Source organism: Peromyscus eremicus, chromosome 23 (assembly GCF_949786415.1).
Source record: "Peromyscus eremicus chromosome 23, PerEre_H2_v1, whole genome shotgun sequence".
NCBI classification, from domain to species: domain Eukaryota; kingdom Metazoa; phylum Chordata; class Mammalia; order Rodentia; family Cricetidae; genus Peromyscus; species Peromyscus eremicus.
This window is the reverse complement of record NC_081438.1, coordinates 28,410,390-28,463,097: the sequence shown is the minus strand read 5'-3', so window position 1 is coordinate 28,463,097 and position 52,708 is coordinate 28,410,390. Positions and strand designations below refer to the sequence as shown.

Here is a 52,708-nt window from a genome sequence, read left to right as displayed (position 1 = left end):
GGTTCCATTTATTAATTGTTGGTCTTAATGCCTGGGTTACTGGGGTCCTGGTCAGAAAGTCTTTCCTTGTGCCAATAATGTTGGTTGGATTTAAGGCCTGCCCCACAAAATGAAACCCACACCCAGCATTATTATCAGGGTCAAGAACCTGTGGGCAGTGAGGTCAGAATCCCTAGGGGAGGATCTACCACCAACATTCCACTAAATGGACATAGTATTAAAGTGACCCCTAGAGCTTTATTGCTACATCCATTGACTAGTGCATCTCTCAGCTCTCATCAGAGAAGTTACTATTTGCTGAAGATGTTGATTAACACAGAGACCCACTGGGAACTGGAATGCTCAACCCTAAACAGGGCACATATACCACACCCCTTCCTCCCAGTGCTCAGGGACCAGTGCAGAAGAGGAGTCAAAAAGACTGTAGGAGCCAGAGGCAGTGGACGACTATAAGAAGTGTTTTCTGGACACAGTGGAACATCTGCACATGGAAACTCTGAACATTAGTGGTAGCATGCACAAACAAGACATATATATGCAGGTAAGCCAAACAGATTCTCATTATGAATCTGAGAGATGGGTGTGATGCCCCACCCTTGCTGGGAACAGAGGAGTCAATTTTCTTCAAGGGTATGGTCCCTGATAGGTTGACCACACTCCAGGGGAAGGTCATACGACCAAAAATATATAGGGAGCACAAAATGAACTTGGTGGGGTTTAAAAAAGAAAGAGCCGGGCGGTGGTGGCGCACGCCTTTAATCCCAGCACTCGGGAGGCAGAGCCAGGCGGATCTCTGTGAGTTCAAGGCCAGCCTGGACTACCAAGTGAGTTCCAGAAAAGGCGCAAAGCTACACAGAGAAACCCTGTCTCAAAAACAAACAAACAAACGAACAAACAAAAAAAACCCAAGATCAAAGCCAGTCTAGAATACATGAGGCCCTATTTCTTTGTTTGTTTGTTTGTTTGTTTTTCGAGACAGGGTTTCTCTGTGTAGCTTTGCGATGGGACCCTATTTCAAAAAACACAGAACAAGGAGTTTGAGGGGAGAGCCTGTGCCACCTTTTCCTCACAGCTGTCCTTGTCTCTGGGGCTGTACTAACTCCCCTCTATCCTCTAGGACAGTCCACTGAGTTTGGGAGTCAATAGCTTCTTGTGTACAGGTTCAGTTTTAACAGTGTCCAAGAGACCCCGCAACCTGCTGTTCTTCCAGCCATCTTGTGGGGCTTCTCACCCAAACCCATGCTGAACAAAAAAAGTCTCGCTCTTCTCCAGGATATTCGCCACCCGGCATTTCCATCCTTTTGGGGGAAGAGGAGAGAGGAAGGGAAGGAAGAGAAGGAGGGAGGGGAGAAAGATGCTTCCCACAAACTGTTGCATGAACTAATATTTAAAGTAGAATCCTGTCCCAAGGACCATGACCGCATGCGCCTTGGAAAGATCGTTTCCAGTCTCAGATCCAACATTTGGTAAACTGTTTACAGTTCTGAGCCTCGCTTTTCACATCTGTAAAACGGAGATTCTCTACAAAGCAAGGCGATGCGCCACAGGTCCCCAGAACAAAGACCAGCAGACCAACAAGGTAACCCGGCGTCCGCAGACAGCAAGCACCAGCCCACTCTCCGCCACGCGCAGGCGCGCCCTCCAGTGCATCTTTAAGCACGCGCAATCGACCGGAAACGCCAGCCGGAGCCTGAGGTGAAGAGGCGGGGCCTACGCAGCGGGCCTGCGCCGTACGCCTCCGTGCGTCGCGAGGGTGGGCGGGGCCGCGCAAGCGCACAGCCCATCCCGGCTCCGGAGCATAAACAAGAGTGGGGACGGGATGAGGCGGCGGTTGGTCCCCGCGCAGCGAGAGGCGGCGAGCGAGCCTACGAGCCGGATCGGGCGCAGCTCCTGAGTGTAGCGCGCTCCCGCGGGCAGCCCGAGTTGCGCCGCGCGCGCTCCCGCGAAGGGGGGTCCGAGCCCGTCGCGCGCGCGCAGCCATGAACCTGGCGAGCCAGAGCGGAGAGGCCGGTGCCGGCCAGCTGCTGTTCGCCAACTTCAACCAGGATAACACGTAAGGCCAGGCTTGGGCACCGGGCCGGGTCAGAGGTCAGGGCTTGGATCAAGTCGAGGGGTGTCTGAGGGGGGGTTCTGAGCCCGCGCGGCCGCTCGAGCGCTGCTGCCTCCTGGGCCGGGGGAGGTGATGGAACTCGAGGTGTCCCCATCCACCTGTCCTCAGACCTGGCCTTTCGCAGAGTTGGGAAGGAACTGTGCACGCCGGTTTGTGCCGGTCACCCGGAATGGGTTTCTCGGCCGCCCTGGGCATCGCCCGCCTCCCTGTTTCTCTTCATTTTCAGTGCCTCTTCTATCGCTTTTCATGGTTTTTCTTTTTCCTTTTTCTTGTTTCTTCTCTGCCGTTCTTTCTGGCAGGTAACTTTGTTTCCTCCAAACAAGAATCAAACAGCAGAAACCCAGGCCTTTGGTCTAGAGAGACTTTGTCCTCAAGGGGTCTGGGTGCTCCAAGGGGGTGAGGGGCAAAGTGAGCTATTCCCGGGGTAAAAGAGAACCTTCATGCAGTCCCCTGTTTTACCAGACTCATCTGCTGTAGGTCCCAATCTGGTTCTTCAAGGCCACCTTGTTGGCATACCTGGGAGGTGGTTAATAGATGAGGTTTTTAAGGAAGGAAGGATGAGTTATGGGACTGGAAGGGAGAAGAGCCATCTTGGGAAGTGAGTAAGAGGAAGTGATGTAAGAGGAGAAGGAATGGGTCACTTGGCATCACACTAAGTAGTTGGCTGCTGTTGGCAGAATAGCATTAGCAAGGTAGAGACTGAGGTTTTTGTTTTTCCTCAATTAAAAGTTAAATTGTAAAAATGGCAAGCACCTGTATGGAGGTGCGACAGGTGCTCAGTTGGACTTTCTCAATATTGTCAAGATCAGGGAGCTGTCCTGAGATTGGGAAGGAGGTGGGTCACCTGGTTCAGCCACAGATGAGAGGTGAAGTTCAGAGAGGTCTGGTGCCTTTCCAGATCTTATGACTGCTTAGTAGTGGGATGGGGCAGGAGCAGAGTCTTGTCTCCTGAGCTCGCTCTCCTAGTGTTCTTTTCGTTCTACCACACTGGGTCTTTTCTACCTGCAGAACAGAATTCTACAGACACCGAGTCTAGAAGTCCAGTGGATCTATAAAAGTTGAAGCCACCAGGAGAAATGACACAATGGACAAAGTACTTGTCACACAGCTGTGAGGACCAGAGTGGAGGTCTCAGCACCACATACACTCCTGAGGAGAGAGGCCATCCCTGACTAGTTAAATGAGCAGAGTCAGTCAACTCTGGGGTTCAGGGAGAGACCCTACTTCAGTCTATAAAGTGGAGAATGGAGGAAGACACACCACACAAGTGTATACACACTGACACTAAAAGTGTGACCTCACTTATGAAAACACACACATTCAGGCTGCTAAATACTGTGTTGTGTATGCCCTAAACCAGCACAACGAAAGCTGTTGGGACAACCTGTTGCAGTTTGTCTAATGAATAAGCTAACCCGGGTAGGAGGAAAGTAGTTCCAGCCAGTAGCAATCTGGCTTCTGAGTCATTAGGATTTGGTGACTGGTAAGAAATGCTAGTATTACAAGGTTTTTACTCATCTGTCTATTTATTTTGAAACAGGGTCTCTCTGTGGCCCTGGCTGTCTTGGAACTTACCACGTAGACCAGGCTGGCCTTGAACTCAGAGAACTGTCTTCCTCTGCCTCCTGAGTGCTGGGATTAAAGGCATGCACACTGTGCCTGGCTATCTGTATTACAAGGCTTTATGTCTTGCTTGAAATAGAGAATATTCAGAACAGTTTCTATATCTGCTGAGTTCCCTGTGTAATAAAAGTGTCACTCTGGCCCGAATAGGATCTTTTCACACCCTTCCTTAGCCCTGAACTTGCGCTAGTTCATCAAGTTATTAGTTCCAAACAAGACTTGCTGTGTCATTTTTGACTTGCCAAAGAGACCTTGAAACATAGGGGCATAAGTTGGAAGGAATTCCAGGTTAGGGCTGTATTGGAGTTCAGTGGAGTGACATGATTGTTAAAGCTACAGGTGGAAGAAATAGAAAGGTTCCGTGGAAGGGCTTCTGCATCTTAAAAGAGGAACAGGGGCCTGTGTGGTGGTACATATCTTTAGCCCCAGCACTTGGGAGGCAGAGGTAGGATCTCTGAGTTTGAGGCCAGTCTGATTTACATATCCAGTTCCAGTACAGCCAGGACTAAATAGAGCAGTGATTCTCTACCTGTGGGTCACGATCCCTTGGGGTCACATCAGATATTTACATTTTGATTTTGTAACAGTAACAATTACAGTTATGAAGTAGCAATGAAAATAATTTGCAGTTGGGGGTCACCACAACATCAGGAACTGTATTAGAGGGCTGCAGAGTTAGGAAGGTTGAGAACCACTGAAATAGAAAGATGCAGTCTAAAGGAAAAAAAGAACATGGGGCTGGGGCATGAGGACTTGAGTTTGGCTCCTCAGCGCCCATGTAAAAGCAGGCAGGGTGGGGACCATCTGCGACCCTAGGGTTTGTGTGGACACAGGAATAGGGATAGGTTGATCATCCTCAGCGCTCACTGGCCAGCCATTCGAGCCAGAGTCATCTCCAGGTTCAGTAAGAGACCCTGTCTCAAAAACAAGCAAGATGGAGTACAGTAGAAGAAGATTCCCATCCTGGTCTGTAACCTGCACGTGCACACAGACATGCATCTGCATGCACATGTGCAGAGATGCCATAAACATACCACTCGCGATTTAAAAAACAATTTCCAGCAAGGATTAGAACTTTGTGTGGAATCCCATTTACTGTGTTCAGGGATAGAGGGGGGCCACTGGACATTAAGGAAGTATCCATCTATTCTGTAGTCATTTAAATGCTCACATATTTATTTGTACTCAAACTGTGTCAGTTTCCTCCTTTCTCTTCGTAATATGATTTCAAATATTGAGGGGTTTTTCTTCTCGTGATCCTTTTTTTGTTTTGTTTTGTTTTTCAAGACAGGGTTTTTCTGTGTAGTTTTGGTGCCTGTTCTGGATCTCGCTCTGTAGACCAGGCTGGCCTTGAACTCAGAGATCCTCCTGGCTCTGCCTCCCAAGTGCTGGGATTAAAGGCGTGCGCCACCACCACCTGCTCTTCTCTGAGTCTTATCCTAAAGTGACTACAGTGTGATCTGCTTTTTACCGTCTGTTTTGTTTTTGAAGGAGAGCGATGAGAAGGACAGGAAGAGCAGCCTATCCTGGTCGTCCAGTTTAGTCTGTTGATTCCCACCTGTGTTTTTCTCCAAGGGACAGGTTTATGTGGGAGCATTGTAGCTTTTCTTTCTTTCTTTCTTTCTTTCTTTTTTTCTTTTCTTTTTTTTTCTTTTTCTTTTTTTTTTTTTTTTTTGGTTTTTCGAGACAGGGTTTCTCTGTGTGGCTTTGGAGCCTTTCCTGGAAACACACTCCGTAGCCCAGGCTGGCCTCGAACTCACAGAGATCCGCCTGCCTCTGACTCTGAGTGCTGGGATTAAAGGCGTGCGCCACCACCGCCCGGCACATTGTAGCTTTTCAAAGTTGAGCTTGACCAGTGAATAGGGTCGCTGGATTCTCACGAGTCATCAGGACTAAGTTTTTCCAGTAGAATTTGGGAAGTCAGAGAGGTGGCTGTGTCTGTTCTAAGCTTCCTTTCCCAGAGGCCTAGAGTAAAGGGACTGCCCCGACCCCGTCCCCTAGGTTAGACAGGCCCTAATGAGGCCTAATGATATTCATTATTTTTTTCCACTGAGCTTCCTCCATTTCAGGTGCCAGGCACCGTTCTGGAAGGCACTATTCTCTGCTTGTATTTGCCTGGAAATTGAAGGTGGTTTCCAAAGCTCCTTCAGCCTTAACTTGGCTGCCCCTCTATGTGCTTTTTGGAGCAGATAGTTGAGAACAGGAGATTGCTGCAGAGGGTGGATGGACAGTGACCCACAGAACCTGTATGATGTGTTCAAGGGCAACCTAGTTCCCAGTTCTACTGTTTCTTGGGGAGCATTGTTAACACCCTGTGGAAATTGACCAAGAAAAGACCTCTGCTTTGGATACTCTGAAAGGCCTGGAGCTTCTGGTATAGGTCTGGGGTGGGATGGGCCAGGTTCTCCATGAACTTGGCCTGGTTGTTGTCCTAAGTGAGGCATAGCACCTGTCAGGTCACTGTGGCCATGGAGCAGTCTGCTTCCTGTTTACAGAGGTGGCTTGTCCCATTCACCCACATAATCAAGTGTGATCTTTTCCTAGGGAAGGTAATGACGGGGAAGGCCTCTGTGGACTGATGGCTGGGAAGCTGAGGGGCACATCTGCTACACACGCTCGTAGTGAAGTGGAAGCAGCTGCCTTTTAGATGTTTCAGGCTTGCATTCAAATTCAGTAACAGATATTATGTCAAAATGGCAGCTCCTTGCCCATATCCTCATAAACTAGCAAAAGGGTGTTGTAAAAGGCTTGACTCATGGGAGAGGAAGATGAGAAGGGAGTACATGAATGTGCCTGAGGTCAGAGGCATGTCCAATCCCCTTATGCTGTAGTTACAGGCATGTGAGTTGCCTGTTGAGAGTGCTGGGAATTGAACTCAGGTCCTCTGCAAGAAAAAAAAAATACATGCTCTTACCACTGAGCTATCTTTCCAGCTCAAGCAAATGCACCTTTTTGTTTATGACTGGGTGTCTTGTAGCTCAAGGCCAGCATGGCCCTTGAACTTACTGTGTTGTGTAGCTGAGGTTGGCTTTGAACTTCAGAGTCTCCTGCTGAGTTTACTTCCCCAGTGTCAGAGTGAGAGATGGGTACCACCACACCCTTTACATCTTTGTTTTTTGAGATAGTTCTTTATGCAGCCTCAGCTGGCCTTGAACTGGATGTCCTCCTGCCCCTCCTCCCAAGTATTCTGACCATCATTTCTTGCAGTTCGTATTACCCTCTGTCCATAAGGATAACATTGAACAACCAGTGCTTGAACTCAAGTCCTTGCATATGCCAGGCAAGTGCTCTACCACTGAGCAACATTCCTAAGTTATCCTGTGTTAACTTAGAAACACAAACATTTCTTTCTAGTAGAACACATTTCACCTCTCATGTGGTTATGTCTCTTCCATGATTATAATGTCTGCATTTTCTGTTAAAAGAACCTACCAAAGGAAGGATATGTGAACCTGGTTGTTGGTGTCTGTAATGAAAATGGTAAACACTTACCTTGAGGCCCAGGGGCCACAGCCATGCTCAGCAGGTACTCTGATGTGCTGCACCCAGGCTTACTTACAATGTCATTTAATTACTTACTCTCCCTTGATAAAGTTTAACTTCTGTTTCTTTTCTTTTTTTTTTTTTTTTTTTTTTTTTTGGTTTTTCGAGAAAGAGTTTCTCTGTGTAGCTTTGCGCCTTTCCTGGAACTCACTTGGTAGTCGTAGTCCAGGCTGGCCTCGAACTCACAGAGATCCGCCTGGCTCTGCCTCCTGAGTGCTGGGATTAAAGGCGTGCGCCACCACTGCCCAGCTAGACTTGCTTTGAATTCTGTAGCTGAGGTTGACCTTGATTTCTTGATCCTCTTGCCTCTACCTAAAAGGCACGCACCACCATGCTCTGTTAAAGTAGTGTTTTGGTTTTGGTTTTGGTTTTTTTTTTTTTGTTTTGGGTTTTTTTTTTGGTTTTTCGAGACAAGGTTTCTCTGTGTAGCTTTGCGCCTTTCCTGGAACTCGTTTTGTAGACTAGACTGGCCTCAGAACTCACAGAGATCCGCCTGCCTCTGCCTCCCAGTGCTGGAATTAAAGACGTGCACCACCACCGCCCGGTTTAACTTCTGTTTCTTTTTCTTTCTTTTTTTTTTTTTTAAAGATTTATTTATTTATTATGTATACAGCATGTATGACTGCAGGCCAGAAGAGGGCACCAGATCTCATTACAGATGGTTATGAGCCACCATGTGGTTGCTGGGAATTGAACTCAGGACCTCTGGAAGAGCAGTCAGTGCTCTTAACCTCTGAGCCATCTCTCCAGCCCCAACTTCTGTTTCTTACTGATAAAAAGGCACAATCTGTTTAGAAGACTTTTGGCATTAAAATTCTAGTCCAGGTGTTTAATAGTCTAATCAGTTCTATTTATCTAGAATATCAAAAAGATTTTGCCTGTCAGGTGGTGGTGGTGCACACCTTTAATCCCAGCACTCAGGAGGCAGAGGCAGGTGGGGCTCTGTGAGTTTGAGGCCAGCTGATCTACAGAGCGAGTTCCATGACAGCTACAGCTGTTACACAGAGTGGGGGGAAATTCTGTGCATGGGGAATACCGCTGAGAACCAAGCTCTCTGGAACCCAGGAATCCATTTCTAATGCTTGTAGGCAAGGACCTCCCTAAGCTTATTTGTGATTTCCAAGTGAACAAGAAGTGAAAAGGGGGGTGGTAGTCATGAAGGAAAACTGACAACTGTCTATAAAGGTAGGCTTTTGCTTTGTTTTTATGCTGGAGATTGAACCCAGAGCCTCACATGTGCTAATAGCTCCAGAAAATATCTTTGAATTATTATGGTGGGGGGTGGGGGTGGGGTGGGGGGTGAGGGGGCTGGAGAGATGGCTCAAGCAGTTAAAGGCACTTAGTGCTCTTGCAGAGCACCCAGATTTGGTTGCCAGCACCCATATGCTGGCTCTCGACCACCTGTTACTCTAGTTTCAGGAGATCAATACCCTCTTCTGGTTCTCATAGTTCCTGTACACATGTAGTATACATACATACATTCAGACATATACACACTCACATAGAATTATATATATTTATCTATCATGGTCTGGACATCTGATGTGGGAGACAAAACTCTGAGCCCAAAAGAATTTGCCAAAGCAGGCATATTGGTTCACATAGGAAGACTGAGGCAGGAAGATTAAAAGCCCCAGGCCAGCCTCATCTACTTATTGAGATTCTGTTTCAAGTAAACAGCAACAAAAAAAATGTGTCCTTTTGTCTTAAGAACACAGGAACATTTTCTTTGGGCGCCTGGGAAGGTGGCTAAGAGCTCCTGTTATTCTTCCAGAGGACCAGAACAACCACAGCTCACAGCCGCCTTTTAACTTTACCTGCAGATATCCCCACACATATTCACGTAAATACACTCATATAAATAAAAATCTTTTAAAACATACAGGAAAATACACAATTTAAGAATGATTTTTGTCTTATTTTCTTTTGGCTCTTGGTATTTTTGGTGTTTTGTTTTTACTTTGAGCCAGGGACTCACTATGTAGCCCAGGCTGGCTCTGAACTCCTGATATTCCCGCTTCTTCCTCTCAAGTGCTAGGGTGGTTTGTATTTTAAATTTAGAAATAGTTGAGGTAAGAGAGATTAAAATTTGCTTAAGATAACAAACCTTATTTGTCTGGAAAATATTTTCTTTTTTTTAAATTTTTTTATTTAATGCCGAATGCTGTTTATTGAAGGAGGGAAGAGGTCTTAAATACAGGCTTACAGCACAATGGGAGAACCCTGGAGGGCAGAAGTTCGCTACCAAAAATATTTTCTTGAACACAAATTTTTCCAGAAGTTCTTAGCTGCTGAGATTTTATTTTTAACCTTTCTAGAGAGTTGTTTGTTTTATTTCTTCTTTTATTTTTTAATTGAGACATGGCTGGCCTGGTGCTTGCCGTGTAGACCAGACTGGACTCCCGAGTGCTGGGATTAAAATCATGTACCACCACAGCCACCTGTTAGTGCTCACAGTGTGTACAGATATGCAGACCTGATTACTTGGTTGAAAGAACTCAGTGTAGTGGAGTCACATCCTGCCGACTGGTAGAGAAAGTTTATGGTCCTTTATGCTGCTAGAGAAGCTCATACTAGTGTGGTTTCAGTAGTGCTCAGAGAGCCTCTGTTCAAGTAGCCTCAAGTGTTGTCCTGGGTACAAATACAAATCAGGTGAAAGTCCTCTGCTCTGCCCATTTGTTTTTGTGTTCTCCCAGTGTCTGAACCTCTGTTCCTCCCTTCTCCCTTCCATCCTTCTCTGCTGGTGAAGGCCGTATGTGCTGCTTGCTCTTGCTTCCTTGGTCAGTTGCATTCTGGAGATGGAATTTTCTGACCAGGAACCCCTTCACTTGGTGTCACCAAGACTCTGCTCCAAGCCTTTTAGCCAAAGCTAGGAGTTGCTAAGCACAGCTTGTCAAACGTAAGCCATCAAAAAGAATCCCTCACTTCTCCATCTAACTCAACAAAGATAGTCTTCCCATACTTCCCAGGGTCTAGTTTCTTAGTATGTGTCATTCTTTTTCGTTTGTTTGGTTGGTTTTGTGTTTTTGTTTTTTTTTTTTCTCCTCGAGACAAGGTTTCTGTGTGCAGCTTTGGAGCCTATCCTGGAACTTGCTCTGTAGACCAGGCTGTCCTTGAACTCAGAGATCTGCCTGGCTCTGCCTCCTGAGTGCTGGGATTAAAGGCGTGCACCACCACCCGGCATATGTGTTATTCTTACCCTGCCTCTCAGGCACAGCACAGCGAGTACTAAAGGCAGTCCCGAAATGAGGAATGGATACCAAGCCTGTGTTATATCTAAGTGTTCAGAGTGTAGAATACAGCACAGCTTACTGAACTTGAAGGCTCACAAGCACCGAAACAGTCGTGTGTCTGCAGTCACTGGCTGACAACTGATCTCTCTTCATTTAGATCTCAAACTTAGAGTTTTTAGTCTTTTCCCAGGCTTTATTGGGGGGTAACTGACAAATCTGAATGTATTTAAGGTCAGGGTACCCTCATAAGACATATACATGGAATGAGTGACTGATGGGCTGGGAGATAGCTCAGAGAGTAAGGCACATGCTGTGCAAAGTGTGAGGGGGAGTTCAGATCCGAAGAACACATGTGAAGCCAGACATGGTGCTGCACATCTGTAACACTGATCCTCCTCTAAGCTTGGGTGGAAAGCAACACAGGAGAATTCCAGGACCATTGGAAGCCAGCTAAGCTTGGTGTATGCAGCTGTGATGAGATCTCTGTTTCAAACAAGGTGAAAGGGCAGGACCAACACCTCAGGTTGTCCCCTGACTCCACTTGTGCGCCATGGCATGTTCTTGCTTACATACACCGAGTCACCTAACGTGCTTGGGTTTTGTGTGATGACAGTAGTGCATCAGGTCCCAACACCTTGTTAACCATTATGCCCATGCCATATGCTTTACAGACCTCTGCCATATATCTGATACAGACCTGTGAGACAACTCCAACATACTGGTGATTTCTTGGGGGGTAAGGGGGGCGCTGATTTATGCATGATTGCTGTCTACGTGCCTTAGCTCTTACTTCTGAATTTGGCTTTTTTGCAGGTCCCTAGCTGTTGGTAGTAAGTCCGGGTATAAGTTTTTCTCCCTTTCTTCTGTGGATAAGCTGGAACAGATCTATGAATGCAGTAAGTGCTCGCTTTATTTCCCTTGTTAAACAAAGTTGACCTGTTGGACTGGACTTGGAATGCAGTCCTCTACTCCAACACTGGGCAGTTCAAGTCCACACAGCCTTGGGCCAGTCCTCTTCCACCCTAGCCACCTCAGGAAGTCACAACTAGGGACTAACCTGGGTGTCCTTCTAGATCTCTGGGTATTTGCACATAATATTTGTTCATTTAGGGTTGTGTTTTCCCGGCTTTCAGGACCTGGCATCTTACCATATATAATCTATCATCCTTCACCATCTCCTCCTTAATGCCATTTAGTTGAGGTGACTGTCATAAAGGGTCCTAGAAAACGGAACCGCTCCAACCCTGTAGGAGTGGTTTCCTTTGGCTGCTGTTGTCATTTGATGGAGTCTAAGTGGCCCATGACTTGGGATAGCAGAGAGGCCACAAGCTGGGGCCTCTAAAAAACACAAGTAATGTCTGTCTGTTGGACCGTGATTAGGACTGAAGTTAATGACTGTGAAACACATCATCGGGGCTGGAGAGATGGCTAAGTGGTCAGAGCACTGTTGCTCATTCAGAGGACTTGGTTTAGTTCCTAGGACCCATGTGGTAGTTCACAAACATCTGTAACTCCAGTAGGGAATCTGACACCTTCTTCTGACATGCATAGGCACCAGGCGCATACATGGTACACATACAGCAAGTCAGGTGAAATACACATACACGTGAAATTAAGTAAGTTTTTACAAATAAAAAAATTTGTGTGTATGAGTGGTGTGTTTGTGTGGGTGTGGAGGTCAGAAATGACACACGTGGTCTTTTTCAAATACTCTCCACATTTTTATTTTTTGGTTTTGCAAGACAGATGTAGCCCTGGCTGTCCTGGAACTCACTCTGTAGACCAGGCTGCCCTTGAACTCACTGAGATATGCCTGCCTCTGCCTCCCAAGAAAGGTATGCCCCACCACTGCCCAGCTCTTTTTTTTTTTTTTTTTGAGACAAGGAGCCTGCTGACAGGCTAGATTAACTGACTAGTGAATTCCAAGGACACTCCCCCCCTCTGCTGTGTCCTGTCCTGTCCGTCCATCTGTCCATCCGTCCGTGCGTGCATGTGTCCCACTAGAGTTACAGGCATGCGCATGAGCTAACACACCCAGCTTTTTACATCAGTGTAGGGATCTGAACTCAGATCCTCTTGCTTGCCTGGCAAGTACTTTACCCACTGAGCTGTCCCCAGCTCTTATACACTTTCAATAAAAAGACCGGTTTTTATTACATTTTATTTGTTTAGTGTGTATGACATTCATGTGCACATGTAGCACCACACCAGTGCGGAGGTCAGAGGACAACTTATAGGAGTCTGTTTTCTTTCCATCATTTGGGTCCCAGATGAAACTCGGGTCTGGCAGCAGGCACTTTACCCGCTGAGCTATCTTATCAGCTCAGAAAGTATATTTTAAAAGGTGGAGGGAGTCCCACTGGAAAGATGGCTCCGTAATTTAAAAATCTTATTGTTCTTGCTGAGGGCCTGGATTTTGTTCTCAGCACACATCCGGTTATATGTTACAGTAATCCGGTTACATGGAGTTACAGTTGCATGTAACTCCAGCTCCAGGGGCTCTAACAGTTCTTTCTATTTTCTGTGGGCAGGCACACATACAATACACATTTTAAAATGTTTTTTACTACATTAAAAAAAAAATTGTGACCATTTGTGGTGGTGCACACCTTTAAACCCAGCACTTGGGAGGTTGAGACAGTTGGATTGCTGAGTTCAAGGTCAGCCAAGGCTACATGGTGAGACCCTGTCTCAAAAAAAAAAAAGACAAAAATTTTTTGTCTTGGAGGGTGTATTGGAGGGTGTATAGGTCAGAACACAACCTGCGGGCATGTAGGTCCCAGGGACTGGAATCGGAGCTTGGCGGGCCGCAGGCACCTTTACCCCTGAGCTTCTTGCAGCAGCGCCCCCTCCCCCATACGTCATTCACGTTAAGTTGACATGCAGCCTGAATTCCTAAGATGTAACCTCTTCGTCAGATATCACAGCCAGAGCATCACTGCTCATCTTTCTTCCTCACGTGTCTCCAGTTTTACTTGTATCTGCTTGTGTGTTTAATTCTGTGATGTTTGAATACCTGTAGAGAGTCCTGTATCCACCACGATCCCGATACAATTCTTCTTGCTCTAGAGCAGTGATTCTCAACCTTCCCAACACTGCGACCCTTTAATGCAGTTCCTCATCCTGTGGTGACCCCAACCATAAGGTTATTTTCATTGCTACTTCATAGTTGTAATTTGCTACTGTTATGAATCATAATGTAAATATCAGTGTTTTCCTATGGTCTTAGGTGACCTACAGGTTGAGAACCACTATCCTGGAATGCTTTTGTAGTTGGAAGTCAGGCACAGTGGCCCATCTGTAATCCCAGTTCTTTGGAGAGTTGTTTTCTATCAGCCTAGGTGCAGAGGGAGACCCTATCTAGAAAAAGGCAAAGTAATAATTAACTAATAAATTAAAACCCTTCATGTTGACAACCCTCCCTCCCTGTTTCCTCCTGCCCACACTGTCTGACCCTGGCAGCCACTGATCTACCTCCAGTCCTGCAGTCTTCCTGCCTCAGCTTGCTGAGTGCTGGGCTTGTCAGGTTTAAAAGTTGTATTAGTCAGGTTGTTTCTGTGGTCACTGCAGTGAGTTCCTGAAACCCAACTAACTAGGAAGAACAAATTTATTTAGATCAGTTCATGAGATCCAAGGGTGCGACTGCTTCAGTTCAGTTGGCCTTCAGCACTGGCACCACAGGCAAGAGGCTGGGAGTGTTGACCACAGCTGGAGGCAGGAAGGCTAGGTGTGGGCACAACCCTTGTAACAGGTTTTGTTTTGTTTTGTTTTGTTTTGCCTGCAAGCATGTAAAGGCAAGGCATCAGATCCCCGGGATGAAGTTGCAGCTGTTCAGAGCTGTGGAGTGCTGGGAATCAAACCCTGATCCTCTGGAAAGCAGTACTTTTTCATAGGTTCTGGGGATTCAAACTCAGGTCCTCACACTTGAGACAAATGCTTTACCAACTGAGCCATCCCCAAAGCCTGGTGATTGGCTTTTTGGTCAGCACAATTCCCTAAGAATTGTGTGTGACAATATGCTCCTTTTTGTTGATGAGCAGTAGTTCACAGCTTTACTGTTAACCCATGGAAAGACCCAGTGATGGAGCCTAGATCTGGACTATTACAAGTAAAGTGGCTGTGAGCATCCATGGGTGGGGTTTTGTGTGGATATGAATTTTCATTTCTTGGAAGTGAGTGCCCAAGAGTGCAGTTGTTTGTTTGGCAACTGCATGTAGTTTTTTTCAAGAAACAGATGGGGTGGGTGTACCTGTGATCCTGAGGCTTGGAAGATGTGGTAGAATGATCAGGGGTTCAGGCTCATGCTCAGCTAGAGAGTAGGTGTGAGCCCAGACTAGATTACATCTGCAGCAACAAAACAGACCAGAGACAGCCACACTTTCTGAGTGTCTGTGCCTCATTCACCAGTATATATATAATATAAGGGGTTTCATACACATACTTGACTGTGTACCTTTCCTCTTGATGTTCTGGTATGTGCGGTACTGTCTCATGGTTTGTTTGTTTGTTTTTTTCAGAGCTGAGGACCGAACCCAGGGCCTTGCGCTTGCTAGGCAAGTGCTCTACCACTGAGCTAAATCCCCAGCCCTATGTCTCATGGTTTTAATTTGGGTTGATGGTGTTGAACACCTTTTTTTTTTTTTTTGGTTTTGCCTTTAGGGTTGGTCTGTTTTGAGACAGAATTTGAGTAGCCCTGGTTGTCCTAGAACTCTCCATGTAGACTAGGCTGGCCTCAAACTCACAGATCTGCCTGCCTCTGCCTCCTAGTGCCTGGATTAAAGGTGTATCCATTAAACCTGGCTTTGTTTTTTTGGGTTTTGAGATAGGCTAGCCTCAGATCTGCTATGTTCCAAGGGCTGAGGTTTCAGCTCAGTGTCAAGCATCTTTTATCCCTTACCCTCAGATTTTGCCCACTCTTCTTTGGTTTAAGACCAGTCTTGGGTAGCTCAGGATAGCCTCGAACATACTGTGAAGTCAAGAATGGCCCTAAATTGCCTATTCTCTGCCTTGAAGTGACATTCAGTCTTGAAAACTAGTGTGACTGCTGAAGAGGAGTGGCAGGTGCCTAATGACAGCTGCTTCTAAATAGAGGTGCCCAGAAGTGACAAGCATGAGGCTGGGAACTCTAATGAACAAAGGCTTTCCAGCCCTTGGTGTAAGGTGAGGAGGACACTGAAGCTTCCATTTGGAATTCCAGAGTCCTGCCCACCAGGAGGGTAGAGGACTCCATTCCTGCTCGAAGTCATCTTGCAGGTGCCCTTGACTCCAGGATGGAGTGTGTCTGCTTGACCCTTCAGTATTGCCTTCGTTGTTACTGCCTCAAAAGTGATCACCCATTAGGAGAGAATGGCACCAGGGTTAGAGTCCCTCCCGGTCCTGATCCCTGTGTCCTGCTGCCTCTGCTAGACAATACTCCTTTTCAGTCCTCATACTCACCTCCTCCCTGGCCCCCAGTGTCCTCTAGCTTCACTGAAATGGGACCGTGTGGTTACTGACGTCAGCTGTGGGCCAGCATTAGTGACATCTGAAACAGAACTCCTCCCCCAGGTTAGCCCACCTCAGGAAAAGGATCCCTTGGCATTTCCCAGCAGCTGAAGCTACTGTCACTGGTGGCGGCTGTGTGGGAATTGTGGTTCTCCATTTATTGGGAGGCTCAGTGTGTGGAGTGAGGAGGAATGTCAAAACCCAGTCCTCATTTGCAGAGACCGGAACTTCCTGCCTGGCTTTTGGTAGGAACACAGTGTGATGTCTTGATAGCAGCTTGTAAGTGTGGAAAGGTATGTACCAACCTGTGTGTCCCCTTAATGAGATTTGATTCTTAAAAATAGATGAAGCAGACAGAACATTCCAGTTCATACTCTTTCATTTGTGTTTTATGGTTTGTGTGCTCGAGCATGTGTGTGCCAGGGTGGGTGTGGGAGATTAAAGGACAGTGTCTTGGAGTCTGTGGTCTGTGAAGATGGAACCCAGGTTTCCAGGCTTCTGCAAGCACCTTGACCTGCTGAACCGTCTGGCCACCTCCATTTAGTTACTCCACCCAGAAGCTGCTGGGGGCTCTGTCTCCTCTCACACAGGAGCAGATGGCTCCTGGGAAAACTGGTTCATCTCTGGGTGGATGTCAAAGTTGTCTAGCACTCTTCTGCAGGTAGTGAAGAATCTTACTCTATGGCTCCAGTTTGAGGTCTTGTGCACTCGTGACTCCTAGCAGTCCATCATAAAACCAAATCTTTGCTATCAGCCCTGCTGCTTTATCAAAAGAATGAGCCAAGGCAGGTCTTAGGGAACAAGACCAGCCACTGCTCTTTCTTTAAAGCAGACAGAAAATAGAAGCTTTGCCCAGCAGCACTGTCAGGTCTTTGCTGACAAGGCTATTGTGATTGCAGACTACGCACTTATTTTCATAGTTGAGACAGGGTCTTATTATGTATGTAGCCCAGGCTGGCCTGTAATATGTGAGCCTCCAGCTTTGGATTCCTGAATGTTAGGTTTACTGGTGTCTGCTACCATACATTATTTCAAACTCAGTCTCTCAATCTCCCCTCCCATACAGGGTCTTGTTATGTAGACCAGGCTGGCCTCAAATTCACAGTGTTATTGATTAGGATGACCTTGAACTTCTGATTCTCCTGTCTGCCTCCCAAGTGTTGTGATTAACAGCATGTTCCACTACTCTGGTTTTGATGCGGATCTGGGGATGGAACTCAGGGCTTCCTGCATGCTAGGCAAGTATTCTAACCACTGAGCCACTTTCCCAGTTGATTTCAAATGTAAGGAAAGTTGTAAAACTTGGGTCCTCTGCCTGTTGTTTCTGCCCCATGTGTTCTCATCCATTCTCCATAGGCCATGTCTCATTGTTGGAAAGTTCACAATGCATGTGGCTTTCTTCTCTTAAATGTCACTGCAACAACAGTGTCCGCTATTAAGTAAAATACATAAAAGATCTTTGTAAAATGTCAGAGTTGAGAAGTGAGCTTCTCCAGATGCCACATAGGATCAGAAGTCTGTGAGTGGGGATAGCACCCATCACAAAACGTGCACTTCCGCAAGTCCATGAAGTGAGCCCATCTGTAGCTCAGCAGTGTCTGGAACCTCAGTGGCTATGGGAGCCTTCCCTAGACACAGAGTACCTTATAGACCATTGTCTATGTCCTCAACTCTGAGAAATAATGCTTTTCCCAGTGATGGGCCATGCACCTGTCAGAATATTATTTTTGTGAGATTTTACAGTAATGGAGTCACTTCTGCCTCAGTCTGCTGTAGTGGAGCAGCTCTTGGCTGGCATCACTGGGAGAGCCCCATGCACAAACAGGCCTGTGTGGAAATGTGTTTCACCAATTATTTAATTTGTCTTTGTTCTTCCCATTTGAGGAGCATCATTGTTGCCAGCTATCCACTATGCCACGGAAGCAAACAGCCCAAGTAACTCCTTTCCTAAGGTAGACTTCTAGACAGTCAACCTCAAGGAAGAATGACAGATTTGTGCCTGAGGCCACTTGAGCTCACTGAAGTTTGTGTTCAGAGTTTTCTCTGTATCCGCTTGGGTGCACTCTGGCATTGGTGTGCCACCTTGGGTCTCCTTCACCAGCCTGTTTACCACTGCTTCTCAGGATAGCTGCGCTGTCCTTGATTGAGTGTGTGAGGCTCATGGATGCCGTATGCTGGTTCTGTCAGTACCGAGCTTAGTAAACTTAGTGGGTTGGGAGAGGGCTCAGCATGTTCAGACCCCCAGCACCCATGTAAAGGCAGGTGTGGCAGTGTCTATAACCCTAGGCTGGAAGGCGGGGGATAGGCAGGTGGATCCTGGGAGCTAGCTGGCCAGCCAGTCTTGCCACTCTGAGCACCAGGTTCAGTGGGAGACCAACAGACATCTATCGACAACCTTTTATTTGGCCTGCTCATACTCACACACATGCACACGTATGCACGAAGTCAGCTCTTCTTGGTCAGTCAGAGACTGGGGAGGAGGAGGTTCCCCTGCCATTTGCAGAGGGCCTAACCCTTTTCCTGGTTTCTGGCCCCTGTGGAAGTCAGATAAAAGATACAGATAGAAAATTGCCCCCAGAAAACCCAGTAGCTTTCCGATGTCTTCAGTGTTTTAAGAGACATCTCACATCCACACTGACGCCCATTGCCTGGGGTTGAAGGACTAGAGTCCCTGAAGGGTCTGCCTATACTTAGCTTCTGTCCTGTCCCCATGGCCACGTGACATTGACTTGTACTGAGATGTCCCCTGCCACTTGTGTCAGTAGCCTCTTGCTTCAGTCAGGTCTTACTGTGTCCGCCAAAGTTCATGGGCTGCCTGAGGCTGCACTCAGCTACCTGAGACGGCTTTTAGTGTGATTTAAAACAACCACAAGAACAGCCTCTTTGGGATATAGTTTCTGTACCTTTATGGCCTATAAATCTGTTTAAAGTATCCAGTTGAGTGACTTACAGTGCATTGGCTAAGTTGAGCAGCCTACTGCCGTGGAATTTTCAAATGTTTTTATCGTCTCTTAAAGCCCAAGTCCATTAGCAGTCGCTCCCACTCTCTCTCACCAGCTCAGCTCAGCCACTCATCTCCTTTCTGCATCTATAGATTTGCTGTCTGGGCTTTGCAGATAAATGCAACTGAGTGTGGCTGGCTCTGTTCATGTGGAATGTTTTTACAGCTCTTCCCTGCCCTCCCATGTATCAGGCCTTCCTTTGTGTTATTGCTGAGTACTGTTATACTCTCCAGCTGTCCTGTTGGGGTCATCCACTCATTCGTGCACACGTGGGCTGTTTGCATTTCTTGGCTGTTGTGAATAGCTCTGTTCTACACATTGGTGTGCAAGCAGCAGTGTGGATGCCTGTTCCCATTCACAGAATAGACACAGGAGTCAAATGACTGACTGAGGAACGTGGCCTTGGCCACTGGTGAATAAAGCTGTTAGGTAACTTCCTGACGTTGGAAAGGTGGGGTCAACAGATAAACACTAGCCAGTCTGCCCTTAGCCAAGGTAGCACCACACATGGGGGGGGGGCATCCTCACCCCGTACTGGGCTCAGGTCCAGCGTTTCTGGTTTGGTTTGGTTTGTTTAGCAGATTAATGAACTAGGTAGGATATAAGCAGTAATTTGGGAAGTTGATCCTATGTCCCACCCTATTGTAGAGGGGCTAAACACTAGTTTAGCATCTTAGGGAAGGTGTTGGACTGAATAAGGTATGGCTAATCCCTATGCAGGGAAAGCATCCACAATCTAATAGACTTGGATCCAAGTGAGATCTGTCTCAGGGATTTCCATTGTTAAAGATAGTGTTAGAGGTTTTTCTTTTGGGTTTTTTGTTTGTTTGTTTTGTTTTGTTTTGTTTTTGAGATGGTCTCTATGTAGCCTTGGCTGTCCTGGACCAGTCTCTGTCTCCCAAATGCCGGGATTAAAGATGTGTGCCACCATGCCTGGCCGAGAGGTTTTTCTTCCTATTCCTAGATATCCGTTTTTCCCCTCTTTGGCTGGCCTGTAATTTAGAGATCCGCCCGCCTCTGCCTGTGCTAGGATAAGAGTGTGCATTACCCAACCCCCTACTGCCTGTCCCTAGGTTTCTAATCCTGGTTTGGGAAGAGATGAGTTTGGCTGCTTTGTTTTGTTTTTGTTGTTCAGGTGCCTGTAGCCTCGGCTGTCTTGGAACTCTGTAGACCAGGCTGTCCTCAAACTCATACCTTCCTCTGCCTCCTGAATGCTGGAATTAAAGGCATACACCGCCCTGCCTAGCTACCCTTTTTTTTGGGTGGGGGTGGGGGGGTTCAAGACAGGGTTCCCTCTCCTGGAACTCTGTAGACCAGGCTGGCTTCGAATTCACAGAGATCCGCCTGCTTCTGCCTCCCAAGTGCTGAGATTAAAGGCATGCTCCACTACGCCCAGCGACTTTTATTTTTTTTTTATTTTATTTATTTATTTTTTTTAAAGATTTATTTATTTATTATGTATACAGTATTCTGCCTGCATGTGTCCCTGCAGGCCAGAAGAGGGCACCAGATCTCATTACAAGTGGTTGTGAGCCACCATGTGGTTGCTGGGAATTGAACTCAGGACCTTTGGAAGAGCAGTCGATGCTCTTAACCACTGAGCCATCTCTCCAGTCCGACTTTTATTTTTTTTAAACACAATTTTTTTGTTGGTTTGTTTTTTGTTTTGTTCAGAGAGCTATGTTTTACTTAAGTTGTGTAAGTGAGATTCCTATTCATCTTCCCCTTCACTGTTTGATTTACGGCAGACATTTCTCTATAGGCTAATCCATAATCTAAAAAGATTTTAGCCTCCCCTCCTGAAAGTACAGCCAGCATATTCTTTCATCAGCTTGATACGGTACAAATTCTTATCCTAATAGTGAATTGTTAAACACAGTTTTACTGTGTAGTTATGAATGGCTTCAAACTTGTGGCAGTCCTCCTGCCTCAGCCTCCACAGTGCCACCTGTAGTTGTGAGCTATCACACCTAGCCTAAACACTGGCCGTTTTGTTTGCCTCTGTTGCCCTGGTGTAATTTTCTCAGTTGACGAAGTTTGAGCTCCTGGCCGTAGTGTCCTGGGTCTGTCTTGTGCCTGCGCTGGCTCTTTTTTAACATGCTGCATTTGCACTTAGGAAACCTTCCACCTCTGCCCTGCCCTCAAAGCCAGTAGTGACCCTTGCTCCAGAGGAGTCTGGGTTTGGTGCTCACAGCAGGGAGCTCCCAGCCCCTCCCCCAGATGACCTGACCTCCTACTGGCCTCTGGACCTGCCTGGGATCCTCCCTCCTGCTCAGTAAGAAGGGGGTGGAGTTTCCCACAGTTTCAACTTAGTCTTGCTGGATTTTATTGCTCCTGACATTATTAAGTGTTACAGTCCTGATACTTTGGTGACCTTGTATCTGCTGAAGTGCCAGGTTGGGTTAGCACATAAAGGCTCCTGTGACTGAAACAGGTCTGCTCTTGGAAACATTGCTCTCCAGCAGCTCCTACAATCTACTTCACCACAGGAGCATCCTGCAGGTCCTTTCTCACTCCCTCACCTCCCTTTCACACTCTATCCCTCACTAGGAACATGTGCAGAAGACAAGGATTATTCTTCTCACCCCCACCCCCACCTTTCTACCTGTCAAGCAATGGCTGTAAAATCCCCAAGGGCATGAGGGCAGCTTCTCAAATTCAGAATCTGTGATGGCTGACACACAGCTGCATGTAGAAAGGTGTTAGGTTATCTCACCCATGCTTTCATTTAAAGGGCCAGTGGATTTACATAAAATTCAGTTTTGCACAATGAAAATGACTAAGTGAATGATAAAGTAATTGCCTTCCAAGCCTGAGGATATGAGTTCTGATCCTGAAGACACAGGTAAAAAGGACCTGTAATCCCCAAGCTGGGGAGATGGGAACTCAAAAAAGATTTGGGATGACCAGAGCTTGAAGTTGTCCTCTGATCGGTCCCTGCACCCACATGAATGCACACACACATACATATATACATACACAGTCAGTTTTAGTGCTCCATCTTTAGAGTTACCTGTAGTTGGAATTTTCTTTGGTCCACCAACCAGCTCCCAAATAAAGATACAGAGACTTATTATTAATTATGAATGCTCAGCCTTAGCTTAGGCTTGTCCCACTAGCTCTTTTAATTTAACCTGTTTTATTCATCTGCATTTTTCCTTGGGGCTTTTTACCTTTCTTTCATTCTATATGTCTGTCCTACTTTCCTGCTTCCTTTGTGTCTGGCTGGCCCCTGGCATCTCTTCTTCTTTTTCCCCTCTCCCCCCAGCCTAAATTCCTTTTCCTCCTTTACTCTCCCTGCCTGGAAGTTTTGTCTATACCTCCTCCCTCGCTTTTGGCTGTTCAGCTTTTTATTAGACTAGTCAGACGCCTTAGACAGGCAAGGTAAAACAGCAACACATCTTTACATAGTTAAACAAATATTCTGAAACATAAACAAATGCAGCATATCTTTACATAGTTAAACAAGTACTCCACAAGTTACCAACCCTATAAACTAGTTCTTCCTATATCTTTGAGGCTTTTGAAGCCAGACCTCATCACTAACAGCAAGAGTCAAGAGGAGACAGATTCTGTATAGGCAGCTAGTCCTAGCTGGCTTGAACCAGTATGCCCTCAAATTGACAGAGATCCTCTTGCTTCTAGTGCCACTACAGCTGGCTTTTCTTTTAAAATTGGTGTGTGTTGGAGGCAGGGGTGGGGGGGGGTGGGGGAGGTGAGTCATGTGCAGACCAGCTTGACAATTTAACACTCCTCCGGACTAACTAGCCATTGAGCTGCATGGGGCCTCATGTTCTGCCTTCCCAGTGCTGCACTACATACGCTTGCTTTGTACATGGGTGCTGGGGATCAGGTTTTCATGCTTTTGCAACAAGTGTTTCTCTTTTTTTTTTTTTAGATTTATTTTTACTATTATTAAATTTACTATTTAATTTTACTAAATTTACTATTTAATTTTACTAAATTTACTATTATTAATTTTACTAAATTAAGGATGTACATACTTACTAAATTAAGTATGTACAGGAGTGTAGATGCCCTCAGGTCAAAGGAGGGCATCATATCCCCTGGAGATGGAGTTACAGGCTGTTGTGAGCCACCCGATGTGGGTGCTGGGAACTGAACTCAGGGTTTCCATAAAAGATCTTCACTGATGAGCCATCTCTCCAGCCCCAGCCTTTTTTAAAAAAGAGGGTCGCCAGGCGGTGGTGGCGCACGCCTTTAATCCCAGCACTCGGGAGGCAGAGGCAGGTGGGTCTTTGTGAGTTCGAGGCCAGCCTGGTCTACAGAGCGAGATCCAGGAAAGGCGCAAAGCTACATGGAGATACCCTATCTCGGAAAAAAAAAAAAAAGAGGGTCTCACTATGTGACTGGCTAGCCTAGAACTCTGTGGAAACCAGGCAGTCTCAAAGTCACAAGACATCCACCCACCTCTGCCTCCTGTGAACTGATAAACTTTACCACATTCTGAGTGGTGTGATTACAGGTATATACACCTTGCCCAGTTTGTGTTGCTGGAAATCAACCCAGGGTTTTGTGCATGCTAGGTACCATCTAAGCACCATACTGTGGTGTTCTTCCTACCTAGCAAGTTTATCATGATGATGTTCTTGGGATTTTTGTTTTTGTTTTTCGAGACAGGGTTTCTCTGTGTAGTTTTAGTGCCTATCCTGGATCTCGCTTTGTAGGCCAGGCTGGCCTTGAACTCACAGAGATCCGCCTGGGATTAAAGGCATGCACCACCACTGCCCAGCAGTCCTTGGGATTTCTTGAGGGAGGTTCTTTGTGTTACAGAGAGTTGACATTCTGAATTTCAGGTCTGTCTGCCCAGCTTGGTTGGCTGTGACTTGAGTGCTTGTCATGTACAAATTCTCTGCCTCCTCCAAGAGCCAGTAGTGTTACCTGTGCCCTTTGTTGCCAGGCACATCTGGGCAGGGCTTGGCACCTATGCCAGGATGCAGCTGAACAAAGCTTCTGCAGCATAGGAGCCACCTTCTGGCTCCCACCCCCTGGCCTGTTCCCCGAGGTGGCAGCCACTTGTGTTTTGATCCTTGAAGTGAAAGCATCCTTGCTGCTCTAGAAAAGAAGCAAATGTGATTTGTGTCATCTGGCTAAAAGTGCCCATGAATAAACTGTAAAGAACTTAGGATCCTGCCTTAATTTTACTGCCTGTTCCATTGTGGGGAAGAGCACATTCTCATACTTTTAACAAAAATGGGTGTGTCCAGTTCTAGCTTCCTTTTAGTGTGTTAATGCACAAATGTCGAGTCAGGCAGACATGATGAAACCATGTGCTTACCTAGAAACACAAATGCTCCTTGACTTACACAGTTGCAAATAGAGCTGCATTTATCAGCCCGCCTCACTTAATGTAGCAATAGCACAGTTCCTTCCCCTTGTAATCACAGGGCTGACCAAGCTATGGTTCACTACCTAGTGCCACGGCAGCTATGGTTTGGGGCTTAGCCTGCGCCCCCTTGCAGAATCATGTTCCTTGACTCTATTTGAATAAGTGTGGGCCAGTGAGATGGCTCAATGCTAAAGGCATTTGCTGCCAAGCCTGACAACCTGAGTTGGAACCCCAGAATGCACATGGTAGGAAGAAAGAATAGACTTCTACAAATTTTCCTGTGACCTCCACATTTTCCATGGCACACACGCACACCCATAATATATAAATAAGCCAACAAATAAATGTAGTGAATGTGTTTTGAAGTCCTGCCAGCAACAGAGCGTATTTAAAGACACGCTTTCATGATTCTACTTTGGCATCTGAGTTTGCACATAGGGTGTGATCTGTATTTATAGTGAAAGCAGCCATAGCTACAGATGATGAGACTTTCCATCCCCCCGCTGAACTATGATTCTTGGGGACATGTCAGCCCATGTGTCCCTTACAGTGTTCTGTGGCATGTGCCTGTTAGAAGTGCATGCACTGTGTCTATGGACAGATTGGGTGTGTTGACTGGGAGATGTATGTATCCATGCATGTGTTTTTCTTCTCTGGTTCCAGCTGACACTGAAGATGTGTGCATCGTAGAGAGGTTGTTCTCAAGCAGCTTGGTGGCCATCGTCAGCCTCAAAGCTCCCAGGAAGCTGAAAGTTTGCCACTTTAAGAAGGGAACCGAGATATGCAACTACAGCTACTCCAACACGATACTGGCTGTGAAGCTGAACAGGCAGGTGAGTGGCACCTTGTGCTGTAGGCAGCTCAGTTGGTAGAGTACCCACCATATCCCAAGTCCTGGGTACCATCCCATGCACAGCGTAAAACCAGTTCTAGTGGTGCACACCTGTAATCTGAGCACTCTGAGAGGTAGAGGCAGGAGGATCAGAAGTATGAGAGCCTGTCTCAGAATAAGAGGAGGGGTTGGGAAGATGTTGGTGGTACGAAGTCTTAAGGACCTGAGTCTGAATCCCCAGCAGCTGCATAAAAAGCCAGGCTGGCCATATGTACCTCTAACCCTAGCGTTATGGGGGGCAGAGGCAGGAGGATTGTTGTAGCTTACTTGCCGCCTGCCTTAGCTCTAGGTTCAGTGAGAGATCCTGTCTCAAGGGAATAAGGCAGAGGATAATAGAGCTTCTAGCCACCATTTCTCACAGATATATAGATGCACACACATAAATAACACCACACAAAGAAACCAAGTGTATACTGCCTGTCATTCAGTGTTCCTCCCATGTCTCACACTGTTGGGCTTTTGACCCTGGACCACTACCTCCCCAGCCCTGCACCATCATCTCCAGATCCCTGCATATGTCTTTTCTTCAGGTTTTTGAGGCAGGGTCTCTGTAGTCCTGGCTATCTTAGAGCTTGCTATGTAGACCAGACTGGCCTCCAATTCACAATGATCCATCTGCCTCTGCCTCTGCCTCCATAGTGCTAGAATTAATGGTGTGCACCACCCTACCTGGCTCTTGAACACATTTGCTCAACCAGACCAGCAGCCCCATTCTCAGCAGCTTTGATGCATGACACTGGCTTTGTCCCACCCGCTCTGTTGGTCCTCAGGACACTGTCTTACTGTCTGCTCAGATGCAGGTCCAGGGATAGCATAGGCTTTTTATGCAGTGCCTTCTTTTGCTTTTATAAACGATATTTTTTTTCTTTTTCTTTTCTTTTCTTTTTTTTTCTTTTTGGGTTTTTCAAGATAGGGTTTCTCTGTGTAGCTTTGCACCCTTCCTGGAACTCACTCTGTAGCCCAGGCTGGCCTCGAACTCACAGAAATCCGCCTGGCTCTGCCTCCCGAGTGCTGGGATTAAAGACGTGCACCCGGCTTTTTGTGTGTGTGTATTTGAGACAGGGTGTTTCTGTATAGTTTTGGTGCCTGTCCTGGATCTCACTTTGTAGACCTGCCTGGCTCTGCCTCCAGAGCACTGGGATTAAAGGAATGCGTCGCCACCGCCTTGCTAAATGATACTTTTAATAAATCTCTTTCCTCTTTTCCTTCTTTCAGTCTTACTTGTAAGACAGTTGCTAATCGGTCTTATTAATAAAAAACCCCGAGTCATATTGGGATAAAAACTGAGAGATCAGGGAAGCAGAAAGAAGCCAGTCACATTCTTACCACTAGAAATCCTCAGCCAAGGAGAGACCTACTTCCTGTATACCCACGCCTATATACCTTTCTGTCCCTGCCCTCTTACTTCCTCTCTCCGCCCAGCTACATTCCTGTCTGTACAGACCTCCAGACTTCCATGGTTAGCTCTGGGATTAAAGGTGTGTGCCACCATGCCTGGCTCTGTTCCTAGTGTGGCCTGAACTCACATAGATCCAGTGGATCTCTGCCTCTCGAATGCTAGTATTAAAAGCATGTGCTACCATTTCCTGACCTCTATGTTTAATATAGTGGCTTGCTTTTCCTCTAATCTTCAGATAAGCTTTATTGAGGTACACAAATAAAATATCACCACAGTTAGTGTGACATATATTTCCCCCCAAACCAACAGGACAAGCCCACAGGGCACAATAGTGTGGGGGCCTTTGAGTGTGCTTCCTGAGAGCCCTGGCCTCCGTTTGCACACAGGTAGCCACTGCAGCATGTACATTCTGCAGGGAAAGGTGCCTCGGCAGCAGGCGGTCTCCCTAACTGTAAGAGCTAGATTCCAAGGGGCTACTTATTTTTAAAGCAGTTAACCAGACACGTGCCTCCTGGTTTCCTGATTGAACTGGGAATTGGCCCAATCAGCTAGTTCAGCTAGGAAGTTGTGGGACATAATAGCTTGAACACTTTTCAAGTGTTAAGACATAACAGATACATGTTCCTGTACATGCGGAGTGTGTGTGCCAAGCCCCTCACAGAAATCAACCCCAGAAGCAGCATTGAGAACCCCAGTATCCTGTCTTTAAAATGAATAAGAACAGGGTGGGAGGACCTGGAAAGACAGCTCCAAGATTAAGAACTCTTTCTTGTTGCTCCAGCACCCACATGAGGTGGCTCACAGCCGCCTGTAACTCTGGTTCCAGGGCGATCTCATGCCCTCTTCCACCTCCCCAGGAACTAGCACACACAGTACACATGTGTACATGCAAGCAAACACACATAAAAGAAAAAGTAAGACTCTACAGCAGAATAACCTGTGCCCAAGTCACGTTTTACACTTCTCCTAACTCCCTGTGCTTTTAGTTGTATTTTAGCCATGCCTCATTCACCATAGGTTTTGGAGCTTTGTAGGCGTTTTTGTAGTGCTCAGGGTGGACCTCACAGGCACGAGGCAAGTGCCTTTACCACTAAGCTACATCTCCAGCCTATTTTTACTTATTTTCTGCTGGGGCCTCAAACTTGCCTTCAGTCTCTTGCCTCATTCTCTGCAGTAGGTAGATGATGAGAAGATGGGCCTTGTAGCTGCACCCAGAGGTGTACCTAGCTGGGCTCACCACGTTGCTGTTAGGTTTGGGGGTGGGGTGTGCGTATGTAGCATAATATGTGTAGAGGTCAAAGCTTAGCCTCAGGTGTCAGTACGAGCTTTCTACCTTATTGGACGCAGGGTGTCGTGCTTGCTACCATGTACACCAAGCTAGCTTGCTAATGATCTTCCGGGAAACTCCCATCTCCACCTTCCATCTTGCTGTAATAGCACTGCCGCATCTGGGGGTCTGAACTCCTGTCCTCACACTCACACAGTAAGTGCTATTATCCACCGAGCCAGCTCCCCAGCCCTCACCATAGTTTTCTAAGCAGTTTGTCTTTGTAGGTCTTTCTGCCATCACCCAAGCACGTGGTACTGAATTAAGTCACCCTGTTAGAATCCGTAGTACACTTGGTGTATGTAGTTATGGGACTGATGGAAATGACTCTAGCACCTGATTGGCAGTGGAAAGGCACCTGCACACACTTGAGCTCTGTGCACCCACCTATGTGGTGTCCTAGGAGTGGAGAGCATCTTGATGCAAGAGTCAGCTCAGTTGGAACACAGCACATGCTGCCCCAGTGCTTCCTCATGCTTGGTGGTCTTTGTTCTCACTCTTTGTAGAGGCTCATTGTGTGTTTGGAAGAGTCGCTCTATATACACAACATCCGGGACATGAAGGTACTTCATACCATCCGAGAGACACCCCCAAACCCTGCAGGTAAGCCATTGCTGAGAAGATCCTGAGCTGGTGAGATGGCTCGGCAGGTAAAGGCACTTGTTGCCAGGCCTGACTACCTCAGTTTGATTCCTGGAATCCACATTGTAGGAGAAAACCAACTCCTGCAGCTTGTTCTCTGACCTTCCACCTGCACCGTGGCATGCATGTGACCAGCCACATAGATATACATACACACAAGCAAACCAAAAATAAGTACATTTATTTTATATGCACTGATGTTTTGCCTGCATGTATATCTGGGTGAGGGTGTTGAGTTCCCTGGAACTGGAGTCATAGATAGCTGTGAGCTGTTATGTGGGTTCTGGGCATTGAACCCAGGTTCTCTGGAAGAGCAGTCAGTGCTCTTAACTGCTGAACCATCTCTCCAGTCTCCTACAATTTATTTTTTTTAGAAAGGGAGATCCTGGTTTCTTCAGGGGCCTTTTAAAGATAACTGGGCCAGTGAGATGGTTCAGCAAGTAAATGGGCACTTCCTGCCAAACCTGAGGACCCGAGTGCCACTCCTAGAACACATATGGTGGAAGGAGAGGATCAACTCCTTCAGGTTGTCCTTTGACTAACACGCACCTTGGCACATGTTGCATACATGCTTAATAAACAGATGTAATAAAGATAGCCGTAGGTGGGAGTTTCCTCTCTGGTCCACACACATGAGGCAGGTATAAAATGTGATAGGTGTAAACTGAACAACCTTCCCTCCTGGTCCAGTCCTACCGAGCCACCTTCCTAGTAGGGCTGTCTTGTGAGCGTGTAAGCTCATAGGTTGGATCAGCTTTAGCCCAGTTTGCTGGTCATTCCGAACCAAAGGCCTTTCATCTCTGAGTAATACTGGCAGACAGGGTGGCCTGGGGTGCAGAACTTGAGAGAGAGTGCAGAGAAGGGTTAGCTACTACTTTGTATTGGTTTTGTTCCAGAAATGTTAACTCCGTTCTAACACTAGAAAGCATCCTAGACTCAATATGCATTCAGTTGTCATATGTTTCCACAGGCTTGTGTGCACTGTCAATAAACAATGACAACTGCTACTTGGCGTATCCAGGGAGTGCGACCATTGGAGAGGTGCAGGTCTTCGACACCATTAACTTGGTGAGGTCCTTGCGAGGCTCCGTCACATGTGTTTTGCTGGGAAGGCATGCAGTGCATCCTTGACCCAGCAGCATGGCTTTCCCTGGTGCTCTCCTAGGGTGGCAGAGCAGGTCTGGCTAAGCTGCAGCTGAGCTCCAGGGTGTGCTTGATATTAGAACCCAGCAAACGGGTTAACTGCCCTGCTTGTTGCAGTCTGAGTAGTGTTTCCACAGCCTGCCCGACACGTGGCTGCACTACTCCTGTTGACCTTAGTAATGGTGTCCTCACAGCAGTTTCTACCTGATGGCCCAGCTAGCATGGAGACAAGGCTCTTGTTGTGTAACGATCATGTTTTCTTGATTTCCCCTTTTCAGAGAGCTGCAAACATGATCCCGGCTCATGACAGTCCCTTAGCAGCCCTGGCTTTTGATGCAAGTGGGACCAAGCTTGCCACTGCTTCTGAGAAGGTATGTCTGCCGTAGCTGGGGGAAACCTGGGCCAAACCTGAGGCAATGGCCTCCACAATCCAAGTCACCAAGCAGGTTTTTATATTCCCCAATGCACAGAAAAGCAAAACGAGCCTACTGTGAGGAGATACCACAGTATAAGTTGTCCGCACTGTTAGCTTTCCACCCTGCAAAAACATGCCTGTATGGAGGACAAATGAGTTAGTGGTCAGCAAGCTCTGTCACTTCGAGCCTGTCCCATAGCCAAAGCTGCTCATGTGATAGCTAGGAAGAAGAGAGGGACTGGGCTCCCCATAATCCCTTTAAGGACACACTTCCAGAGACTAGATGAACTTCTAGGCCTCACCTCCTGAAGGTTCCACAACCTTCCATTAGTGCCACAGACTGGAGACCTTGAAACTGTAGCAGTGTGCCATTGTTTGACATACTGCAGGGGCCAGTGAGATGGTTCAGCAAGTGTACATGTTCATATACATACAGGTGCATGTACACACGTGGAGAAGGCCAGAGGCTGACATATGACCTGAGTTTAGTCCCTGAAACATGGTAGTAGAGAACTGACTCCTGCAGGCTGTCGTCTGGCTAATGTGCACTGTGGTGCATGCACCCACAAACATATACATATATACCCCAAAAACATTACAAAACAAGAAAAAGTAAATGCTTGTTTGTGGCACAAAATAGGAAAACACTGGGCCTGGTACTGACTTAAGAAGCAGATGGGTCTCTGAATTCAGAGCCAGTCTGGTCTACAGAGTGAGTCCCAGGCCAACCAGGCACATAGTGGGACCTTGTCTCAAAAACAACAGTGGCCAGGTATGGCGGCACACATCTTTAATCCCAACACTCGAGGCAGAGGCAGTCGGATCTCTGAGGCCACCTAGTCTGCAAATCGAGTTCCAGGACAGCCAAGGCTGTTAACACAGAGAAACCCCATCTCGAAAAACCACACACACAGAACAACAGCAACAACAAAACCACTTTAATAGTTATAATATTTTAAAACATCACTATTTTGAAACATTGGTGTTGTCTCTTGCATATTGTTATTGCAGGTAATGGTGTGTTTAAGTCATGTGTAAATCCCAAGTATGTGTGTCTAATTATTAATGTAAGTGATTCCAGTAAGGTCTCTGAGTTAAGGTGTGGTGCTATAGTATGCTCCACATTCGGCTCAAGGCTGCTGGTGTCCAGATCAGTAGGCTGACTTCGAGCAGTGCTGTGGTGCTGAGCAAGAATAGGATATGATCTTCTGGTCTGTGGCAGCATGGTATGTTCTCCCCTAGAGCTGGAGGAGGCCAGAGCTCCCCTTCAGCCAAGTTGCCCCTAGGAACAGACGGCATGGCTTGTAGAATGATTTGAAAAAAGTAGAAAGGTCAGCTAAAAGTCTGTTTTCTCCCCCTTTTCTCTCTATTGACCCAGGGGACTGTGATCCGTGTATTTTCCATTCCAGAGGGACAAAAGCTGTTCGAGTTCCGGAGAGGAGTGAAGAGGTGAGTACACGGGTTTCCAGGCTGGTTACAGAAGTGCCCTGTGGGTTTCAGTTCCGTTGCCTGTGGTCAAGCGAGGGAGGCTTGGAGGACGCCTGGGAAGGCCAGTAGCTCAGTCACAGCACACCTCCTGAACTGGTCTCGGAAGGATAGGACAGAGCCCTGCAGTGAAAGCTGCTTGGCTCCACATGTCTGTGACCCTGCCTGAAGCAGAGAGAGGCTGGGAAAGCCTAGCACCAGGAGATTGAGGGTGAGGACAGCAGCCTCACCTGCTGGGCTCCTCCCTCTGTTCCTGCCACTGAGGTTCTGCCCAGCTCCCCTCCTCTGGCAGATACCTTCGGCTATTCTTAGGGGTGAGAGTTCCCTCTGTGGCCTGCCTGCCCACAGCATCGTGCATCTGTGCTTAACACTCCCTCCCTTACTGCTATGTAAGGCAGGTGCTGGAACACAGGACAGGACAGGGCTGTGGTGTCTACTGGCTCTGTTCAGGCTTTTGAGCCATCACTCGGACTGTGACAAAGCAACTGCGTGTCCCTTAGCCTCGGATCTTACCTCCCTCCCTTGTAACTGCCTCCCCAGGGCTGCATTTTGAATTCTGAGAAGTGTTTAGGAATGCTTGGCTGTGCTCTTTAGAGGACTTGCCACTGTCTGTTGTCACCTTCCTTTTGTTGTCCCCAGAGGTAGAACAGGCATGTCTCTTTCCAAAGCCATATCTGTGATCTAGCAGTAGGAAGACTGAGGAGGACTGTGTAGCCGGCTCACCAGCCTGGGCTGTGTAGTAAATAAGGCTCCGTCTCCAAACACTTTAGGAGGAAAGCCACAGTCCAGATGCTGCAGTCCTTCAGGGACTGCATCTTTGTCTTCCTCGTATCACACCTGGATGATGCTCCTGTGCTCCTGCATAGTGTCCTGTGTCCAGTGTCTACAGGAGCCTCTCTGTACCCCTACATCACTGTACCCCTACATCCTTCCTAATCATGCCATCTGTGTGTGCTGCTGAGTCAAGCCTGGGTGTGGGGCCTGATTCTAGACATGGGGCCCGGCCCTCCTGGGGTAGACCTGGCATCCCTGCCCGTTGGCAGGCACTCAGACAGCATCCCAGAGTGTGCCACTTGGTGCATACACTCCATCAATATGGGGACGTTGGAAACACACTGGAAGTACTAACCTACCTTGAAGGAGTAAGGGGAAATGTATGTATTTAGGCTGTGGAATGTTGAGTGACCTCGGAGGCACTTGCTGGGGGGATGCTCTAAAACAACATCAGCACTGCTGACTGACCTGCTTGGTCAGTCGCTACAGCTGTGTCTTAATCCACTGTCTTAGTATGTGTTCTGTTGCTGTCACAAGACTCCGTGACCACAGTAACTCTACTCTTTTTTTGGTTTTTTTAGACAGGGTTTCTCTGTGTAGCTTTGGAACCTATCCTGGAACTCACTCTGTAGACCAGGCTGGCGTTGAAATCACAGAGATCCACCTGCCTCTGCCTCCTGAGTGCTAGGATTAAAGGCGTGCACCACCATGCCCAGCTCAAATGATTGCAGTTTCAAAGCCAAGCTGGTCTGTGTACTAAGTTCCAGGCCAGCCAGGGTTACACAGTAACACTTTGTCTCCAAATGAATGAATGAATGAATGAATGAATGAATTAACTCATACTGGTTTTATCACAATCAAGTTCCTCTGTCCTGAAGAAGTGGCCAAGAACAACAAAAGACTTCTGTAGGGCCAAGTGTGTCTCCTCTGTGGCCACAGTTAGAAGTCCCTGGGAGGCACTACTGCACCCCCACCCCCTACTGTTGCTAGTGTGTTCTATGGTGGCAGAGCTGGGCCCTCTTTCACACCCCCTGTTCCTCAGGTGTGTGAGCATCTGCTCCCTGGCCTTCAGTATGGACGGCATGTTCCTCTCCGCATCCAGCAACACCGAAACTGTGCACATCTTCAAACTTGAGGCCGTGAGGGAAAAGTGAGTTGCAAAGACAAGCTTGTCCTTTTTTTGTTTTGCTTTTCAAGGCAGAGTTTCCCTGTGTAGCCCTGGCTGTCCTGGAACTCGTTCTGTAGACCAGGCTGGCCTTGAATTCAGAGATCTACCTGCCTCTACCTCATGAGTGTAGGATTAAAGGTGTGTGCCACCACTGCCCAGCTAAAAAAACAAGCTTTTCTAACATGTATTTTGGGACTAGGAGGCACTGAGGATCAAACCTAGGGTCTCAGCAATGTTACAGGGATATGCTGCCACTAAGTTAGCTGGTCTCTACTTTCAAGGGTTAATAAGATAGCCAGTGGGTAAAGGTGTCAGCCTGACAACCTGAGTTCCATCCCTGGGAACCAAGTTGAAGTTGGAATAGAAATACTCTCGTGTACATTGTCCTCTGGCCTCCACAAGCATATGTGCATGTGCACACAATAAAATCTTAAGTTAATTTAAAAATACGAAATATTAATAATTTAAAAATAAAAAGCACACAAAATTGTAAGCTGTCCACATTCAGTAGAAAAGCATGGCACAGAGCCACCCTGCTCTGTGGCACCATTTTTGGGTGCAGACATAGTCTGGCTGTAGAGTGGGCATGACACCACCAAGCCCAGCTTCAGCATGAGACTTCTGCTCAAAGAATGCTCTGATGTGCTAAGGTCTGAGGCCAGGAGTCAGGGTCCCAAGTTTGTCTTCTGGTCAGTGCCCATGTGTCCCCACTCCACGCCCTCTATACTGGGGCCTCTGGGATCAGCCAGCTGCTGGAATAAATATCCCAGCTCTGACCTGCCTATAGGTCATCAAGGAGATGGGTGCTTCCATCGTTTTTTGTTTTTTTTGTGTTTTCAAGACAGGGTTTCGCTGTGTAGCTTTGAGCCTTTCCTGGAACTCACTCTGTAGCCCAGGCTGGCCTTGAACTCACAGAGATCCGCCTGGCTCTGCCTCCCAAGTGCTGGGATTAAAGGTGTGCGCCACCACCGCCCGGCGGGTGCTTCCATCTTAAACTGCAACAGATGCAGAGACTTCTTGTCTCTTCCCTCCGCGCAGTCGAGAGCATCCCACTGGGGCCAGTGTTGATGGGAGCTTATGTCCCATCCAAGAGTGTTGTTAAAAGCATGCTCAAGACATACATCAAAGGACTGCACAGCAGCAGCCAGTGAGACACCTGAGTGTGACCCCAAGGACCCACATTGCAAAACAGGGACCTGGACTCCATACAGTCACGCATGCACATGCTAAAGAGACATATGATGGGAACTTGAATAAGTCTGGGGTATGTGCTGCTGCTCCAGAAACAGTCTCCTGGCAGTATGCTGTTGTGGCCACAGCAACTGGGCAGGGAGAACACAGGATGCTCTGTGCTGTACACAGCTGATCTTTGTGAAGCGGGTAGGGTTGGTCAGTGGGTCTACGCTGACTCTGTAGTTCTCAGTGAGGATCCAGCCTCACCTGTGTGATGGTGTGTCCTTCCAGACCTCCAGAAGAGCCCACCACCTGGACTGGCTACTTTGGGAAGGTGCTCATGGCGTCTACCAGCTACCTGCCCTCACAAGTGACAGAAATGTTCAACCAGGGCAGGGCCTTTGCCACTGTCCGCCTACCGTTCTGTGGCCATAAAAACATCTGCTCGTTAACCACGTGAGTACAGACTGAGCCTATGACCCCACCCTCTCCCCATGCACATCAGGGGCAGGAGCAGAGTCCCGGTGCTTGTTGCCAGGTTGCAGAGGTGTGTGTGACCCTGTCCAGCCTGTCCAAGCCTAGGTTCCATCAACTACTGCCTCGAGCAGGAAGACCCCCGGGCCCGATACCTGGTTGTCCTCTGGCATTCTCACCACAGAATTTCCTTCTTTGCATTTTGCAGGGTGTTTGTGTTGATGGGATATATTCAGTCAGACAATAGGAAATAGACATTTATTTAGTGGCACCATCTAGAAGCACATGGGTCCTGCTTGTGCAGTTGGGATTGTCAGCCATGACGCACTGGAAAGCTTGTCTGTAAGATGAGTGACAGCACAGCTCTGGCTCTGGAAATTGACAGTGTTTTCCCACTTGAATAGCTAAAAAGGCTGTAGTTCAGTGCTCTGCTAGAGCATGCACAAGCATGTTTGAAAGCTTGTGGACACGCCCACCCTCAGGCCAGGAGGTGCTCAGTGGGCATCAACTCTGTCCTCAGCACCCACATAAGAGCCAGGTACGGCCACATGTGCCTGTTTCCAGCACTCAGGAGGCAGAGACAAATGGGTCACTGGGACTTGCTGGCCGCCAGCCTACATCCAGTTCAGTGGACTAAAGCCCAGAGTGGTAGAACAGGACATCTCATACCCTTGCTCTTCCCCATGGGCATATATACACACAGGAAAGAGAGAGAAAGTACCCTCCCTTAGAGACCAGAGACACGGACAGCTACCCTGTTCCACCACGTGCTCACACCCAGGCCACCCTTGGCCTTGCCAGCTTCACTCTGAGGAGCCCCAGGTACTGTCTTCATCTAATGCGCTGGCGGGTTTCTTCCTAGCCTGGCTGAGATGTAGGATTAGTCACATGCCTTTTGTGAAGAAACAAAGTCTTCCTTCTAAAATATGGCTGCTTTCTTTAGAATTCAGAAGATCCCACGGTTGCTGGTAGGAGCATCAGATGGCTATTTATACATGTACAACCTGGACCCCCAGGAAGGTGGCGAGTGTGCCCTGATGCGTCAGCACAGGTGAGGCTGCTCTGCATGGCAGTCTGCAGCTGTGGGCATTGTGATAGGTCTGTGCATTCATCCCCTCAAGGCCCATGTGCTGACCTGTGTTGTTGGCAAGCATCGTCTCCCCATTGAAGTTCACTTTTCTGGTGCTAAGAGCCTCCCTCTATTTGCCCTTGCTGGCCACAGGATGCCATTCAGGGCCAAGAAGGAAAGGCATCTAAGTCTGTGATGGTCTGTGTGTGACGACTGGGTGAGGGTGAGGCTCAGAGTTTACAGTGAGGTGTCCTCACAGGAGCCTGCCACCCCACCTTAGGATGCGAATAGGGAATTTGCAGTTGGTGATTGAGATGTGTGTGACTTTACTAGACTTCCTGTGTTAAAGTCACTGTGTGGGAATCCCAGGGAGCAGATTCTTGGTGTTGGTGGCAGTATTCTGTCTCCTTGGCTAGCACCTCAGGCCCCAGGATGTGCTATACATACTATGTCCATCTGTCCTTCTAGAACAACTTGTTTGAGATGAGTCCTGCTCTGCAGCCATGGCTGGCCTCAAACTAAGGGGAATCCTCCTGCCTCAACCTCCCAAGTGCTGGAATTTTGAGAATGAGCTACCATACCTGGCTTGAAACAGTGAGTGTGACCCTGTTTATTTCCTGTCTCTAGACTCGATGGCAGTATGGAGACGACCAGTGAAATTGTAGACTCTGCATCTCATGACTGCCCCTTAGTAACACAGACGTATGGCGCGGCAGCTGCCAAAGGTGCCTATGTGCCCTCGTCCCCAACGAGACTTGGTAAAGGGCAGGATGCCAACTTAGAAGGTAATTCTTCATCTGTGTTGTCCCTGAGTGACCACTTCCCACTGAGCTGTGGGACAGAGCTTCCTCCCAAGGCTTGTGAAAGTGAATTTATAGTCTTCATTTTGGGAGGAAGAGGCAGTCATTGTAGCCAGTGACTCTGGCTGTGTGTGAGCCCACCCAGCCTACCACCTCTCTGTAAGTAGCATGTCCTTCATGCATCATGGGCAAAGGCCACTGAGGCTGACATCTGAGGTCACTCAGGCGTGGCCCTCCCCATCCATGTGGCCGACTTTCCCTAAACTCAAGGGGTTTGCTTGCAACAGGGTTGTGCTAGCCCCCATGTTGTGAAGCATCCTTTCAGCCATAACACATGACCTGTGTCTCCAGCTAAAGTCCCTTAAAGTCTCCTTACCACTGTTTACAGGGCTCGTGCTGTGCTGGTGCATGCTAGGGAGTGGGTGACATCATTTGGCTCTGCCTGAGGCTGTAGAGGCCTCACTCTAATGACCGCATTGGGAAGGTCTTAGTGTGGCCGTAACGTAACTGAGTGCCATCTCCTAGACGCAGCCTATCCTTGGTGCCCCAGGATCAATCACTGGGCCCAGCTCTGTGAGGATAGCACTCTTTTTTTTTTTTTTTTTTTTTTTTAAGAAAGATTTATTTATTTATTATGTATACAGCATATATGGCTGCCGGCCAGAAGAGGGCGCCAGATCTCATTACGGATGGTTGTGAGCCACCATGTGGTTGCTGGGAATTGAACTCAGGACCTCTGGAAAAGCAGTCAGTGCTCTTAACCTCTGAGCCATCTCTCCAGCCCCGAGGATAGCACTCTTATCTCTTTGCAGCCTACACAGATGACCTGGGTGCCGTGGGGGGCGCATGCCTGGAGGATGAAGCCAGTGCCCTGCGCCTGGATGAAGACAGCGAACATCCTCCCATGATTCTCCGGACTGATTGATCCAGACCTGTGAACTCTGGTCCAGGAACAGACCCCTGGCCTGGCAGAGGACTTGTGCATTGCTGCTATGAACTTTGACCTGAATTGAGGGAGAGGATGGCAGAGACTGTAAAGCAAAGAGATTGTAGTTATAGCCTATCCATACTGTTGAGAAAATACACTGTTTTCACTTCAGCGACTTTAATCCTGCTTATGAAGTTTAGCTTTTTATTTTCTCTCACTCTTTATTTTATTTTATTTTATTTTTGCCAAAATTAACTGTTTGGTGAAGTCTGTGGTCTCCTTGCTTTGCATGCGTGACGTGCCAAGCCAGCATAGGAGAGCGAGTGGTCACTCCATAGCAGACCACAGTTGTCAGGTCTCATGGCAGGGCAGGGATGAAGAGAGCTCTGTGCGCAGTGATTCTGCAGGGACAGGGCCCATCCGCCCACTGAGACAGCCAGGGTACCAGTGGACAGTGGCCGCCGTCAGGAGTCCTCTTGCCCTGCAGCCCCACCTGGACCATTTTCCCCCAACTTGTTATACTCTTTCCAGAGTGGAGCATTCTGAGACTAGCTTCCTCCAAGGGGGCTGTTGTTTGGGGTCTTGTTCTCCGTGGGAGAGGCAGTTTCTGCTCTGTGCCTTCTCTTCTGGCTGGTGAACTTGGCAATGCGCCAGAGCAGCCTGAAGCCAAGGAAGGCAGTCTCGTCTGTGTCATTAAATGCTCTGTCTCCTACTGTCCCCATCCGACAACTGTGACTTGGTTTTTTTGTTGTTGTTTTTAGAGGAGCGTCTAGCTACTCCCATGCCTAAAAAGCACAAAGGTGTAAGATGCTACATCAGACGTCAGGCATCAGTCTGCTGACCTGATCTGTCTGCCAGAGGCTCCCTCCAGTCCCCAGAGTTAGCAGCAGCAGCGACAGGTAGAGACCTCAAGGAGATGGCTCCCTCCCCAGGGTGACCCTCCCCAGGGTGACGTGCCTTTTCTATCTTGGTCCTGAAGTGTGCAGGAAAGTGACGTCAGGTTTCAGGACTGCACTCACTTCTGTTTGCTTTTGACTTTTTGGTGGCTTTGGGGGAAGTACAGATTCACATTATAGCCCAGGCTGCCCTGGAACTCACTATATAGCCTGTGCTGGCCTCAAACTTAGAGCGTTCCCCCTGCCTCAACTTCCTGAGAGCTGGGATTACAGGTATCACTGTGCCTAGCTCCTTTCTCAGCTCTACAGAATGAAAAGTTCAGGTCCTCAAATCTGCATTCTAAACACAGACCCTAGTGGTGGAGTTACGAATGTGTGGGGTGTTGCTTCTTCATGAACATGGCTTTAGGTCTGAGCAGGGAATGAGGAGGATAATATCAGGGTACCAGCTTCTGCCAGCCTGCTCAGGCTTCTAGACAGGAGGGGCTGTAGGGAGCTGTCTTAAGGTTAGTCTGCTTAAGTCTGGCAGAGTGTTTCTACAGAGTGCCAGTGGCTAGACATATCTGCTGATGTCTCCTGCTCTTGCTGTTCCCACGGTGGCTAATCACATGGGTGGGGTACTAGGGGTGCCCACAGCTAGATCTGGCTGCTGGCTGCGCCTGTGCCCTGAAGCATCTAAGTAGCTGAACTATGTACATTTTATAAGGCAGGGATGGAGCTGGGGGTACTGAACTTTAAACTGTGTATGACTGTCCTGGACCCTGATAACATGGGACCCAAGCCCTGTGGTCTGCCACAGTGGGTGCTTCTCTAGGAGAATGAAATGGGCCTTTGCAAGATCAGGCACAGGCAGGGAGTACCGACCAGAAGAGCCTGGGAAGTGCACAGGGTTGACTGGGAGCTGAGGTTTCCTGGAACCAAAGAGTGAATGTCTGGATTCAAGTGTGACTTGTGTGCTGACCCTGGACTTGAATACTGTGTGGGTTTGGGGCTCAGCTCCATCTGCTGAGATTTCTTCTCTCTTGGAAGTTAGTGTTCCAAAAACATGTTTGGGCCCAGTTTCCTCACTTGAAAATTTGGTCAGAAAAGGCAGCTTCCGGTGTCCAGGGCTCTCTGCCCTCACTCCATGGTCTTGCCAGGCTGAACAGACTCAGTCAGTCTCTGCTGACACCACCTGCAGGCCTCGGTTTTGGGGGAGGGAGGAGAGAGTATCTCTCTGAGGTGGGCACTCATTGTTGGGACTCACCACTGGTAGAGCCGATTGAGGGGCTGAATCAATAGAACACACACTCGAGTGATTGCTGACCCCCAGGCCTCACGCTAGTGGTCATTTTTAAATTTTTAATTTTCCAAAGTTAAGAGAAAATTTTGGAATCAGGTGTGGCACGCACCTGTAATCCCAGCAGTCAGAGTGAGACAGGAGGATTGCTGTAAGTTTGAGGCCAGCCTAGACTATATAGTTCTGGGCAAGCCTGGCCTGCAGAATGAGAACCTGTCTCAAAAAACCAAAGGATGACAACTTAAAAAAAAAAAATGGGGAATGAGAGTTTAAAACTCTAAAATTTTTAAGAATTGTGTGGATTGGGACCAAAGCTTTTGTATTTTCTAAAACAATGAAGGAGTCCCTTGTCCTGCCTCCACTAATGGTGTGAACTAGGGGCAGGTCTCGGGGCCTCGGGCTGGACTGTACAAGAAGAACCCTACCTCACAGGGCTGTTGTGAGGTGTGTGAGGGAGCCCCAGCACAGGGCCTGGCCAGCAATGGACTCCAATAAACACTAAAACTGAAACATCTCACAGAGTAAAGTGCATGGTTTTTGTTCCGCTCTGCTCTGCCTGCCCGCAAAGCTAGGTGGAAGGTGGAAACACAAATGTTGCATGGGAGGATGTGTGTGGACATCTGCCTTGTCCTGTCTTGCCTCCTTAGTACCAAGTATAAAGGGAGAGTGAGTATAGAGTCTGTTTTGGGGGTTGGTGGTGTGGAGACAACCCCTCCCCCAGGCATCAGGCATGGACCATGCCCTGCAGGGGCCCCGGGGCTGCCATCCCCCTGCAGCAAATGCCCTGCCCAGACAGGTAGAGCTCCCTCTACCTGGAGCTGCCCAGTTCTGCCCCTCTCGGAGACCTTGGAGCTTTGAGGCTGCAGTCCCTGCCAAGTCAGGCTTAGTAACTCAGTTCTCACAGTTTGACTTGGAGACAAGACTCGACAGCAGGTGGGCTGCTTGGAAAAGACTAGAATATTTTGGTCACAGCTCAGCTGAGACGAGAAATGTATTCCTTGCTCAACTCCAATATCCGTGGTTCTTTTTGTTCTGTCTTTGAGATGATCTTACGATTTAGCCCAGGCTGCACTCGGACCAAGATCACCCTGCCTCTGCCTCCCATGTTCCGAGGTTATGGGCATAAGCCAGCACATCTAACTCAGCCATGCTTTTTATCATGATGTTTACATCAAGATGCATGGTTCTCCTGCCCCCTGCCCCCCAGTCTTTGTAGCTCCTGCCCTCTGCATGCTGAGAATGACCAGATCACTTGTTCTGAACATCTGGTTCCTATCCCGTGGTGTCCTAGGTGTGAGAAGGGCTGGTCCAAGCTGGCGGTGGCCTGTGTGGGAAGTCTCCTGGGGGATGAAGCTCGTTGGAAATGCACACTGATAGCTGCTTGCCAAGCACATGCATTTTTCTGGTCTTGCCCCTTGGCGTCTTGTACATTTGCATTCTGTGGGTTTTGAGAAGCACAAGGGACAGAAAAGGAACACCTGCTCTGGATTTGGAGGCATGATCAGCTCTTCTCTGGTATCTGACAAAGACAATCCCTTAATTTTGAAAAAAAAAATAAAACCTTTTTAAAGCTCAGTTTAAGGGAACTGTCCTATCCTCACCTGTCTTACTCTGTACTGAGATACACTTAAAGATGGTTTTTTTGTTTGTTTGTTTGTTTGTTTTTAACATTTCCTTCTAAGGGAAAACTGGCAGATGCTAACACTGTGTGTCTGTGTCTGCGTCCAAGCCACTGAGATTACAAATCCTGTCAGAGCTGGATGGATGGTGTGGTACACGCCTAAGATGCCAACACTAGGGAGGTGGAGTCAGGAGGATCAGAAATTTAAGGTCGTCCTCAGCTGCACGGGGAGTTAAATATCAGTCTGGGCCGCATTAAGACTCACTTGGTGGTGGCACACTTCTTTAATCCCAGCACTTGGGTAGCAGAGGCGGGTGGATCAATGTGAGTTCGAGGACAACCTGGTCTACAGAGCAAGTTCCAGGACAGCCAGGGATACACAAAGAAACCCTGTCTCAATGGTCTGGAGATGACTCAGGAATTAATAATACTGTCTACCTTTCCAGAGGACCCAGGTTCAGTTCTCAGCCCATGGCAACTTACAACTGTCTGCAAACCCAGTTCCAGGGATCTGAACTCCTCATTTGGCACCAGGCATTTATGTAGTACACATACATACCTGTAGACACTAACACGTATTAAAAAAAAAAAGATCCTGTCTCAAAAATGGACAAAGCAGGGCTCGTGAGATGGCTCAGTGGTTAAGGGTGCATACTGCTTTTTAAGAGAACTGGGGTTCTGTTCCCAGCACCACATCAGGCAGCTCACAGCCACCTGTATGTAACTGACTCCAGGCCCAGAGGATCCAACGCCCTTTCCTGGCCTCCATGGGCACTGCACACATGTACACAGGCATACATGCAAGCAAAACACCCATACACTTAAAAATATATATATTTTTTAAATCAAGGCCAATGTGGGCTATGTAATGTATTCCAGGTCTTGTCGCCAGAGGTCACACCAGGGCCATTGAGCTGACTCAGCAAGTAGATACTTTTGCATGCAGGCCCGGCAACTTGAATTTGGTCCCTAGATTCCACGAGGCAGGAAAGGAGTGACGGCTGCAAGATGTCCTCTGGCAGCCTCGTGTGTCCCATGGCCTGCGTGCACACGCGCGCGTGCGCACACACACACACACACACACACACACACACGCGCGCGCGCGCGCACACAGTTTTTTACTGTTTAAAAAGGCAAACAAATAGTAAGCTGGATCTAGGGTCTATACCTGTAATTCCAGGTACTTGGGAGGCTGAGGCAGGAGTACCAAAAAGTTTAAAGCCTGCCTATGCAACCTAGTGAATCCCTGCCTCATGAAATGAAAAGACAAGGCTAGAGAGCTGGCTCAGTGGTTAAGGGCACTTGTTGCACTTGTAGAGGACCAGAGTTTGGTTCCCAGCATTCATGTCAGGTGGCTCACAGCCACCTGTTAACTCCAGCTCCAGGGAGCCAATGTCCTCTTCTGAACCCCAAGACCACCTGCACAGACCCATACACCCACTGGTATACACACATATAATTAAAACTAAATCACTATTGAAAATTTGAAAAAGCTGGGATATGCCTCTGTGGTAGGGTTATGCCTAGCGTGTGTGAGGCCCCTGGTTCAATTCCTGCTACCATCAAAAGAATAGTACTAAAGGCCCTGGAAACTTCCCTGATCACCTAACTATCCAGGAAGAGCCTGCAGTAACACTGAAGCTCTCCAGCCAACTTTACCTTTGGACTAGAACACTCACTTCCTGTAAGTGTGACGGATTCCCAGCTGCTCCAGCAAGGTCTTGCAGTCCACCTCTGTCCCAGAGCTCAGCCATATTCTTCACCACATGATAGAGTGACAGTCACAGGTATGTAGGTCACATGTGCACATATACTCCATAGACACATACACAAATTTAAAAAGGTTTTTAAAGATAAGGGAGCTGGAGAGATGGCTTGGTGATTTAGAGCATTTGTTGGTCTTGCAGAGGACTCCCAACACCCTACATGATGGCAAACAGTAACTTCAGTTCCAGAGTATTCAATGCCCTCTTTTGGCTTCCTTGGGCACTGCTTGCAAATGATGCACAGACATACATACAGGCAAAACACACACATTAAATAAAACATTAATAATTAAGGGCGAGTGAGATGGCTCAGTAGGTCAAGGCACTGAAGCCTGATGAAGTGAGTTCAAATCCACATGAAGAATCCACTTCTGAGCATTGTTCTCTGACGTCAACACACTGCGGAGGCATATGCACATGCACACGCAAATGTCATCAAAGTTTGAATAATTAAAACATGCTAACATCAGGAAATAGAGACATCCCAGGCTGGGGGTCCTGTATGCTCATCACAGCCTGTCCTCGAGGTTCTGTGAAGGCATCCCTCCCTGTTGGTTGTGGCTGAGTCCTGAAGCCAAAGGGGTCACCCATAGTCACTAGATAGACTGCAGGAGGCAGCCTGTGAACTCTAGTGCTCCAAGTCAGACTGGACAAGGACAATGGACTGGACAAGGACAAGGACTGGCCTTGCTGTTCTCACAGCCACTAGGTGGCACAAGTCTCATGACTGCCTGTGTCTGTGGGGATAACGAATTGCTCATTAAGGGGTCCTCTGGCCAGAGTGGGGCACCCTTGAAGCTAAACAGTTAGACTCCTGGATCCTCAGTGGGAGCTGGCCTAAAAATTCCAAAGACAAATATGGCACAAAACAGCTCCTACTTTGTTTTTTTTAATGTTTATTTGGTGTGTGTATGATGTATATAGGGGGGCACCACAGCCCTCAAAAATGACTATTTCTGCTTCTGACATAGTGAGAATGTATCTCCATTACATCAACACTCACCTTGGGTGCTATCAAGGGTGTATTTCTGGGGTGCTTTGTCCTCCAGGGAAAGGTGGGAAAACAGGTTGCGGTTCTTCATCCCACATTGTGGTATGAAATGTCCCAACAGACTCAACATTTGGTCCCCAGCTGGTGACAGGAGTGGCAGAATCGCAGGGGCCCTTCCTAGGCAAGGAGAGAAAGACAGTTACTAAGTGGAGCCCCGAGTGCAATGTCTGGTTAAGAGCAGGTCTAAATGCCTATTGCCCGGGAGAATGGAAGAGGTTGGGAAACAGAGCCAGTGTAGCAGCCAGAGGACGTCTGCTGGGTCTCTGAGGCTGCCATCCTGGGATGTGGACCAGAGTGATGCAGCAGGAAGCCAGCCTCTTGCTGGAATCACCCCGCCCCTTCAGGTGGCTGTAGCACTACCTCCCACTGTTGACATATCACCCACATGGGCCCAGAGGCATCTGCGACACCCCTAAGATCAGGCTGACAAATGGCTCCTGGAAGGGACATGGCCATCGAAGGACAGACCCAGCTGTGCTCTGTGTCCATCCCCTCTCCCTTCAGGTTGCTGCTTGTCAGCAGGCATTATTATGCCCTCAATTACATCAGCAGATGAAATGTGGTGTCTCAGTGGCCAGCAAAGTCATTCTTTGGCTTGAGGTGGACTCAGCAGGCAGTGCTGGGGGACCATGATGGGTGCCACTTCCCATGGGTGAGACCCGATCTGTTCAAACAAGCCCTGTGTTCTGAGTTCTAGGGAGGCAAGTTCAAGGGGCCACCCATTCCTTTCATCTCTGGGGCAGAGCTCAGCTTTTGGGGATCTGAGTCCCACAGATAGGAGGTGACACTGTCCCACGTGCAAGGGAGAGTGGGATTGCTTGTTTGTCATGTGATCCTGGGGACTGAACTCAGGGCTGCTTGATGCCCTTTTTATTTCTTTCTTTTGGTGTCTGTGTGGCTAGGTGTGAGTGCACACATGCATGGCACACATACCGAGGTCAGGGGACAACCACTACTGTTGGTCCTTAGATACCTTCCACCTTTTGTTTGAGATAGGATCTCTCAATGGCCTGGATCTTCACCACACAGGCCAGGCTAGCTGGCCCAAGAGCTTACAGCAATCTACTGGTCTCTGTCTCCCATCCCCCATCACTAGAGGCACAGGCACGCATCGCTGTGCCCTTTTTCTCAGGTTCTGGGGATCTGAGTTTGGGTCTTTATGCTTGCAAGGCAAACACCAACTGAGACACCTCCCCAAGCTCAACACCTTTTAAAAACTTTGTTGTCATTTTTGTTATTGTTGAGGTTTTGTTTTTGTGTTTTGCTCTTTTTTCTGAGACAGGGTTTCCCTGTGTGTATCCCTGGCTGTCCTGGATCTCGCTCTGTAGACCAGGCTGGCCTCAAACTCATAGAGATCCACCTGCCTCTGCCTCCCAAGTGCTGGGATTAAAGGTGGGCGTCACTACACTGGACCATTTTTGTTTCTGGAGACAGGCTTTCATGTAGCCCTGACTTTCCTGGAACTTTTTGTGTAGACCAGACTGGCCTCAAACTTGCGGCAATCCTCCTGCCTCTCACTGCCTTCTGAGTGCTGGGATTATAGGTGTGCCCCACCATGCCCAGCCTCTCAGCTCCAGAGTTCCTTTGTCAACTTGACACAAGCTAAAGTCATCTGAGAGGAAGGAATCTCCATAAAATCATGCTGTAGGCAAACTTGTAGCGCATTTTCTCAGTGATTGATGTGGGAGTGCCCAGACCATTGTGGGTGGTGCCCACCCTGGGCTGCTGGCCCTGGGTTGTATAAGAAAGCAGGATGAGCAAACCAGTAAGCAGCTCCCCTCCACGGCCTCTGCATCAGCTCCTGCCTCCAGGAACCTGCCTTGTTTGAGTTCCTGCCCTGACTTCCTTCAGTGATGAACAACGATGCTGAAATGTCAACCTAATAAACCCTTTCCTCTCCAGCTTGTTTTTGATCATGGTATTTTCGTCACAGCAATAGTAACTCTAACTAAGCCAGTGCTTATGCTGCATGTATATAGATGTGTGTGTGTGTGTGTGTGTGTGTGTGTGTATTTATGAGTATGTATTGTATCTATGCAGTCATGCTCACAAGTGTGTGAGCCTGCATGCCACCATGCACATGTAAAGGTAGAGGATAACTCCACAGAGTCAATTGACATCTTCCTCCTTTGTGTGGGAACTCAGGCCACCAGGGTGGCTTGACAAGTGCCTTTACCTGCTAAGCCATCTCTCCAGCCCACACCCAGATTTTTTTTGGCGGGGGAGGGGGGCTTTAAAGTTTTAACAGACAGTGCTTCACACCCTCTGTGATGGCTACAAGTGCACAAGAGCAGTAAGTGCTGGCGAGGTTGTGGAGAGCCTGCCACCCTTGTGATAACGCACAGTGGTCAGCCACTGTAGGGTTCCTCCTGTGCACTGACCACCAGACCCAGCAATTCCATTCTGGTGCACATGTCTGAGAGAACAGGAAACAGGATCAAACTCAGGCTTATACATAAATGTTTCTACAGCATTTAACAGCCACAGCCCTGTTAAACAACAGAAAATGAGGTTCATCTACATGAGGGAATATTGTTTAGCTTTAAAAAGAGAATGAGGTTTCGGCACATTCTACAAAGGAGACAAACAGTGCACACTGAGCTAAAGCCCTCCACCAAAGCCTGTGTATTCTGTGGTTCTGGGAGAGCAAAGCCCTTAGCACGGGCAACCACAGGGCAGTGGGCACCAGTGTAGACAGGTCGGACAAAAATGCTAATGGGTTCAGGGCTTCTTCTAGGTGAGGGAAAGGCTTTGGGACGGTAGAGGTGGTGGCTGCTCACTGCAGTGAATGCAGTATTTGTTTAAAAGTGTAAATTGTAGCTGTGAATGTGTGCTTGTCTAGCATGCAAAAGGTCCTGGATTTGAATTTCAGCGCTCAGGAAATAGGAGCAGGAAGATCAGGTCTAGGTCATCCTCATCTACATAGTGAGTTCAAACCCAGCCTGGGCTAACACATCTAGGATCAGGGGAGGAAAAAGAAACAAGTGACTAGAGATTAAGAAAAAAGCAGGGGTACGGCTAAAAACCCCATCAGCAGAGCTGACACGAGTTAATACCGCAGTGTGTGTATTCCGGTTAACTTTCCTGTCAAAAGCAGATTCATAAACTGATTTCCTAACCACGGGAGCCTCCACAGCAGTTTCTATTCTCCCTGCATTATTGATGAAAGTCTTTTTTTTTTTCAATACTCCCCAGAGACAGGGTTTCTCTGTGTAGCCCTGACTGTCCTGGAACTCACTCTGTAGACCAGGCTGGCCTCAAACTCAGAGATCCACTTGCCTCTGCCTCCCAAGTGTTGGGATTAAAGGCATGCACTGCTGCCACCACCCAGCTCAAAGTATTTTTACAGTCCACCCATCTTCTCTCCAACAAATGTGTATGTATTGGACAAAAAGGCCTAAAGCCAGGTGTGAGGCACACACCTGAGATCTCAGCACTCAGGAAGTGGAAGTAGAGGAGGAGCAGAAATTCAAAGTTATCTTGGCTACTTAAGTGAAGAAGAAGAAGAAGAAGAAGAAGAAGAAGAAGAGGAGGAGGAGGAGGAGGAGGAAGAGGAGGAAGAGGAGGAGGAGGAGAAAAAGAAAGAAAGAAAGAAAGAAAGAAAGAAAGAAAGAAAGAAAGAAAGAAAGAAAGAAAGAAAGAAAGAAAAAATCTAAATCAAAAGTATGTGACCTGGAAATGATGGAGACTGAGTGGTAGGGTGTGGGTGCCCTTAGAATTTTTGAGGCCATGGACAGAAAAGCCGTGGGAAGCCATGCAGAATGAGCCTGGTTGAGAAGGACCAAAGCACACAGGCAGCACTCATGAGAGGCACACATGAGGGCCTGGTGTGTGGTTCATGTGTTTCATGGGCTATTAGTGTGGTTCATAAGTTCATGTGTGTCTTCAGTAAATGTGAACATGTGCATTGATTGTACATAGTATGTTTTCATCCAGGCTCCTGGGAGAGACCCAGTACCCCCACTCCTGTGTAGGACCCAATACCCAGGCTCTCATAGAAACCACTCACTCAAGCTCCTGTGGGAAACCCCTTACCCAGGCAGGCCTCTGTGGTGGACCTCTCACCCAGGCTTCTGTGGGAAACCTCTCACCCAGGCCTCTGTGGGGGACCCCTCACCCTGGCCTCTGTGGGGAACCCCTCACCCTGGCCTCTGTGGGAAACCCCTCACCCAGGCTTCTGTGGGGAACCCCTCACCCAGGTTCTTGGGTAGGATTTCTCACCTACACTCCTGGGAGGCCCCCAGTAAACTCAGTGGTTCACAAGCTACCCTTGGGTTGAGTGATTTCCTTAGTTGTTGTATCCTATTCCAAATGAATAGACATTTGTTCATATCACCTCAGGAAAAGCATGTGACATGGGTCTGGGGAGCATCCCTGAGTCATCTCTGTCCCCTGGATGGTGCTCCAAGGCCAGAACTCTCACATGGTGAAGGAATCGAGACTGCTCTGGTTCCAGTCACACAACTTGGAACCCCTGATCAAATCATGTGGAGACATAGAGGCCAATCTCTGTGACAATGACCTTGGCAGGCCTTCACAGTGGCCTTCACAGGCAGTCATGATGCCAGCAGCTCCTAGGAGGTGACCCTCCGGGTACAGGACCTGGCCTTCCTCCCTCCCCCCAGCAGGCAACAGAATCAGACAATTTCCTCTCTGCAAGGCCACGGGCAGGTCGATAAAAAACTGTCTTCTCTAATTTATCATTTGCTTAAGCATCACCTAGCAGGGCTCTCCTGGGAGACACTGGCTGTGACCACAGCTACCTGCTTGTCACAGATGGCACAGCAGGCAGGCTGCAGCCCTGTGGCCTAGACCTGGCCCTGAGTGGCAAAAAAAAAAAAAAAAAAAAAAAAAAAAAAAAAAAAGTCTAGATGCCAGCCTTAGTCATCCACTCACCCTCAAGTCCTTACCTCCCACTTTTCCCTGTCAGCAGACATGTCTCTTGGCTGGGTGGCCAGGCTGCCCTTTGTCTCCCAGCCTGGGCAGCTCCACCCTGTACCAGAGAGCTCCCTGCCTGTGTAGCCTGGGATGGCCCACAGAGCCAGGGTGTGCATAGTGGGTGCCTGAGTATTTGAAGGAGAAGAAATTTGCACAAGGCTCTCTAGAGGAAGGCAACTTGATTCTCAGGGTTTGTGTGTGTTACATGCATGTGAGCGTGTGGGTGGGTGCACCCAAGTGCACACATGCAGAGCTCAGAGAAGGACATCAGATATCTTTTTCTATCCCTTCCATCTTACTGGTTCGAGATAGGACCTCTCGCTGAACCAGAAGTTCATTATTAAGGCTAGGCTAGCCAGTCAGCTAGTTTTCAGAATCCACTTTGTCTCTACCCCCTCCCCCCATGCAGCAATGCCCACTTTTTTATCTGGTGTGAGGGTTCAAATTCAGGACTTCATGACTGTAGAGCAAGCACCGTTACCCGCTGAGTCACCTCCCCAGCCCTCCCATCACCTTTTTTGAGACATGATCTCTCATTGGACCTGGGACTCACCAATTAGGCTAGGCAGGTTTGCCAGTAAGCCCCAGGCATCTTATCTGCCTGTTTCCCTCTCTGGCTGCTGTGATTACAAGCTTGAGCCACCCCCATTCAGCTTTGTCACATGGGTGCTGGGGACCGAACGCAGGTCCTCATGCTTGAAACTAAGCACTTTACCAACTGAGCCCTGGATTTTATTCTGTTTTTAGCATTGAAGGATGCAGGATCTGTGTTAGATTGTGGTGTCCATCTTCCTCTGTCAATTTGACTGGCTTTTAGGGAGATGCATCTCTGGGCATATCTGTGAGGACATTGCCAGAAAGTGATGTGGAAAGAAACACCCTAAATATGGGCAGCACCATTTCCTAGGCTTGGGTTCTGACTAAGTAAAAATGGAGAAAGGAGAAAGTGTGCTGAGCACCAGCATCCATCTTTCTCTGCTTCCTGACTATGGATATCATGTGACCGGCTGCCTCACCCTCCTGCCACCGTGATGGACTGTGTACCCTCAAACTGTGAACCAAAACAAATCTTTCCCTTTTTTGAGTCACTTTTGTCAAGCATTTTGTCACAGCAGTAAAAGAAGCAACTATTACACTACTGTACTGTGACAAACGGGGGCTCTGTCACCACCAACCAGCTAGGTCAGTGTCCTGAAGCTGCCATAAGAAAGTGCCACAGGCCGGGAGGTGGTGGTGCACACCTTTAATCTCAGCACTCGGGAGGCAGAGGCAGGTGGATCTCTGTGAGATCGAGGCCAGCCTGGTCTCCAAAGTGAGTTCCAGGAAAGGCACAAAGCTACACAGAGAAACCCTGTCTCGAAAACACACACACAAAAAAAAAAAAAAAGAAAAAGAAAAAGAAAAGAAAAGAAAGAAAGTGCCACAGTAGGGCTGGAGAGATGGCTCAGTGGTTAAGAGCACTGACTGTTCTTCCGGAGGACCCGGGTTCATTCCCCAGCACCCACCCAGCAGCTCACAACTGTCTGTAACTCCAGAGTTGCAGAGGATCTGACACCCTCAAACAGACATACATTCAAGCAAAATACCAATGCACATGAAATAAAAATAAGTAAATTATAAAAAAGGAAAGAAGGAAGGAAGGAAGGAAGGAAGGAAGGAAGGAAGGAAGGAAGGAAGGAAGGAAGGAAGGAAGGACGAGCCATGAATTGGATTTAAACACAGACCTTTACTCTCCCTTTCTAGGAGTTCTGGAGGCCTCTAGTCCACACTAGAGGTGCAGAGGGCTGTATTCTGTCCTGCTTGCCCCTTCCCACTTCTGGGGACTCTAGCCATTCCTTGGCCAACAGTACCTCAAAATAATCTCTACCTCTTATCCCACGTGTCCTGTCTTTTTAAATTTTTTGCCTGTATATGTGGTATCTATACATATTCACACATGTGTGGATGCACACTTTTGTTCAGGTGCACTTGCACGTGGAGGCCCCAGGTTGACATCTTCCCCCATCACTGCACCTCACACACTGAGGTAGGGTCTCTCACTTGGATCCAGAGCTCACCAGTTTAGCTAGTCAGGTACCAGGATGTTCCAAGGATCCTGTTTCTGCCTTCCATTTGCTGGGTTTCCAGGTAGGCTACTGCACCCACTCAGCATTTATATAGGTGCTGGGGATCCAAATGGTCCTCACACTCGCGTGGCAAGCCCTTTACCTGCTGCCCCCATTATCCTGTCTTCTTAGGTGGTCACCAGTCATCCTGTTGAGGACCTTCCCTGATCAGATACAGCTTCATCCCAAGAGTCCAAGGGCCACTGTGCTCACAGACCTACTACCAAGATCTAAACTCAGCCATAACCCTAAAACCAGGGCTCACACCCAGCCAGGAGACCTGTGGTTCTTTATTTAAATTCCGCATGTGGAGTTCAGCATGGTGGTAGACACCTGTAAACCAACACTTGGGATGTGGAGACAGGAGACCCAAAATTCAAGGCTGGCCTGAGCTACATAGTTCAAGGCCAGCCTGGACTACATAATGAGTTCAAGACCAGCCAGGGCTATATGAGTCCCTGTCTCAAAATTCAAACAAATAGTTATGTTCTTGGGAACCAGTGAAATGGCTCAGTGGGTAAAGTGTTTGTCACTTAAGCCTGTCAACCTGAGTTTGATCCCCAGAACCCACATAAAGATGGAAGAAAAGGACCAGTCCACAGTGCTGTCATTTGACCTCCATAGTGCACTGTGTCACACATGTGACCACACACACACACACACACACACACACACACACACACAAACACTGATTTCTTTCTTCTTTTGGGAGACTGGGTGTTGTGGGGTGGGGCAGGTTTCACTGTGTAGCCTTGGCTGTCCTGGAACTCACTCTGCAGACCAGACTGACCTTGAACCACAGAGATCTGCCAGGCCCTGCCTTCTCAGTACTGGGATTAAAGGCGTGCTCTACCATTGCCTGGCTACATAATGAGTTCTTAAAAGGTTGGTTTGGGCAGCATAGCTATGAAACACCCAGATGTCTCCTTCTCCATGAAGCTGCTTCTGCTTTCCTTCCAACATGGCGGTACCTAGTCAACCCAGTGGTTCAATAGCGACTGAAGCTGCCAGAATTCTT

General features: G+C 48.0%; 1 protein-coding gene across 2 annotated transcripts; it reads left to right on the top strand.

Moving 5' to 3' along the window:
- The first annotated feature begins 1,770 nt into the window (after window positions 1–1,770).
- Window positions 1,771–38,215, top strand: Wipi2 (WD repeat domain, phosphoinositide interacting 2). Of its 2 annotated transcripts, XM_059248863.1 has the most exons (12): window positions 1,771–2,053; window positions 11,323–11,405; window positions 25,009–25,178; window positions 28,470–28,566; window positions 29,576–29,673; window positions 30,027–30,119; window positions 31,542–31,612; window positions 33,465–33,572; window positions 35,055–35,219; window positions 36,181–36,288; window positions 36,934–37,091; window positions 37,919–38,215. In XM_059248863.1, the coding sequence occupies exons 1-12, from the start codon at window positions 1,980–1,982 to the stop codon at window positions 38,029–38,031; spliced, it is 1,338 nt and encodes a 445-aa protein (XP_059104846.1). In that variant the 5' UTR covers window positions 1,771–1,979; the 3' UTR covers window positions 38,032–38,215. The 2 variants fall into 2 exon arrangements, with proteins under 2 accessions (XP_059104846.1, XP_059104848.1); XM_059248865.1 differs by lacking the exon at window positions 11,323–11,405 and having other exon boundaries at window positions 1,772–2,053.
- Window positions 38,216–52,708: the final 14,493 nt, after the last annotated feature.

Bases quoted from the DNA above. Each gene is read 5' to 3' on its own strand.
- Wipi2 (XM_059248863.1), top strand. From the start codon at position 1,980: ATGAACCTGGCGAGCCAGAGCGGAGAGGCCGGTGCCGGCCAGCTGCTG. The intron at 25,179-28,469 runs GTGAGTGGCACC...CACTCTTTGTAG, and splicing joins CTGTGAAGCTGAACAGGCAG to AGGCTCATTGTGTGTTTGGA. The intron at 30,120-31,541 runs GTATGTCTGCCG...CTATTGACCCAG, and splicing joins TTGCCACTGCTTCTGAGAAG to GGGACTGTGATCCGTGTATT.